Genomic DNA, 72,089 nt, shown 5'->3' with positions numbered 1-72,089 from the left:
CAGGGGACACGGGTTCGAGCCCTGGTCCGGGAAGATCCCACATGCCGCGGAGCAACTAAGCCCGTGCACCGCACCACAACTACTGAGCCTGAGCTCTAGAGCCCGCGAGCCACAACTACTGAGCCTGTGCACCACAACTGCTGAAGCCTGTGCACTTAGAGCCCATGCTCCACAACAAGGGAAGCCACCGCAGTTAGAAGCCCACGCACCACAATGAAGAGTAGTCCCTGCTTGCCGCAAAAATAAATAAATAAATAAATATTTTTAAAAAAGGGTGAAAAAAGGATGTAGTTCCTACATTATTTTTTTGTGCAGTGGCTTATTCATGTTACTGAAAAGTAGCTTTTATTATCATTTAAGGAGCAGTTCTTTTGCCTCCCACTTCCCTCTCTCTAGCCCTTGCCTCCTCCTTCTAGCTCCTTTTTTCTTTTCTTTCCCACTCACTGCATCCCTGCCTTCTTCCTTTGATTCTTCGTTAGATGAGGAAGTTCTTAATAAAAATAATTGAAATAGGTGATTTTGCTTGCATAATGACATTCCCTTATGTCTAATAATAATAATAATAATAATAATAACAATAATAATATATACCAGGTCATAAGCACTTTATGTGCACTGCCTCAGCTGACTCATCTGTAAAGTGGGGATCATGGTGAGTACCGTACAGCTGGAGGACTAGCTCAGGGTTAGTGGGTGTAAATAACTACCTTGAAGTCACGTGGCTAGATAAATATCAGATCCAGAATTTGACTTGGGAGTGTCTTTCTGACAGTCCACCTGCTTCTCCAAAAGCTGTTGACCGGGTGCAGAAAAGAAAAATTATTATTAGTTTTTCATTCTGCAGAAACTTGAGACTTACAAACAATGTTGCAAAACTAGTACACAATCTTCCCATATCCCTTTCCCCCAGCTTTTAAAAATGTTAACATCTTACATAGCCATAGCACAATGATCAGAATGAAGAAACAATAACATTGATATGATACTGTTAACTGGCCTGCAGATTTTATTCAGGTTTCAACAGTTTCCCCATTAATGTCTTTTTCCTAGTCTGGGATCCCACATTGTATTTTGTTGTGGTATATTCTTAGTTTTCTTCAATCTGGGCAGTTTCAGAATCTTTCTTTCCCTTTCATGATTTTTACATTTGTGAAGAGTATTGGCCACCTGTTAAGTGAATGGGTTTTCCTGGTATTTCCTCAAGATTAAATTTAGGTTATGCATTTTTGGCAAGAATACTACAGAATCGAAACTGTCTTCTTCTCAGTGCATCATATCAGGGAACACTTGATGTCAGCATGTTTCGTTACTGGTGAGATTAACCTTGATCATTTGGTTACAGTTGTGTCTGCCAGGATTCTCCACTGTAAAGTTACTGTTTCTCCTTTGAAATTAAAAAATATCTTGTGAGGAGATAATTTGACAATATGCACATATCCTGTTTCTTATCATACTTTTTTTCTTTTTTTTTCATTGTGTTTATAACCCTGACATTACTACTCTGTACACAATCCTTAAAAGAGAAAACTACCAGTCATTGGTAGCTTGAGGGGGGGGTTTGTGTGTTTTCCTGAGATTTATGCCAAACTTTCATTTACGCTTGAACGAGGATGACTTGAGTCTACGCAGCCTGATACTGTCCTGAGAAAGCAAGGGACTCGCCGACCGGCTGCTGCCCCACTGCCCGGAGGTGCGCCCAGCCCCGCGCCCCGGGGCGTCGCCGGGTCCGCAGCGAGGACACGGGCGCCGCCGAGCCGCCAGCCCGGGGCGCGGGTGGGGCGCGCGGGCGCGAGAGGCGTCCTTTCCTCTTCTGGACAGTCCCCAGGGTCCAGCACCAGCTCCACGTGACGGGGAGACCCCGGCGGAGGGGTCCCCAGGGACCCGGCAGGCAGCTGCCCTGCGACCCTCCGAGGGAGGGGAAGGCCCGGAAGCACCCGACTGCGGACGGGGGGACGCCCCAGGTCAGATCCACCGGGGAGCAGGGGCGGGGAGGGGCCGCCGAGCGGCAGGAGCGCTCGGCCCCGGCCCGGGGGAGCGGCAGCCCCCAGAGGCTATCACCTCTCCCGCTCTCCCCCGGAGCGCCGCAGCCCGGGACGCGTCCCGCCCCTCGGCAGCCGCGCGCCCCTCCTCTCCCGGCGCGTCGCGTGGGCGGCGGTCACGGGCGGTGGGCGGTGCTCAGGGCGGTGGGCGGTGGTCACGGGCGGTGGGCGGTGCTCAGGGCGGTGGGCGGCGGTCACGGGCGGTGAGCGGTGCTCACGGGCGGCGGGCGGCGGTCACGGGCGGTGGGCGGTGCTCAGGGCGGCGGGCGGTGCTCACGGGCGGTGAGCGGTGGTCACGGGCGGTGGGCGGTGCTCAGGGTGGGGGGCGGTGGTCACGGGCGGTAGGCGGTGCTCAGGACGGTGGGCGGTGCTCACGGGCGGCGGGCGGCGGTTACGGGCGGTGGGCGGCGCTCAGGACGGTGGGCGGCGGTCACGGGCGGTGGGCGGTGCTCAGGTCGGTGGGCGGTGGTCACGGGCGGTGGGCGGTGCTCAGGGCGGGGGGCGGTGGTCACGGGCGGTGGGCGGTGCTCAGGACGGTGGGCGGTGCTCACGGGCGGCGGGCGGCGGTCACGGGCGGTGGGCGGTGCTCAGGTCGGTGGGCGGTGCTCACGGGCGGTGGGCGGTGCTCGGCTGCTCCCGCCGCAGCCCGCGGAGCCCGAGCCGAGCCCGAGCGGCGCCGAAGCGCAGAGGGGCGCGGACGTGGCGACCGCGGGGCCCTAGGAGGCTCGCGCGGGTCCTCGGCGCTGAGCTCGCGCGGCCCGGAGCGCTGGTCCCGCCGAGTGGGCGGCGATGAGCGCCGAGGGACCCTTCCCCCCGGCTGCCCCCCGCGGGCGCCCCGGCCGCCTGCTAGTGCCCGCGAGGGTGAGTGCCGGACCTCCCGGCCGTTTTTTCTGCGCGCGCCCCTCCTCTCCCTGCGCCCCCTTCCCCTCTGCACCCCTTTCTCCCTCCAGGCCCTCCCCTTCTCAGCGCCCCTGTCTCTCCTCCGCGACCCGTCTTCCCTCCCCGTGCCCCCTCCTCATCCTCCGCCCCCTCCTCACCCGGCGCCCCCTTCCCTCTTGCGTCCCCATCTCCATCTCCCGGGGCGGCTCGTGCGGGCGGGCGGGCGGGCGCAGACCCCCTGACCCTCCGTCCTCCCGGCCCAGCATCCCAGACGGAAACTTGTAGGGTCTGCCTTTCCCCGTCGTGAAGGTGCAGCGGCTCCGTGGCCCGTGGGAATCAGGTTCTCCAGGGTTGGGGGTTGGGGGTTCGCCCCTCCTGTCTCCCTGCGAGCGGCTCCTGGCCTCGGGGGCCGCGGCGGGCGTCCTCCTGAGCTCCTCTCCGTCTTGGGGGGGCCTCTGCCCGGGCTGGGGTCCCCCCCCGGCCGAGCGCCCCGCTACTTAGGGGACAGCTCAGCTCTGGACGCCCAGTTCGTGATACCGATTCGTGCGTGCGTGTCTGTGTGACATCTCTTCTTATCCCTGCCCCAGACGACTCCCCTCCACCCTCTTACTTCTAAATAACTTAACTGTTGGGGGAAAACAGAAATGTGGCTCAGTCAAAAACGAAAAGTTCTTGGAAGCCTTCGCGTCGCCACCCCCAGCATAACCGAGTGTTCTGGAAACAGTTTAGGAACCGCAGCCGAGGCTCCCCGACTGATTGACTAATCCGGCTGGAACCGCCTCCCTTCGGGTTTGTCCTCACAGACTCCCTAAGCCCGGGAGCGACAGTAAAAACCGGCGTGTGTCTAGCAGTCCTTTTCAGGATAACAGAGAAATGTTTCGGAGACTATGGGTTGAAGGCTTTTATAAATTCCTGTGTGTCAGGATGCTTCTAAACCAGGGCAGTACTAATGACTGTATGATTTTCTTAAAAAAAAAAAAAAAGCTTATGTAGAGACAGTTGCTTCTTCCATCAAGTTATACAATTCTGGGGTGTTTCCACAAAATCTTGAAATTAAATTTCATGTGAAGTTCCGTGCTGATTGTGTAAAGTACTTTGTCACGGAGCAGTTTTCCTTAAACCGGGAAGACGTGCTTGGGGTAGTCGGAAGTCAAGTGCTTAAGAAAGAGGCTGGGAGTTCTGTCACTGCCTGGAGTCTTGCGGCCATGCGCTCGCTGGTTAGGAGCTGCGCATCTGCTTGAGGTGTTCTTGCAGCCGTCCTGTGTGTAACCACCGTAATTATAGTGGAAGAACCAAGTGGATTGATCATACTGCATAATTGACTCCGTGGACGAGTTATTGGCAATAACTGAAGTTTTTAAAAAATATGTCAACTGCAGGTTCTCAAATAAGTACTCTCCAGGGTGCTAAATGTTGACTCCATTAAGATACTAAATTGGGGGCTCAGAAAGGGGCTCCATACCCCATTTGCTGAGGCTGTAACTAGTGCTTATTTGTAATAAGAACCTTGATTATAAGATGCATCCTATGTGCCTCATACTGGGTTTGAAACGACTTTCTTGTATGTCATCATTTTTCTAATTAGAAGCACTAAGTTCTCCTTCGTAACTGAAATGATGAAATAACTCTGTAAACTCAATGATGTTATGGACAGTTACTGATAAGAAAAGCAGCAAACCTGCATGCTTGTCTAGATTCCAAGGATTCAAGTGAAAAATTTATGGCCATCAGAGGTCCACAGTGCAAAGATGTTTAGGGCCATTTTCCAGCCAAGGTTCCAGCCATGATTGTGTTCCAGCCAGGAAGTTCTGTCAGCACCAAAGGACAAGTGTTGGAATAGTAACATGGATCCCGTAATAGCAGGAATGGTCCCTCCGGTGTCCTAAGTAATCAGGTGTGCTCAGATGCTGCGTGCTCCGGCCTACAGCAGAGCTCAGATTCTTGCTCATTTATAACAAATCTGTTAACTGTTCTGTCTACACATGTGTCTTTTAAAACGGGAACATTCATAGCTCACAATCATGGCTGGAACCTTGGCTGGAAAATGGCCCTAAACATCTTTGCACTGTGGACCTCTGATGGCCATAAATTTTTCACTTGAATCCTTGGAGTCTAGACAAGCATGCAGATTTGCTGCTTTTCTTATCAGTAACTGTCCATAACATCATTGAGTTTACATAGTTATTTAATCATTTCAGTTAAGAAGGAGAACTTAGTGCTTCTAATTAGAAAAATGATGACATACAAGAAAATCGTTTCAAACCCATTATATTTCTAGTTGTAAACATTTTTTTGAAGTCAGAAAAACAACATGTTCTTTACGACTGCTGGTTTGAATCATGAGAATTTGGCCACATTTGAATGTCTCTTGCTCAGGATTGGAACTTCTTTTTCTCTTTCGTTTTAGGTAGCCGTACCGTGTTACATGTATTCCCTAAGTTGAGCCAGTTCGTATACCTGTGTCCCTGAGTCTCCTGTGTCCCTGTGGTTAAACCCCTGGGTGGAGAACCGCCAGTGCAGTGTGTAAAGGTGTCCTGCTTTCCTGTTCAAACACTGCTGTTGGTTTGTGCTGAACGCAACTTTCTGTTTTTAATTAACATCACTGCTTCAGTCGAGGGGCTGGAAGCCTGGGAGAGCCAGTCATATGTGAGTTCTCACGGTGAGCTTGGCGACTGGAAGGTGAGAGCATGTCAGGTCATTTAAAGTAGGCATCTAGTAATGTCACCACTTCGTCATCTAGTTAGAGATGTGAGTTGTCGCGGGAGCTAAAGGAAACAGGTAACCTCTGGGGAAGGATGTCCGTTTGTTCTAGGCTTTTGTCACGTGTTTCTCATCCTTGCTGACTCATCTTTGATTTCAAGTGTAGAATTTCTGATGATCTCTATGATGTCATAAGCAAGATTCACATATTTTAAGATGGGGAATTACCTGACTTTACCAGGAGATAGGTTTCCTATCTTGGATAGGTTTCCAAGATCCAAGTTTAAAAAGTGTGCTTATTTATTGAAAATACCAGATGTAAAAATTGCCGTATTTCACCAAACATGTGTAGAACAGCGACCTTTTATATCTACATGCCTGTATAGCTACATAAACATAAATGTGGCTTTTTAAATTTCAACGTTAATTTAGTTCCATGTCCCTAGATGTCCCAGGAGACACACTTACGAAGGGTGACAAGAGGGCAGCACTGATGTGAGTTCGGTCAAGGGAGTGAGTGGCAGACGGAGACGTCGAGCTGCTTTATCGCTGGGTGGAGGGAGGGAGCTCGTGTCAGTGAGTTTATAGCCCGGTTCCCTCTCTGTCACACGGGTACCCCAGCTGCAGAATTATGAGAGCAGCTCGCCTGCCACCACAGGAAGCAGGTGGCGTCGGGCACGTGAGGTCCGTCTCTGTACCCCAGGCCCCCGCGCTGTCCTTCTCAGAGCAGACACTCGCTCTGAGGCACGTGGACACGGGTGATGGGTGGCCGCTCCAGGCGGGACGGGGACGGGGAACCGTGTGTCCCCTGCCTCCCCCTCGCCCGAAGAACCTGTGGTCTGGGTTCTGAGTCACTTCAGACCTGATTCCGACATCCTCAGAAACTCGCTAATTAGAATCTACCTGTATTTTTTGCAATGTACCAAGGCAGGTTCAAGAAATGCTTTTGGGGGAAAAGTGCATGCGAATTTCGTGGAAAAAAGTATTTGTGTTTCGACTGGCGTGTGCTTTTCCTTAGTATCAGCTGGTTACTGCATGTTGTCATTCAGATTGTACCTTTGGAGAGCTTTGGGCTTGTTTTCAGGGAACACTGGATGTCAGTTTCCCCCAGGCCACCGAGGTCCCCACTCATTCTGCGCTGAGCGGCGGAGGCTCGGCGCCCTGGACGCCCGCCCTCCGGCCTCCCCGCAGCCTCACCTCCTTCCTCTCTTGCGTCTCATCTTCAAGGCTGTTGCAAAAGTGTGGCGAATATTATGCTGTTGTGATTTCTCAATTGAAATTATTGGTGAGACAGTTTCTGTTTTCTACGGAGGCTGTAGTTTTACATCCATAAATATTGTTAACTAGCTATCTTTTAATGAAGCAAGGAAGTAGGACTTTTAAAAAGTGAATGTGACTCTTAGCTTGCTTAGCGGACCACTCAGCAGGCCCTGTTGGAAACAGTTAGAAAAGGCCAGTTACGTGTGGGCGCCGAGCTGCCCTGCCGTGGAGCCCTGGCACCGGCGATGACCTTGTGAGAGTTTCCAGAGCGGCTGAGTCTCGGCGCTTTGCACTCAACACTGTCTGCAGGTTATTTACAGTCACACTTATTATTCTGAGTGAATAAATCTGACTCTAAACTGTTGACATTTGACAGCAATTCTAGTTTTGATAGGCGCCAAAATTCATTTGAAATTTGGATGAATACCATTGTATTATGGCGCTGAATTGTACTATTATAAATACGATCATATAAATGGTAAGGTTCAGTATTGTAAATCTCATGGTGTTATTAGCATTCATACTGTTTTATTTCTCGTGCTGATTTTAGTTGAAGGCTGACTCCCCTCCCCTTCCAGTGAGTGGTAATTGCATTTAAGCGTTGACTAAAAGAGAAGTAACTGTAATTATTTGTATTTTAATCGAAGTAGTTTGAATGACAAATCATTGTAAGAATCCAATTCCATTTCTAGAATGAATGTGAATGCTCTCAGCAGGTGTATATTTTATTGTCTGTTTTATGAATTCATATCAGTAAGAATATAACCACATGGATGCACCCAGATTCTACATTAGGACATTTTTGTTCATTGAGCTAGTGTTTAGGAGAATAATCTGTATTTATAAAGTGTGACATAACTGCCAATTATTCCTATCAGGAATTACAACACTTTCTATTGACAATAAATGTCACATTTGACAACGTTCGCACACATTTTGCGTGACACGACTTTCAGAAACTAAGTGCGGTGGCCGTCGGGTCTTCTTTAAAGGGAGACCAGCTTCCCTTGCTAAGTCAGAATCCAAGAGGTGGCAGGGGAGCTGAACCCACCTCCCTGACTCTTTCCCTCCGAGTGTGTTGCCCTGGGAGCTGTCCCTTCGTGGTCCCTGCCCCCAGCTGGCCATCTTCACCTCTGTCCCTGCAACACTTAGGCCACCGTGTCCCCAGACCTGCTGCCCCTCTGGCTTCACCTCCAAGGGGTTTGAGCTGCTGACGGCTCACCTGGCACGCCTCCCTCCCCGACCCTCTGCTTTTCCTCCTTCCGTCTCCGGCTCTTTGGGGACCTGGTCCTCTGCTCTGCCTTTCAGAGTGCGGTGTACAGACCTTCTGCTGCAGGTTCTTTTCTCGCTGTATGTTTCCAGGTGGCCTCACCTGCCTCTGGTTAACCCACTGATGCCCAACACGGTGCCTCGGTGAGCCCCGCTTGGCTGTCCAGTTAACACTTCCAAGATCCTCCGCCTAATCTGAATCCCGAAACCCCGCTCTCTCTCTGTGTTTATATGTCAGACAACGGCAGCACCACCCAGCCAGCTCATGTCTCTGTCTGATGTGCTCGTGCCCTTGAGGCCGCCTCAGGGCCTTTGCTCACGCTCTCGTCTCTCCCTGGACGTTGACCCCGTCCCTGGCCTCTGTCCCAGCCTCCATCAGCCCTGCTCATTCCCAGTCACAGCCGCGCCCCTTCTCTCTTGCTTTCAGAACCCACGTTTGTCTGGGTATCTGGTGCCCGTATGCTTTATGGGCCTCATCCCACCCTCAGGTGTAAATATGGACCAGTCTAAGTCAATGATTGCCTTTGGAAAGGGCATGATTGCAGCTTTGCCAGTGAGGCTGCTTGTGAGTGAGGGGGGAAGTTCCCCTTTCTTTCAGAAAGAGACGCAAGACTGGGTGAATAAATTACATGCCTGGTACGTAACAGCTGATACGCACTGTTGAATCATAAGTATTTATCTGAATTAATGGTATGTCATGCTGTAAGAGGGAGGAAGTTCTGTTTCTGACTCTTGTACTGAGAATTTATATTTATGATTAGCTATTTTGTAAATTTATTTATTTATTTATTTATTTATTTTAGGCTGCATTGGGTCTTCGTTGCTGCGCGTGGGCTTCTCATTGCGGTGGCTTCTCTTGTTGCAGAGCACAGGTTCTAGGCATGCGGGCTTCAGTAGTTGTGGCACGGGGGCTCAGTAGTTGTGGCTCGTGGGCACTAGAGCGCAGGCTCAGTAGTTGTGGCGCACGGGCTTAGTTGCCCCGCGGCATGTGGCGTCTTCCTGGACCAGGGCTCGAACCCACGTCCCCTGCATTGGCAGGTGGATTCTTAACCACTGTGCCATCAGGGAATCCCTGATTAGCTATTTCGGGTTTGAATAAAATTGTGCCTTTATATTTTTATAATTGCTGCATTTTGATATCAATTTTACAAATCAGCATAACTGTTAATGGTAAAATATACCGTTTTCTCTTCTCATCTCTATCCTGCTGAATATTATCCTTAATGATTTCTCTTCAGATAATTATACTTTACCAAATGGCTCCATTAGTTGACTCTTCACATTATAATTATCTTAAGTTTTTGTTACGTGCTGAGGAGCATGAAATTACTCCTCAACTGTAAACCTGGGGACATTCGGACCCCTTGAGGCGGCAGCAGTGCTTTGGGGAAGGTGTGTGGGCTCGACATAGGCAGTGCTAGTCCTGTCATCTTGGTGATAGATCCAGGCTGTCATGGCTTGTGTGACAAGGTAGACAAATAGCAGCTTCTGCATTTGTGGCATTAGAAACGCCAGAGGTTTCACTGCCTTCCTGCCGGGGAGGGCAGCCAGGAGAAGTGGCGCCAAGCTGGCCTTTTCCACAGCCTTGAGGGTTTTCCTGAAGGGGTCAGGACTTTATGAAGGTAAACTTAAATGTCATTTGGAAAAGTACTTTGTGGTTACAGATGTGTACGTACCTGCACCTGCGTGCACACCATTTATGCGTGTACATCACTAACAGAGCAAAGTCTGAGCACCTGTTAGGAGCTGTGCTGGGAGCTGAGGGGACAAAGCAGGACAGAAGGGGTCCAGACACAAGGTGCATGCCGGTGAGCACCCCCCAGCTCCCCCCACCCATGACCACTAGCGGAGGTAGATTCTGGAAGCGCAGGCTTTGGGGCGGGGCAGGGGGGCGTGAGTGGCGGGCGACAGGTGCTTCCTTCCTGCCCCGAGTGGTGACTGCTGCTTGTTGCTGGGGGTGCGGCTGTGGCTGTGTGCACAGGAAAAGAGTGACACACGGAAAACATGATCGCAGATGTTTATGGCTGTTATGAGGGAGAGAGACACGACCTTCCGAGAATACCGTATGTGTTAATCATAAGTGCTCAGCTTGGCGTCTCGGGAGGCTGCCTGGACCATCAGCTGCCCGGTTGTACCCTGGCTCTGTGACCCCAGAGTCTGGGGCCTGGATGCTCTCAGGTGACTCTGTGCGACGGTGAGCAGGTACCAACTTCTTTGTGTGACTCACCTGTAAGGTCGGGAGAAAAATAGGGAGGATACTCATATCTCTAGAATAATGACTATCATTTAATTCTTTTTTTTGAGGGGGATTAATAAGAAAAGATCCAGGTGGGATAGAATTGATTACAAACAGGAGACAGTGTGTGCGTGCATGTGTGTGTGTATGTTATAGCACATTTGGAAAAATCATTTGCTCTTATTAGTTATCTATATTATACACATTAGTGTATATAAGTCATTCCCAATCTCCCAATTCATCCCAACACCACCACCACCCTGCCCCCGCTTTCCCTCCTTGGTGTCCGTATGTTTGTTCTCTATATTTGTGTCTCTATTTCTGCCTTGCAAACCGGTTCATCTGTACCATGTTTCTAGAGTCCACAAATATGCGTTAATATACAATATTTGTTTTCCTCTTTCTGACTTACTTCACTCAGTATGACAGTCTCTGGGTCCATCCACATCTCTACAAATAACTCAGTTTCGTTTCTTTTTATGGCTGAGTAATATTCCACTGCGTATATGTACCACATCTTCTGTATCCATTTGTCTGTCGATGGACACTTAGGTTGCTTCCATGACCTGGCTGTTATAAATAGTGCTGCAATGAACATTGGCGTGCATGTGTCTTTTTGAATTATGGTTTTCTCTGGGTATATGCCCAGTAGTGGGATTGCTGGGTCATATGGTAATTCTATTTTTCGTTTTTTAAGGAAACTCCATACTGTTCTCCATAGTGGCTGTATCAATTTACATTCCCACCAACACTGCAAGAGGGTTCCCTTTTCTCCACACCCTCTCCAACATTTACTGTTTGTAGATTTTTTGATGATGGTCATTCTGAACAGTGTGAGGTGATACCTCATTGTAGTTTTGATTTGCATTTCTTTAATAATTAATGATGTTGAGCAGCTTTTCATGTGCCTCTTGGCCATCTGTATGTGTTCTTTGGAGAGATGTCTATTTAGGTCTTCTGCCCATTTTTTGATTGGGTGTTTTTTTTTTTTTAATATTGAGCTGCATTAGCTGTTTATATATTTTAGAGATTAATCCTTTGTCCATTGATTCATTTGCAAATATTTTCTCCCATTCTGAGAGTTGTCTTTTCATCTTGTATATAGTTTCCTTTGCTGTGCAAAAGCTTTTAAGTTTCATTAGGTCCCATTTGTTTATTTTTGTTTCTATTTCATTTCTCTAGGAGGTGGGTCAAAAAAGATCTTGCTGTGATTTATGTCAAAGAGTGTTCTTCCTATGTTTTCCTCTAAGAGTTTTATAGTGTCTGGTCTTACTTTTAGGTCTTTAATCCATTTGGAGTTTATTTTTGTGTATGGTGCTAGGGAGTGTTCTAATTTCATTCTTTTACATGTAGCTGTCCAGTTTTTCCAGCACCACTTATTGAAGAGACTGTCTTTTCTCCATTGTATATCCTTGCCTCCTTTGTCATAGATTAGTTGACCATAGGTGTGTGGGTTTACCTCTGGGCTTTCTATCCTGTTCCACTGATCTATATTTCTTTTTTGGGCCAGTACCATATTGTGTTGATTACTGTAGCTTTGTAGTATAGTCTGAAGTCAGGGAGTCTGATTCCTCCAGCTCCGTTTTTTTCCCTCAAGATTGCTTTGGCTATCCGGGGTCTTTTGTGTCTCCATACACATTTTAAGATTTTTTGTTGTAGTTCTGTAAAAAATGCCATTGGTAATTTGATAGGGATTGCATTGAATCTGCAGATTGCTTTGGGTAGTATAGTCATTTTCACAATATTGATTCTTCCAATCCAAGAACATGGTATATCTCTCCATCTGTTTGTGTCATCCTTGATTTCTTTCATCAGTGTCTTAAAGTTTTCTGAGTAGAGGTCTTTTATCTCCTTAGGTAGGTTTATTCTTAGGTATTTTATTCTTTTTGTTGCAATGGTGAATGGGATCATTTCCTTAATTTATCTTTCTGATCTTTCATTGTTACTGCATAGGAATGCAAGAGATTTCTGTGCATTAATTTTGTATCCTGCAACTTTACCAAATTCATTGATTAGCTCTAGTAGTTTTCTGGTGGCATCTTTAGGATTCTCTATGTATAGTATCATGTTATCTGCAAACAGTGACAGTTTTACTTCTTCTTTTCAGTTTCTATTCCTTTTATTTCTTTTTCTTCTTCCAAAGAAGAAGCACTACCTGACAGCACTATTTACATAGTTTTTTGCAAAACTATGTTGAATAGGAGTGGCAAGAGTGGACATCCTTGTCTTGTTCCTGATCTTAGAGGAAATGGTTTCAGTTTTTCACCACTGAGAATGATGTTTGCTGTGGGTTTGTCGTGTATGGCCTTTATTATGTTGAGGTAGGTTCCCTCTATGCCCACTTTCTGGAGGATTTTTATCATAAATGGGTTTTGAATTCTGTCAAAAGCTTTTTCTGCATCTATTGAGACGATCATATGGTTTTTATTCTCCAATTTGTTAGTATGGTTTATCACACTGAATAATATGCATATATTGAAGAATTCTTGCATTCCTGGGATAAATCCCACTTTATCATGGTGTATGATCCTTTTAATGTGTTGTTGGATTCTGTTTGCTAGTATTTTGTTGAGGATTTTTGCATCTATATTCATCAGTGATATTGGTCTGTAATTTTCTTTTTTTGTAGTATCTTTGTCTGGTTTTGGTATCAGGGTGATGGTGGTCTCATGGAATGAGTTTGGGAGTGTTCCTTCCTCTGCAATTTTTTGGAAGAGTTTGAGAAGGATGGGTGTTAGCTGGTCTCTAAATGTTTGATAGAATTCACCTGTGAAGACATCTGGTCCTGGACTTTTGTTTTTAATCACAGTTTCAGTTTCATTACTTGTGATTGGTCTGTTCATATTTTCTATTTCTTCCTGGTTCAGTCTTGGAAAGTTACACCTTTCTAAGAATTTGTCCATTTCTTCCAGGTTGTCCATTTTACTGGCATAGAGTTGCTTGTAGTAGTCTCTTATGATCCTTTGTATTTCTGCAGTGTCTGTTGTAACTTCTCCCTTTTTATTTCTAATTCAATTAATTTGAGTTCTCTCCGTCTTTTTCTTGGTGAGTCTGGCTAAAGGTTTATCAATTTTGTTTATCTTCTCAAAGAACCAGCTTTTAGTTTCACTGATATTTGCTCTTGTTTTGTTTCTATTTCATTTATTTCTGCTCTGATCTTTATGTTTTCTTTCCTCCTACTAACTTTGGGTTTTGTTTGTTCTTCTTTCTCTAGTTCCTTTAGGTGTAAGGTTAGATTGTTTATTTGAGATTTTTCTTGTTTCTTGAGGTAGGATTGCATTACTATAAACTTCCCTCTTAGAACTGCTTTTGCTGCATCCCATAGGTTTTGGATCATCATGTTTTCATTGTCATTTGTCTCTAGGTATTTTTTGATTTCCTCTTTGATTTCTTCAGTGATCTCTTGGTTATTTAGTAATGTACTGTTTAGCCTCCATGTGATTGTGTTGTTTATGTTTTTTTCCTGTAATTGATTTCTAATCTCCTAATGTTGTGTTTGGAAAAGCCACTTGATATGATTTCAGTTTTCTTAAATTTACCAAGGCTAGATTTGTGACCCAAGATATGATCTATCCTGGAGAATGTTCCATGTGCACTTGAGAAGAAAGTGTAATCTGCTCTTTTCAGATGAAATATCCTATAAATATCAATTAAATATATCTGGTCTCTTGTGTCATTTAAAGCTTGTGTTTCCTTATTAATTTTCTGGCTGGATGATCTGTCCATTGGTGTAATTGAGGTGTTAAAGTCCCCCACTCTTATTGTGTTACTGTCGATTTCCTCTTTTATAGCTGTTAGCATTTACCTTATGTATTGAGGTGCTCCTATGTTGCGTGCATATATATTTATAATTGTTATATCCTCTTCTTGGATTGATCCCTTGATCATTATGTAGTGTCCTTCTTTGTCTCTTGTAACATTCTTTATTTTAAAGTCTATTTTATGTGATATGAGTATTGCTACTCCAGCTTTCTTTTGATTTCCATTTTCATGGAATATCTTTTTCCATCCCCTCACTTTCAGTCTGTATGTGTCCCTAGGTCTGAAGTGGGTCTCTTGTAGACAGCATATACGTGGGTCTTGTTTTTGTATCCATTTAGCGAGACTGTGTCTTTTGGTTGGAGCATTTAATCCGTTCACATTTAAGGTAGTTTTCGATATGTTTGTTCCTATTACCATTTTCTTAATTGTTTGGGGTTTGTTTTTGTAGGTCCTTTTCTTCTCTTGTGTTTCCCACTTAACGAAGTTCCTTTAGCATTTGTTGCAGAGCTGGTTTGGTGGTGCTGAATTCTCTTAGCTTTTGCTTGTCTGTAAAGCTTTTGCTTTCTTCATCAAATCTGAATGAGGTCCTTGCTAGGTAGAGTAATCTTAGTTACAAGTTCTTCTCCTTCATCCCTTTAAATATATCGTCCCACTCCTTCTGGCTTGTAGAGTTTCTGCTGAGAAATCAGCTGTTAACCTTATGGGAGTTCCCTTGTATGTTATTTGTCGTTTGTCCCTTGTTGCTTTTAATAATTTTTCTTTGTCTTTAATTTTTGTCAGTTTGATTACTATGTGTCTTGGCGTGTTTCTCCTTGGGTTTATCCTGCCTGAGACTCTCTGTGCTTCCTGGACTTGGGTGGCTGTTTCCTTTCCCATGTTAGGGAAATTTTTGACTATAATCTCTTCCAATATTTTCTCGGGTCCTTTCTCTCTCTCTTCTCCTTCTGGGACCCCTATAATGTGAATGTTGTTGCGTTTCATGTTGTCCCAGAGGTCTCTTAGGCTGTCTTCATTTCTTTTCATTCTTTTTTCTTTAGTCTGTTCCACAGCAGTGAATTCCACCATTCTGTCTTCCAGGTCACTTATCCGTTCTTCTGCCTCAGTTATTCTGCTATTGATTCCTTCTAGTGTAGTTTTCATTTCAATTATTGTATTGGTCATCTCTGTTTGTTTGTTCTTTAATTCTTCTAGGTCTTTGTGAATCATTACTTGCATCTTCTCAATCTTTGCCTCCATTCTTATTCCGAGGTCCTGGATCATCTTCACTATCATTATTCTGAATTCTTTCTCTGGAAGGTTGCCTATCTCCATTTCATTTAGTTGTTTTTCTGGGGTTTTTTCTTGTTCCTTCATCTGGTACCTAGCCCTCTGCCTTTTCATCTTGTCTATCTTTCTCTAACTGTGTTTCTTGGTCCACAGGCTGCAGGATTGTAGTTTTTCTTGCTTCTGCTGTCTGCCCTCTGGTGGTTGAGGCTATCTAAGAGGCTTGATGGGAGGCTCTGGTGGTGGGTAGAGCTCTCATTTACCAGTTTTATTTTACATAGGATGCCTCATTTACTAAAACCATAGATTCCAAGTTGCTCCATGAAAAATGTGATATTCTTAGCCGTCAACATTAGGGAATTTCCCCAATCACATTTTTAAATTGATTTAATGTGTTATTTTTTTTTTTTTTAAATGAAACAAATAACTTTTATTCCACATTGCTCTTTAGAGAAAAACAATACTAATTCCACAATATATATCACTAATATAATAGATCATTTTAACTATTGAATACACTCATTCATAGTCACATTTATATCATTTCCTTTTTTTTTTTTTCACACACACACACACACACACTGTATTTTATTTTTACAAGAGATAAATAGACTGACACCAAGCATTGTACATGGATGACCACAACAAAAGCAACAATGATTGCCATTACCAAACATGAAACACACTCATACTATGTCATAATATTGACATTCAGTCCAGTAATCCTCCACTGTAACAGCTCCTTTACTTTGCAGTGAAAATTGATTTGTATATTCTTTGCCTCTGAGTCCTTGTGGGATTTTTTTTTTTTTTTTTAATTCAGACAGAAAGTCACAAAAATTATACTCATCCTCATCAGTTCACTCAGTCCCATGTAATTAATTGTTTTTTTTCATCTTGATCTTTTGTTAGCACTTTTATGAGTTCATAAGTTTTTCATCAGAGTTCTGAAAATGCTTATTCATTCAGTTCAGCAGTACAGTCAGTTACCAGAAACCTGTACATGTCAGAGTCTTTTCCATGAATTTCTTGAAGATGAAACCCTTTTATAGGAACATATTTGCAAAATCATCAGAGTACACCCAGAACTGTCTGTAAATGACAAAAGCCTTAAAAATGACCACGGTAAAAGATTTGATGAAAGTTCATAATAATGCAGTTGACAAGAAAATTAGTTATTTCTGAGATATACATTTTAAAGTAATAACTAGGATTATTACATATAACATTATACCAGAACATATAAGATTTTTAGAAATTTCATGTAATGTCTGAAACATTTATATTAACATATTTCCATACATATTTCCATACAAATATAAGATTTTTAGAAATTTCATGTAATGTCTGAAACATTTATATTAACATATTTCCATACATATTTCCATACAAATACAAATATAAGATTTTTAGAAATTTCATGTAATGTCTGAAACATTTATATTAACATATTTCCATACAAATAACCCAATGAAAGTTTAGTATTAGTTGTTTTGTTTGCTTTTTTATACTGCAGGTTCTTATTAGGCATCAATTTTATACACATCAGTGTATACATGTCAATCCCAATCGCCCAATTCAGCACACCACCATCCCCACCTCACCACAGTTTTCCCCCCTTGGTGTCCATATGTCCATTCTCTACATCTGTGTCTCAACTTCTGCCCTGCAAACTGGCTCATCTGTACCATTTTTCTAGGTTCCACATACATGCATTAATATATGATATTTGTTTTTCTCTTTCTGACTTACTTCACTCTGTATGACAGTCTGTAGCTCCATCCACGTCTCAACAAATGACTCAATTTCGTTCCTTTTTATGGCTGAGTAATATTCCATTGTATATATGTACCACAACTTTATCCATTCGTCTGTTGATGGGCATTTAGGTTGCTTCCATGACCTGGCTATTGTAAATAGTGCTGCAATGAACATTCGGGTGCATGTGTCTTTTTGAATTATGGTTTTCTCTGGGTATATGCCCAGTAGTGGGATTGCTGGGTCATATGGTAATTCTATTTTTAGTTCTTTAAGGAACCTCCATATTGTTCTCCATAGTGGCTGTATCAATTTACATTCCCACCAACAGTGCAAGAGGGTTCCCTTTTCTCCACACCCTCTCCAGCATTTGTTGTTTGTAGATTTTCTGATGATGCCCATTCTAACAGGAGTGAGGTGATACCTCATTGTAGTTTTGATTTGCATTTCTCTAATAATTAGTGATGTTGAGCATCTTTTCATGTGCTTCGTGGCCATCTGTATGTCTTCTTTGGAGAAATGTCTATTTAGGTCTTCTGCCCATTTTTGGATTGGGGTGATTGTTTCTTTGATATTGAGCTGAATGAGCTGTTTATATATTTTGGAGATTAATCCTTTGTCCGTTGATTCATTTGCAAATATTTTCTCCCATTCTGAGGGTTGTCTTTTCGTCTTGTTTATGGTTTCCTTTGCTGTGCAAAAGCTTTGAAGTTTCATTAGGTCCCACTTGTTTATTTTTGTTTTTAATTCCATTACTCTAGGAGGTGGATCAAAAAAGATCTTGCTGTGATTTATGTCAAAGAGTGTTCTTCCTATGTTTTCCTCTAAGAGTTTTATAGTGTCCAGTCTTATATTTAGGTCTCTAATCCATTTTGAGTTTATTTTTGTGTATGGTGTTAGGGAGTATTCTAATTTCATTCTTTTACATGTAGCTGTCCAGTTTTCCCAACACCACTTATTGAAGAGACTGTCTTTTCTCCATTGTATATCTTTGCCTCCTTTGTCATAGATTAGTTGACCATAGGTGCGTGGGTTAATCTCTGGGCTTTCTATCTTGTTGCATTGATCTATGTTTCTGTTTTTGTGCCAGTACCATATTGTCTTGATTACTGTAGCTTTGTAGTATAGTCTGAAGTCAGGGAGTCTGATTCCTCCAGCTCCATTTTTTTCCCCTCAAGACTGCTTTGGCTATTCGGGGTCTTTTGTGTCTCCATACAAATTTTAAGATGATTTGTTCTAGCTCCGTAAAAAAGGCCATTGGTAATTTGATAGGGATTGCATTGAATCTGTAGATTGCTTTGGGTAGTATACTCATTTTCACAATGTTGATTCTTCCAATCCAAGAACATGGTATATCTCTCCATCTGTTGGTATCATCTTTAATTTCTTTCATCAGTGTCTTATAGTTTTCTGCATACAGGTCTTTTGTCTCCCTAGGTAGGTTTATTCCTAGGTATTTTATTCTTTTTGTTGCAATGGTAAATGGGAGTGCTTCCATAATTTCTCTTTCAGATTTTTCATCATTAGTGTATAGGAATGCAAGAGATTTCTGTGCATTAATTTTGTATCCTGCAACTTTACCATATTCATTAATTAGTTCTAGCAGTTTTCTGGTGGCAGTTTTAGGATTCTCTATGTATAGTAGCATGTCATCCGCAAACAGTGACAGTTTTACTTCCTCTTTTCCAATTTGTATTCCTTTTATTTCTTTTTCTTCTCTGATTGCCGTGGCTAGGACTTCCAGAACTATGTTGAATAATAGTGGTGAGAGTGGACATCCTTGTCTCGTTCCTGATCTTAGAGGAAATGCTTTCAGTTTTTCACCATTGAGAATGATGTTTGCTGTGGGTTTGTCATATATGGCCTTTATTATGTTGAGGTAGGTTCCCTCTATGCCCACTTTTTGGAGAGGTTTTATCATAAATGGGTGTTGAATTTTGTCAAAAGCTTTTTCTGCATCTATTGAGATGATCATATGGTTTTTATTCTTCAATTTGTTAATATGGTGTATCACATTGATTGATTTGCGTATATTGAAGAATCCTTGCATCCCCGGGATAAATCCCACTTGATCGTGGTGTATGATCCTTTTAATGTGTTGTTGGATTCTGTTTGCTAGTATTTTGTTGAGGATTTTTGCATCTATATTCATCAGTGATATTGGTCTGTAATTTTCTTTTTTTGTAGTGTCTTTGTCTGGTTTTGGTATCAGGGTGATGGTGGCCTCATAGAATGAGTTTGGGAGTGTTCCTTCCTCTGCAATTTTTTGGAAGAGTTTGAGAAGGATGGGTGTTAGCTCTTCTCTAAATGTTTGATAGAATTCACCTGTGAAGCCATCTGGTCCTGGACTTTTGTTTGTTGGAAGATTTTTAATCACAGTTTCAATTTCATTACTTGTGATTGGTCTGTTCATATTTTCTGTTTCTTCCTGATTCAGTCTTGGAAGGTTATACCTTTCTAAGAATTTGTCCATTTCCTCCAGGTTGTCCATTTTATTGGCATAAAGTTGCTTATAGTAGTCTCTTAGGATGTTTTGTATTTCTGCGGTGTCTGTTGTAACTTCTCCTTTTTCATTTCTGATTTTATTGATTTGAGTCCTCTCCCTCTTTTTCTTGATGAGTCTGGCTAATGGCTTATCAATTTTGTTTATCTTCTCAAAGAACCAGCTTTTAGTTTTATTGATCTTTGCTATTGTTTTCTTTGTTTCTATTTCATTTATTTCTGCTCTGATCTTTATGATTTCTTTCCTTCTGCTAACTTTGGGTTTTGTTTGTTCTTCTTTCTCTAGTTTCTTTAGGTGTAAGGTTAGATTGTTTACTTGAGATTTTTCTTGTTTCTTTAGGTAGGCTTGTATAGCTATAAACTTCCCTCTTAGAACCGCTTTTGCTGCATCCCATAGGTTTTGGGTCGTCGTGTTTTCATTGTCATTTGTCTCTAGGTATTTTTTTATTTCCTCTTTGATTTCTTCAGTGATCTCTTGGTTATTTAGTAACGTATTGTTTAGCCTCCATGTGTTTGTCTTTTTTACGTTTTTTTCCCTGTAATTCATTTCTAATCTCATAGCGTTGTGGTCAGAAAAGATGCTTGGTATGATTTCAATTTTCTTAAATTTACTGAGGCTTGATTTGTGACCCAAGATGTGATCTATCCTGGAGAATGTTCCGTGCGCACTTGAGAAGAACGTGTAATCTGCTGTTTTTGGATGGAATGTCCTATATATATCAATTAAATCTATCTGGTCTATTGTGTCATTTAAAGCTTCTGTTTCCTTATTTATTTTCATTTTGGATGATCTGTCCATTGGTGTAAGTGAAGTGTTAAAGTCCCCCACTATTATTGTGTTACTGTCGATTTCCTCTTTTATAGCTGTTAGTAGTTGCCTTATGTATTGAGGTGCTCCTATGTTGGGTGCATATATATTTATAATTGTTATATCTTCTTCTTGGATTGATCCCTGGATCATTATGTAGTGTCCTTCCTTGTCTCTTGTAACATTCTTTATTTTAAAGTCTATTTTATCTGATTTGAGTATAGCTACTCCAGCTTTCTTTTGATTTCCATTTGCATGGAATATCTTTTTCCATCCCCTCACTTTCAGTCTGTATGTGTCCCTAGGTCTAAAGTGGGTCTCTTGTAGACAGCATATATATGGGTCTTGTTTTTGTATCCATTCAGCCAGTCTATGTCTTTTGGTTGGGGCGTTTAATCCATTCACGTTTAAGGTAATTATCGATATGTATGTTCCTATGACCATTTTCTTAATTGTTTTGGGTTTGTTTTTGTAGGTCCTTTTCTTCTCTTGTGTTTCCCACTTAGAGAAGTTCCTTTAGCATTTGTTGTAGAGCTGGTTTGGTGGTGCTGAATTCTCTTAGCTTTTGCTTGTCTGTAAAGCTTTTGATTTCTCCATCAAATCTAAATGTGATCCTTGCCGGGTAGAGTAATCTTGGTTGTAGGTTCTTCCCTTTCATCACATTAAGTATATCATGCCACTCCCTTCTGGCTTGCAGAGTTTCTGCTGAGAAATCAGCTGTTAACCTTATGGGAGTTCCCTTGTATGTTATTTGTCGTTTTTCCCTTGCTGCTTTCAATAATTTTTCTTTGTCTTTAATTTTTGCCACTTTGATTACTATGTGTCTCGGCGTGTTTCTCCTTGGGTTTATTCTGTATGGGACTCTCTGCGCTTCCTGGACTTGGGTGGCTATTTCCTTTCTCATGTTAGGGAAGTTTTCGACTATAATCTCTTCAAATATTTTCTCTGGTCCTTTCTCTCTCTCTTCTCCTTCTGGGACCCTTATAATGCGAATGTTGTTGCGTTTAATGTTGTCCCAGAGGTCTCTTAGGCTGTCTTCATTTCTTTTCATTCTTTTTTCTTTAGTCTGTTCCGCAGCAGTGAATTCCACCATTCTGTCTTCCAGGTCACTTATCCTTTCTTCTGCCTCAGTTATTCTGCTATTGATTCCTTCTAGTGTAGTTTTCATTTCAGTTATTGTATTGGTCATCTCTGTTTGTTTGTTCTTTAATTCTTCTAGGTCTTTGTGAATCATTTCTTGCATCTTCTCAATCTTTGCCTCCATTCTTATTCCGAGGTCCTGGATCATCTTCACTATCATTATTCTGAATTCTTTTTCTGGAAGGTTGCCTATCTCCACTTCATTTAGTTGTTTTTCTGGGTTTTTTTCTTGTTCCTTCATCTGGTACATAGCCCTCTGCCTTTTCATCTTCTCTATCTTTCTGTAACTGTGGTTTTTGGTCCACAGGCTGCAGGATTGTAGTTTTTCTTGCTTCTGTTGTCTGCCCTCTGGTGGTTGAGGCTATCTAAGAGGCTTGATGGGAGGCTCTGGTGGTGGGTAGAGCTGACTGTTGCTGTGGCGGTCAGAGCTCAGTAAAACCTTAATCCACTTGACTGTTGATGGGTGGGGCTGGGTTCCCTCCCTGTTGGTTGTTTTGCCTGAGGCAACCCAACACTGGAGCCTACCCGTGCTGTTTGGTGGGGTTAATGGCAGACTCTGGGAGGGCTCACACCAAGGAGAACTTCCCAGAACCTCGGCTGCCAGTGTCCTTATCCCCACGGTGAAACAGAGCCACCACTCGCCTCTGCAGGAGACCCCCCAACACCAGCAGGTAGGTCTGGTTCAGTCTCCCCCAGGGTCACTGCTCCTTCCCCTGGGTCCCGATGCACACATTACTTTGTATGTGCCCTCCAAGAGTGGGGTCTCTGTTTCCCCCAGTCCTGTCAAAGTCCTGCAATCAATTCCCACTAGGCTTCAAAGTCTGATTCTCTAGGAATTCCTCCTCCCGTAGCCGGACCCCCAGGTTGGGAAGCCTGACGTGGGGCTCAGAACCTTCACTCCAGTGGGTGGACTTCTGTGGTATAAGTGTTCACCAGCCTGTGAGTCACCCACCCAGCAGTTATGGGATTTGATTTTACTCTGATTGCACCCCTCCTACCGTCTCACTGTGGCTTCTCCTCTGTCCTTGGACGTGGGGTATCCTCCTTGGTGAAGTCCAGGGTCTTCCTGTCAATGATTGTCCAGCAGCAAGTTGTGATTCTGGTGCTCTCGCAAGAGGGAGTGAGAGCACGTCCTTCTACTCCGCCATCTTGGTTAATCTAATGTGTTATTTTTGAAAACATAAGTTGGGATATCACAAAATGGACTTAGCCTGCAGAGGCTTACTTTCAACCAGAGAGCTCCATTTCCACGTTCCGCTTAACAGAACCCAAAATGATCTTCCTTCCCAAACCTCTTCCTTTTCCTGCACTATCTAAGAAAAAGTAACCACACTCTACATAGTTCCCTAAGCCAGAACCCTAGCAGCCATTTTTGCTTCTCTTTTCCCCTTCCCGCTCCATATCTAGTCACTGAGCACTTCTATTCTACCTCCCAGATGACCTCAGATCCTTTCCCTCCACTCCAATCTCTGCCACTGCCTTTAGTTTGAGCCCTCACTCCTCTCTTAGATGAATATAAAGTCTCTTAATGGGTTTTGTTGCTTCCATCAGTCCTACTTATTCTCAAGCGTGACCTCACTACAAACCACCTGATAGTGACTCCTTAACTTCACAACATTCAATGGCTCTCATGTTTCTGGGAAGAAAACCAAGCTCTTTACCCCAGCATCTACTTGGGGTTAATAGATCTAGGTTTGAATTTCAGGTTTAAGTACTTTGCAGCAGTGTGACCTCAGACTGTTGGGCTTTCTAAGCCTTTGTTTTCTCACCGTGCCTGAGGTCACTGAGGGCAGGACTATTTTTCACACACGGGTGCCTGGCATGTAGGAGGGACTAATCAATGTTGAATGAAGGGAAAGTATTTTAAAATCCACATCAAAAAATTGTTCCTCCTTAAAAAAAGAAAATCCTGATACACTATGCCACTTCCAACCAAATTTGACTTCGACCTTTATTTTCTGATGATCACAATAAGGTGCCTTTGGGGATCCACACAATCAGGGATCAAATCCTGGCCACACCCCTGAGCAATCATGTGACCTTGGGAACGTGACTTAGCGTCTGTAAAATCTGTAAAATGAAGGTTTCTGAGGATTTTGTTCCCGAGGGTTAAATGAGTACCTCACTTGGAACGGGGGCGGGCGCATAGTGTTTGCCAAATGTTAACTATCGTTATCATCTTCATCAAATCAAGACCGTGGTACTTCACTTTGTGACTCTCAAGTTTGTATGAGAAAATCGTGCTTTATGCGTTGTTGTTGGCTAAAGTAGGGAAACCTGGAAACTCCTGCCGTGGAAGAGAGCAACAGGCGAGAAAAGCGAGTTGCTGAATCCCAGCGCCTCAGAGGTGGGAGGGGGGAGTTTGGTCCCTAATTTGCTGATGAGGAAGTGGAGGGGTGACGTGTCCTCGAGTCTCATTCAAGACACAGCCACAGCTCTTTATTGAGAGTAGGACCAGGGCCCCGGGGGTTGCTATGGTTAAACTGTAGGCGGAAACTCTCTTTGGAAGGCAAGACAGGAGGAGCATTCAGTTATAAAAAACGGTCAAAAATTGGGGTGAAACTAAGTTCGTTGAGCAATACATCAAATGAGTCAACTGTGGACCCGGTGAAAGCGAGTTGCTAACTGAACTGGCATTTTACGAACAGGGGCTTTCTACAGAGCCCACTGACTCAGGACGGCTTCGATTAACAAACTCCCGCGGCGCTTCCCGCAGGACCGGAAAGCTCGGAGCGCGAGAGATGAATGGAAACCAGAGTCTGGGGCGCGCCGCTCGGGGGGCGGGGCAGCCGCGGGCGGGGGCGGGGCATTGTGAGTCACATGCCTGCGCTCTGAGGAGGGCGCGTGGAGGGAACTCTGGTCGTGATTGGTCCGTCGTAACCAGGTAACCGAAGGACACATTCCGGTAGGCAAGGGCCGGCCGGGCTAGCTACTTTCAGTCGGGAGGCGGCAGCGGAAGGAGGAGGAGCTCCGGCTGCGCTCTCTCCCTCAGTGGCTGCGCGTCTCAGCGCTTGTCTGGTTCCCAGCCCTTTTAAATAAGCGGGTCTGGTCACCGCCCTCACAGACTAGTTGGTTCCGGGGAGGCAGCGGCGGGGGTGCGGCCGGGGCCGGACCCCTGCCCGGGGCCCAGCGGCTGGGCAGGGGTGCGGCCGGGGCCGTACCCCTGCCCGGGGCCCCGGCGGCTGGGCGGACAGGAGAGCGGCGGGCGAAGTCGCGTCTGCATGTGCGGCACAGCCCCGGCATAGCCCGGGGCTGCCAGTGCCCGCCGCGCCATTGTTGGGGGAGGGGGCGGCTTCTGTGCTCGGCAGAGTCGGGGGACGAGCGGAGGCGGCGGCGGCGAGGAGTGAAGGCGCCCCATGGGGAACTCGCTGTGTTGTTGCCTGTCCCCCAATGCCAGCCCCAAGTCGGGCCGGCGCAGGGGGTCAGCGGAGCCGGACTGCGAGTCTGAGGTCTACAAGGCGGCGGCCGGGAATGCGGTGGCAGTAGCTCCGGCGGCGGCTACCGTGGAACCCGCCGAGTTGGATTTCGCAGGTGGCGAAGGCCACCACCTGCAGCACATCAGCGACCGGGAGATGCCCGAAGGTAAGAAGCGGCGGGCGCGCCTCGCCCCTCGCGGGGTCGGCGCCGTCTGCTCTCGGGCTTACCTCTGGCCTCCGCCGCCCCCAGGGTCCCCCGGGAGGGAGACGCCGCCTAGGGCTCCTTCTTGCCCGGAGTTGGCTCTCCCAGGGCTGGGCACCGGGGACGAAGGCTGGCTCTGCTTGGCGTCCCCACCCCTTATTCTTTACCAGTCGCGTCCGGCCAGTCTCCTTCCCTCTTCCCTACCCGAATGCCCAATTCTTTCCCCCGTTCCCATTTCCCAGCCCGGCCTGAGACCCTCCAATCCGCGGCCCTTCCTGTTCGTGGTTCTATTTAACATCTCGTGGGACTTAGCAGAGACTTTCTGGTGTAGTCTCTCTTTTCTTAATGCAAACTTAAATACTCTAACTTCGGCGTATCCATCCCGTCTCCCTATCCAGATGGTACCTAAGCGAAGGAACTAGGTAAGGGCCTGATGACAGATTTCTATTCCTTAAGGTAGTTGATACTCGAGACAATTAAGACAAACATTAGAGGATTTGTCATTTAAATTCAAAATAGAGATGGACAGAGTCAGTGTGGTGTTCTTAACTAAAATTCTTTGGATTTTAATGTTTTCAGTCGCCCTGATAGAAGCTACTTTATCCCTTCTAACTATAATTTGAACACGATAGGAAAGAAAATGGTGGGAGAGGGGCTTAAAATAACTGTGAACGGTGTGAAACGTTACTGCCACGGCTGCAGAGAATAGTTGTTGGGTTTTTTTTCTTTACCAAAGGAGACCCCATGGAGTTCTGATTACTTTTAAATTCCCACTTTGACACAAGTATGTCTTCAGTTGCACAGCCTTAACCGACTTCTTTTGCACGTTGCCTGTTCTAAGGGAGGGGTGAGGTGGTTCCTGAGACTGCTGGACAGAAGTTTCAAAGGAGAAAAAACAAATTCAGATTGTAATTTGTAATATAAAGGTTTGGGAGTTAACATACCACATCCATCCTGCAGAAAAATGTCTCCATGGCTCCCTCCTCCTCCGCCCCCCCCCCCCCCAGTAGAATACTATTTAACTTTAGGAATGTTCAGGTAAAAGTTCTGTAGACTAAGTGGCTGGGGGTGGGTGTTGTCGGGGAGGAGAGGAGAGAGAGAAGAGAGGAAATGTTTGATTTTTGCCTCTAGAATTTTGGAAAGGGATGGCTCTAGGTTAAAAAAAAAAAAAATTCTGGGTAGCATAGTGGCACTTTAATAAAGACTGTTCTTTGAAGTATAAAACATTGTATCATAAAGATGTTAAAGCCCCACTGGCCCATTTGTTTCATTTAAATGCCAGAGATTATTTCATTATTTCATAGACGAAATGTCTTACAGCTCTTCTATTTAAATTTTAGTTGGGTTTATTTAATTTCTTTAAAAGTTAGAATAATGAAGCCTGTGGATTCACCCTTATGATGGACGTGGCTTTGTAAGTGGAAAGTACTCCCTTTTCAGAATCGTTAGATATTGTGAAAGAATGAACAAATTATGTGAATTAATTGTAGCTTTAAACACAAAGCATGTAAGTACTTGTGAAAACTGCTCTGCTTGTTGCTATAAGGTAAGCCTCTAAATGATTTTTAAAAACAGTTAGTAGTTGGCTAGTGTAGGATGAGAGACGAAAATTGGACCTTTATAGAATTCTTTTAAGATTTACAATGCATTTTCTTGTGTATTTCACTCGGCCCTTCCATCTACAAATAAGGCCCGTATATATTCTCCCTCTGTTGCCGATGAAGAAGCCAAGACTTAGAGATCTGAAATGACTGTGTAACACAGCTACTGAACAAAAGAGACAGACTTGGGAGGTGGTAGATATGCCAAATTCAGTTCTTGGCATGCTTAAGAAACTGTTTAGAGTGCACCTTATATTTTATTATAATTTATCCATAAGTTAGGCCTATCTCAGCATACTCCAGTTTTGATTATTGCCATTCCAGTTTATTGTACACAACTCAGAAGCAACATTTACCTCTCCATTCTCTGTCTGTACATACATTGCAATGGATATGAATAAAAGTAGAAGTCATGAAATAGCCTAAATTTATCAGTCAGGTAAACACGTTGATATAATTTAAAGAGTTTGTTCTGGTGAAATCCAATTGAAGCCGAGAATGCCCTGGACAGAGGGACATTAGGGGAAGCTGGTAAGCGGGCAGGTAAGGTACTAAGCATTTAGCATACGACTATGTATGATAAGGAAGGAGTGCTAAATCAGGAACTGGAAAAATAGAGTTCATGAGTACAGAATTTACCTTTTTATGTTTAACATGATTGTTAAAATTTCATTTCAATTTGTCTTTTTTGGGGGGGCATTCGATAAAGTGATAAGAGAAACCTCAATTTCAGCATTTGCCTATTAATTAAGTTTCCATAGAAACAAGGTCAGAACACCAAATATAAAGTACAGGCACATTGGAAGTTTGCTCTTCATGTCTTTATTTCAGACAATTTTGTATCAGTTTCCCTGGAAACTGAGAAATACCTACTCAGATATAAAACATTTTGGCTTTTCTACAGTGAAGAATTATTTGGTTACTTAGAGAAAATCGTACATAAATGATGCTCTGTCTTGTTCTTCAGAAACATTGGAGAAGAACATGATTTCTTCAAGCCATCTCAAAAAAGTAACTCCTAAGAACGTAGTATAGATTTCAGATAGACTCAAAAGAATTTTTTACTACTTTGTCTTTAACAGTATATCTAATATAACTGATGGTAGTGTCATAATAGAAAAGAAGATGCTACGGTCCTATTATCTGATTTTATTTTTATTCATCAACTTTTCATACAGCCTTTATGTTCTGACCTTAGGAGCTTTGCTAATTTTCTGGTGAAAGGTGCTCTCTCAAGTGACCCCTACCTCCCATCCCCCTGAAGAGTGGGTAGGGAAGGAATTGGCAATATGATGTGGAAAAACCTCTGAGCAACAGATCTTTCCTTTTTTTGGTGACAGTATTAATGAACATTTGATGTGAAAGATTGAGAAAACACAGAAAAGTCCTTCACTCACACTCAGAATATCCAGAATTTTTATTAATATTTTGGTGTTGATTCTTCCTGAACCTTTTGTATGCATATAAACATAACATTGTGTTTATTTTACAAAGATGGGATTGTTCTTTATGTGCCACTTTGTAACTTTTTGTTATAAAGAAAAGTAACGACATGAAGCTCCTGTAACCGTGCTGACACCTAGAGAGTGCTCCAGGGTGATGTCTTTCCATGCAACTGCGCATAGCTCTACAGCCTGCCTTTTACCAACTGTTTACTGGGCCATCGAATGGTTGGAGCATAATTCATTTACCCAGCCTTTATGGTTGAGCATCTTTTATAATCCCATTATAATGCTTTATTCAGGGGACACAGATAAAAACTGATGCATTGTATTGATACTTCTCTATAGCATTCTGATTGTACACTTTGTCTTACGACTTAATTAAATTCATAGGGTGAGTCATTTTGTAGTAAAGGTATTTTAACATTAAATGTTCTTTTTCCAAATTAAAGTTACCATTGATTTTTCACTGAACATTAGATTTCCTCTTTTAGGTTTTCGTGGTTCTTGGTAACCTGTCTTGTGTCTTTGATTCTGAGTAACTAAACTACTACTCTAAGAGATCTGAAATTAACTCTGGTCCTAGGTGACAGACACATCAAAAGACAGCATTAGAAGAAATCTTAGATGATGTGGGAAAATTGGGAAAACCTTAACTGGTTTTGGGTACACTGAAACATGATTATTAGGCACCATTCCAGAGGCAGGACAAACAGTGGTTAGACAAGACAAAACCCGTATCCTAACTCAGGTCCTTACTTTCTAGAGGTGCCTGGGGGCTGACGACACAAGAATAACATCAGGTAGTGAGAACACTAAGAAAGAAAATGAAGGTAATGGGCTGGGGAGGAGGACAGTTTTACAAGGGGTGGTTAAAGACAGCTTCTCTCCTTAAGCGACCCATGAGCAGTCCTAAGAGAGCCGTGTGAGGCTGTGGGAGAAGAGGCTTCTGTGCAGTTCCTAAGAAGGGAATATGCTTGATGCGTGCCAAGGACAGAAAGATGGGTGGCTGCAGCTGAGTGAATGAATGCCAGGAGGAATATGGGGGATTAAGACCTTGTATGCCTAGTGGGCCTTGACCAAAAAATATGAATTTTAGTCTAATTGTAATGGGAAACCATTGAAGGATTATATGCAGGGGAATGATGTTAATTCTTAGAAAAAGGGAAGGGGGGTAGAGAGGGCGGAGGGAGATCAGACCAGCTACTGTGTGAGAATAGACTGTAAGGGTGGAAGGAAGCAGAGAGGGAGACCAGTTAGGAGGCTGGTGCGGTAGCTCAGGTGAGAGCCAACAGTGGCTTGAACAAAAAAGCGATAATAATAAGGGTCTAAAATAGGCTGTAGTATATAGATTGCTCTTGCATTTCATTTGATTCTCACCATGTTCTGAGTTAGGTAGTGTAGGAATTCTTCTCTTAGGTATAAATTGAGTTGTCCAAGGTTTTAAAAATGAGTATTGATAGAGAGTAGGACTGTAAATTCCAAATGCATGGCATATAGGAACAGAATTTATTGTTGACATTATGTGAGCTTCTTTGGAATACTACCTTTTTTCTCAGCCTTTTTTGTTGTTGTTGTTTTAGTGTATTAAAGTAATAAAACTTAAGAGTTAAAACAGTAACACTGCGTAATGTGAAATGAAATGAAGGTAACTTGCAACCCAGAAAGGTTCTTAAAAGTCCAAGAAACTGAGTAAAGTGCTCTTTAGAAATATATAAAGCCAGGTGTACTTACCTATGTGTCACCTCTCAGTCATGATCACTGTAACACTGATTGAGGATTAAAATAAGGCAAAACTGAGAACCAGGGTAGAGGCAGGTACAGAAGCAGTTGGAAACCAGAGCTGGGAAGTTTGGAAGCCAGGATTGTCCAAAGCTAGGAAAGCAGGATCAAGGCTTGGGTGAGCAGTAGCCTGGCAGGTGCAGGAGCCTGCTGTGTACCCGCTGGTGAGGCAGCCCAGCTCAGGGCTGGCTGGCAGGAACTCCCTGACTGTGGTGGAAAGTGTGGACGCAAAGAGATGAAATCATCAGTTTACATGGTAATTGTAAAGATTGTAATGTTTGTATTATGAGCCATAAAACTAATACACTGCACAGTATAGGGATGCTAGGGCAGTTCAGTAAATGCAGTGGTTACCGTTAAGTAAACTGGTGCTCAGCAGTTGGCCCAGAAACTGCTGACATCTCCTGTTTATTTGGAATATATTGAAATCAATATGTCGATATTAATCGCTTTCTGAAATATGCTGCTTCTGTCAGATGCTTTCTTGGTCACTTCCCTCTCCCTCTAATATTTTAACAAGGACAAATCATTTATCGACAGTTTGATAGCATAGTTTTAACACTTTTAGCCTTCAGTAATGCATTTCATTTGTTCTAAGTTGCCTATGTTTTCACACTTTTAACAACTGCAATTGAGATGGATCTTAACAACTGGTAGAATCTTAGATTGGAGGAAAAACAGTACTCAGTGTCGGTGGTGTTTTACAGGTTTCCTCTGAGGAATGTTTACATGAAGACCGAGTTTAATTTTTTTTTAATCATACTTTTTCTACATCGACCTATCATGCTGTCAAATAAGTTGCAATTTAAATTGATAATACAAAAATGATGGGTCTTAAAATACAGTTTTAATCATAACCCCTAATCATGAGCTCAAGAATATTTCTCCTGGGTAAAACATTCTTAGAGGTTTCTAAAGAAATAACTTTCGGAAGAATCCATGTAATTTCCTGAATGCACAGTAATTCCCTGAAGTCTCTAAATTACTGTGTGTGCATGTGGTGGGGAGAGGGATGAGAGGGATGGTGGGTGGTAAAGCTTTGCTTAATAGTTGGCAGTCTTACCTTTGTGATAGTGAAGAGTGTGGTAGGTTTTATCATAGTCTCCTTAGGCTCTTGGGAAGATAGTTCATGGGAAGTGCAGAAATATTGTGTGTATGTATGAGTTTACTGTCTAATGGCTCACATGTCCATTCTATAAGATAGTGATGTGGTATTTTTCATTAGCAAAAAGTGCAAGTTATATAGGCTATAAACAAAAGATTAATATTTTCTGAAAACCTCATGCAAACTGACAGCAGTAGGGCCCTGGTGTTTACAGTACATTCAAATGATAGGCCAACTCACCAAAGTGGAAATAACACTGATAACTGTGGGAAAATGGTCAAACTGTGTAATCAGAAGAAATACAAATTAGATCTACAGTGAGGTTCCTCATTCATATCAGTAGGAATTTTTTTTTTTTTTTCAAGTATCCAAAGCAAGGGTAGGAACTCAAAATGTCATGATTGGTAGCATTATACCCTAATGTGCCCCCCACCTTCTTTAGGAAGCAATTTAGCATTGTACATGGAGCCGTGAAAGTGATCTAACCTTTTGGCTTAGTCATTCCACTTCCGAAGATCTTTGCTAAGGAGATAAAACCATTATTTTAAAAAACTATGTACATGAAGATTTTCCTCATAATATTTTAAGAATAGAACTTTGTAAGCACCAATCCCCAGCAATAGGGGATTGGCTAAGTCCAGTATAGGAATAACACTTGATGGGCCAGTGTGTATTCATTAAACAATAAATATGCAACAGTGGGGTGGAGAGCGCTTCTTAGTAACAAGAAGACATAAATTGTACACTAATTAGAGCTTTTTTTAACGTATAAGAAAAGCAACTAAAAGTAACGGTTGTGAATCATTGTGTGTTAATGATTGTGAATGGTTGTGTGTAACTTTTAAACAGAGCATCGTTTTGTCTCATGCAGATTTTTGTTCATGATATTTGTTAAAGGAATGAGCAAGTGACTTTTACCTTTCCCCACCTTTAGTGTGATCATCAGTACTGCTGATTAACCAGGTCTCCTTCAGTTGCAAGTTAAAAGAACATCACAGAGTTAAGCACTACTTGACCCAGGAGTTAAATGATCTCCTCAGTTCTGCTCTCCTCTGTTGATGTCTCCTGAAAAGCCTTTCCCCTCATGATAGCAAGGGGAGTGTCCAGCAGCTCAAGACTAGCTAAGGATCCTAGAGTACAGTTCTGCCTTTCTCTTTTCTTGGCAAGCCCCAGGACAGCTGTGATTGATTGGCCGTTCCTGGGTCCTGTGCCTACCTTTGAACCCCCTAGGATAGAGTAGGGAGAGTGCCAGCTTTTTTCTGGTCACTTGGGCTAAGTTTACTTTTTTTTTTTTTGCATGTTGTCATTTCTTTTATCCCAGCCTTCTTGACTTTTGTATTTAGATCTGTAGTAGCACATCTTGGTTTGGCGGCTGTGTGTGTGTGTGTGTGTGTGTGTGTGTGTGTGTTAAAGCTTGCTTCTCTTTGATTCTGGCACTTAATTTTCCTGGACTTCCATTGAAAATTGTTAAGTTTTACCATGCCATAGACACTGATAAATAAGACAGCTACTTTGCAAACATTTCTGCTTATTTTTTAGATTCAAATGTAGTCTATTTACTTTCTTTTTGGTATAGGTAAGTAGTCATGAATTCTTTCGGAAGCTATAGGTTAGAGGCAGCTGTGAAAGTCTCTGCCTGCCATTTTGTGTACAGCTGAAATAATTTATTTTCCCATTGTCTTAATTTTTCAAATATGTAGGAGAAAAAAACTTTAAAATAATTGTATGGGTCTTTTACATAAAAATGTTGAATAGAATATTTTCTCCAAAAGCAGCTTGATAAACTTCAAATTCAGTGAAGGAATTTTCATGAAGAACAAAGCAGTTGGTTTAGCTCTGTAAATTACTAGTGCTGGCAATGACATTAAAATGGATGGCTCAGATTCCTGTTAAAACGGGAAGTCCAAAATTACTGTTCGTGCCACATTCTTTCTGGGTGGGAAAAGGGGATTCTAGGTAGATACATTTGTGAAATGCTGGGTTAGACAGAATTCACTACTAGACTAATTAGTTTTTAATATATCAATGTGTGTATTCTTTGGATTCTCTAAGAGGCAGGGATATATTTGTATTTCACTTTGACCATCAAAGCCATCTTTCAAAAACAGATCAGTTATTATGTGGTTTGGGAAATAATTGCCTTAACCATTACTCTTTATCTGAATCTTGGTCCAGTTTCTTAAAAGATTGGTTAAATGGTTTGAGATGGACTTTGCTGAGGAAGTGTCATAGGGCTTTTATGTTTGTTTGTTTGTTTGAAACAACAACCGTACTATCCTGTGTGGTAGCTTGTGCTTGTTTTGTATTTCTGCCTAAATAGAAGACGCTATCCCACCTTGGTGCAAGGTGGGCTACAGGCAGACCCACCTTTTCGTGTAGGTATGGCCAAAATTTTTTTCTAGTAGCCCTATGATCTGCTCCAGAAAGTACTCTTATTGAAGCCCCAAATTAATCATGCAGCGTGGAATGAAGAAGTGAGTTTAGCTTTGGAAATAGAGGGCAAAGTTAAAAATCACTCTCATGGAAGTGTTCCTCTAGATTAGAACATTGAACTTTTATGTAGTCCTCTTAAATCTGCCATGATGAATAGCCCCCAGATAAACCACAGCCAATGAAATGAGTTCATTTGTTGAATGGAGTTAGAATTAGCCATTTGATTGTCTGAAGAACATTTGCCAAAAGCAACTCACTTCGTTTTGGCATATTTGATATATTGAGCTGGTATCTGACAGTAGTTGGCCACAGCATAACTTGCTTCTTGAGACTGTTCCTGGAATGTGCTAGTAATATCAGCTTTAAAAGAGGGTGACTGAATTTTTAATTGATAAATAGGAGGGGAGTCACATATATGATTCATCTAAAAATGGCATAGATTATTTAGGTGCAAGTTAAAGAAGTCTAAGACATAGCCATGGTTTTAGTCCACATGTATGGAGAGTTTCTACAATTTTGCTGTTTCCCAATAGAATTTTTATATTGTGCCTTTACTAAAATTGCCTTTTTGTCATTACTAAAAGCTCTTCTCAAGACTATTAATAAGTGGTTTCAATCAATGTGTAGCTATCTTTAAAATCATGTATTTTTCTACTCAACTAAATCACCACACCTTTTTCTCTTCTTCCTATACAGACTTAGCTTTGGAACCAAACCCTTCTGACCACCCAAGGGCAAGCACCATTTTTCCGAGCAAATCTCAAACAGATGGTAAGGCAATGCTTTTTTTTCCCTGAGAAAAAGAGTGAAAACTGTTTTTGTTTTGTGTATTATAGGAGGTATTTAGAAAAACTCTTACAGTGGTTTAAATGTTTCACTTTTTTATGTATTCACTTGTCTTATTTTAATATGTTGATGATACAGTTTCCTTTAGTTGTCAGTGTTTTAGGGAGGAGAACACTTAGACTATCTGTTTATACATTTTGCCACCTCTTTATCAACATAGTCAACTGGCCACATGATTTAGATGTGGTCTATTTCTCCATGCTACTTTGTCCTTTTCCCCTTGCTCCGAAGAGCACATATGTTAAAGACAAATGATAGGGTTTAGGTCACAGTTAGGTTTTCATTTGGTCAAATCAGAAAAATCAGTTGTTATATGTGGGAATTGAGCCTTGTGATTTTGGCCCTGTTTTACACAGTGTTCAACCAGACGAGCCTATCTCACATCCAGATTTATGCTACTCAGAACTTTTAAGCTATTCAAAACTTTCTCATCCTAATGTAGTGCTGTGCCAGGGTAATAAGAGCAACATGCCATATGGGGTTTTCCAGAAGATTATCCTCAGCATGTGAAACTCATATACATTTCCTGTGTCCTCCTTGTTTTAAGATGAGAATCAGAACCGTAGAATTTTTTGCACTCCTGCTTGCCTGCTTGTCTTCCTGAATGTTATGTTAAATCCTAGTTTATTTGCTAAAAAGCCATACGTGACCAAGTTTTTCAGTTGATTACGAGAGCAGGAATACAAGAAGTGAACATTCCATAATATTTAAAGTGATGCAGCACAATAAAAAACGGAGGTTTGGTTTTTTGTTGTTGTTGTTTTGCTTTTGGTTTTTTTCCGTTAGATCACTGGTTTTTATAAAAGGATATAACTCAGGAACAGCCAGATGGAAGAGATGCATAGGGCCAGGCATGGGGACAGGGCACAGAGCTTTGATGCCCTCTGCAAGGGTACTACATGCTCACCAACCTGGAAGCTCCTGGGGTTTCTAACTTGCATTTTTCTAGTGTGTGTACTTGAGCCACTCCTTTCTGGTTAGGATTGCTCTATTTCTCAGTTTCTTCCAGAGCCATGAGCTGCTCACATGTAGAGGGGCTCTGGAGACAGTAAAAGAAAAGCTGTCCCATGCCTGTCTCTCTCTTCAGCCTTAAGGAATCCGTGCCTGTGATGCCTGTCTGGAGTTAAAGGAGGCAATGTGAGCAAGAGTGTGGCCTAAGACCCTCTTCAGGCTTTTATTCTTCTGGCCTTTGTTGGAGCAAAACCGTTTTGTGTGCTGTAGATATGTTCATTTAGGTCAGCACACTCATTTTAAAATTTACGTTTAACATAGGTTACTTTCCAGTTGTGTATTTTTTCAGTAAGGTATTTGAGTAGGTTACCATTAAGTGGTTCAGGATGCTTCCAGAGATCCTGGTGCGTTCGGAGACGAGTGCCTGGCCAGAAACTGGTTCGTAGAGTTGTCATCTGTAGATTGTGGTAATTAAAGTAAGCTGTGTGTAAATGAAGACTTAGAAAATACTCCTGGCTAGTAGTTCAGCTATGCAGCAGGTACATTTTTTTATTAGCTAAGTTTCTCACCTGGCCTGATTTGCTTTGTCCTTTTCTTTTGTAAATGGGGAGTCTTTCATTTGTGCCTAATACAGAATATCTATTAGGTCAAAAAAGTGAAACTAAGTTTTTAGATTTTATTTATAGGACTCATCTTGCTGGGTGATTTAAATTATATATTTTGTTGGAAATTATTTTAAAAAATAGAATGGAATTCTATCTCATTGTGTTATTGGTAATCCATCAGATAATTAGTGACTACTTTTATTTTTCTATGGCATTTGTATCAGAATTCATCAGTTAATTTTTTTTATTCTTAGTGCGGGAAAAGAGGAGGAGCAACCATTTCAACCATGTAAGTAAACAGTTGAAAAGTTAAGAAATTAATAGTTTGAATTAAAAATATGTCTGCCATGATTCCTAAAAATATGATGGATCCAATACTGTTAGCATGGACCTCTTTTTTGTAGATTTTCTAAATCTCTATTTTCCTAATTATCAAATGGATTCAGGAAAGTCTTTGACTTAGTAGTGCCCATTTTTTAAGGGTTCTGACATTTACGTTAAATTTCACTAATACGGTTGTAGTATAAAGATCTGCCTTAAATTCTTTTGCCTTATTTTTTTGATCTTATTTTTTAACCAAAGTAATAAAAGTATAACAGGTAAGTTAATTTTTAGCACTGTCCATTGACTTCTTGTCATAGCAGGTGAAAGCTGAGCTTCTTCGCTCCACCATGACGTTATTTCCCTCCCTGTGTTCCCTCAACATGTATCAGTTTTTATTAAATCAGAATCAATGTTTACATTACTACGACTCTGCAAATATTGTGCATTGCTGAGCCATATAGTTCTCTGACTGTGCCCCCTCCTTGTACACCCTTCATTCTTTTTCTTAAATATTAATGAAATTGGAGCACTTCTGCACTTCTCTAGGATAACCCAATCCCCCTTTTCCTAGCCAACGTGATCTCACACAGCCAAATGCAGTAAGTAGCTCCCTGCCCGGTCTCCCTGCTTTCACATTCTTCATTTTTTCTGTGGAATTAATTTCCTGACTATATTCACTTGCCTGTTTTCTAACAGTTATTTTTTTCCCCAAATGTTTTAACATTTGTCACATGCCTATGAAAACTATTTTCCGTCTACTAAGCCACATCTCTTCCATTTTTTTCTTGGAGACACTTTGCCCCAATCTTTTGTCTTCCTACTCCCATATAGACTAGTGTTCCCCTAGGCCTGCTCTATGCCTCTTTTCCTGGGATATCTGTGTGAAGTCATCTGGGATCTCACATAACTCTGCTCTCTTATGTTGGATCCCCTATGTCCTAGATTCTGTTTCCCTCTTGTCTTGTTATACTTCCTTGTTTTACTGGAGCACATTTTCCTGGGAAAAGGGCACATGGGCAGAAAGTTTAGAGAGATCTAGCCTCTCTGAAACTCCTTCTATTTGATAAAGTATAGAATTCTCAGTTGAAACTAATTTTTGCCGTTCTAAAGACATTTCCCTCTCATCTTCTCATTTACACTGTTGCTCTTAAACCTGTTGACATTGTATGGTACATTGTACATTACCGATTTTAGTCATTTTCCCCCATCCCTTCCTTCTCGGGAACCTTTTAGTACCTTCCCTCTCCCTGGGATTTTGAAATTTCATAATTTGGTTTGGTATAGACCTTTTTTGTGTGTTTCTTTGATATTCTGTTTTTTTCTTCCAGGTTCCTATTATTCAGATGTTGGAAGTCTTAGACTTACCAGATCGCTAACTTTTTTCCCCTCCTGCTTTGCATTTTGTCTTTTTGTCCTGCTTCCTGGAGATTTCCTTGACTGTGCTCTAATCCTTCTATTGAATATATTGTTTTGTCTACCTTATTTTCAATTTATAGAGTTCTCTTATATCCTGTCATTCTTTTTTTCACTGATGCAATTTCAAGTTTTCATTTGCTCCTGAGTTTTTATCACTCCCATCAATTCCTTCTTCCCGTTTTGTTTTGTTTTTTTTTAAAGCGTCCTTATATTTTATTTTATTTATTTATTTTTTGGCTGCATTGGGTCTTGGTTTCTGCACGTGGGCTTTCTCTGGTTGCGGTGAGCTGGGCCTACTCTTTGCTGGGTGCGTGGGCTTCTCATTGCAGTGGCTTCTCTTGTTGCGGAGCACAGGCTCTAGGGCGTGCGGGCTTCAGTAGTTGCGGCTCATGGGCTCTAGAGCGCAGGCTCAGTAGTTGTGGCGCATGGGCTCAGTTGCTCTGTGGTATGTGGGATCTTTCTGGGCCAGGGCTCGAACCCGTGTCCCCTGCATTGGCAGGCGGATTCTTAACCACTGCGCCACCAGGGAAGTCCCATTCCTTCTTCCTGTTTTGATCTCTTACTTGTTGGGGGCTTCCCTCAAACGTGTGATGGTCCTTGGCTGTCTGTTAAGATCTAATTGGAAGCATCACTTGGACAACTCGTTAACTGATGGGCCTCACTGCAAGGATTTGGGGACCACGCCTCTGAACTCTGAGCCTGCCTTGGGTTCTGTAAGACAAACTGGTTTTCTTGTTCCTGTCCTAGTCAGCCTCTGTAGGTACCAAGGTTGTGCTTCCTCTGTTCTGCCATGTCAGTTACCACTCCTTTATCTAGTCTTTTCACCTTTCAAACATTAAAAATCATCTGCTGTTTATCCTGTCTTATGTATAGCTTTTTTAAAAAATGCCTTTAATTCTAATGAGATGATATCTGAAAGAAGGGGGAGAGGAAATAGATTTGTGGTCAGTCTACTCAAACTTAGATTTATTCTTTGAATATAGGTTCTGAGTTTGAAGTTTAATGCAATATAATTAACGATATTAATTCAGACAATATTTTTGATTATACCTATAATTAGAATATTATACTTTTCTACTAAGGCCTTGAGTATGAATTCTATTCAAACCACTCACCCTACCATATTGTCCATTAATGTGCAACATAGATGGAGTATTACAGACTTTTCAGTGAAAGTCATTGATTCTTAATAAACGTATCCAAAACTTGTGAAAAGGGGGAAGAAAAAAGTGAACTTCAGCTTTATTCTCTCTCTCTTTTTTTTTTTTTTTCATTTATATACTTTTATTTGGGAATGTTTAAATCAATACAGAGAAAACGAAATTTCAGAGACAATGAATATCATTAGTTTGGATATCATTACTTTATTATAAAAGAAACACGGAAATTATTTACAGGATGAAAGATTTCAGAACTTCAGTGGCAGCTTCACGTGATGCCATTGGGGGAACGGGCAGCTTCACGTGATGCCATTTCAATAGTGACTTATTTTAGTCGACATATTTTCCAAGAATGTCACCATCTCTAAATAAGAAATAATCCTTGTCATCTAGAACTACTTTGGTGCCTCCATATTCTGGGAGAAGAACTTTATCTCCAACTTTCACACTAACTGGTTGAATCTCTCCACCCTTTCCTTTAGAGCCTGATCCAACAGCTACTACCATTGCTTGCAATACTTTTCCTTGCGATTTTTCTGGAAGCATAATGCCTCCTTTGGTTACAACTTCGGGTGCACTTCTTTCAACTAATACTCGGTCAAAGAGGGGAAGAAACTTTCTAAATGCCTGTCCTGCCATGACTCGGGTTGCCGCACTTCGTACTCTCGCTCTCTCCAGCTTTATTCTTTTAATGGGTTAAAATCAGAGGCAGTAGGCACAATGGGAAGAGTCATTGGGTGGGGGCAGGATTTCAACAGGTACTTGACCTTTAATGATAAGCTTTGAGGGTTGTTACTTACTAGCCTCCTAGGTATGATTATTTTCTAGTCTTCACCATTAAACCTGCAGTCTACTAAGCAACCTTTCCCCTTATAAAGATTGTAAAAGTCCATGTATTTTGTCCTTAGTGCTGAATGAAGATAAATACTCTTCTTCAGTGACCAATTGAAATAATACCTATGAACATTAAACTGTCAGTAGTGTTTTTTGCTACTTGTTTTTTTTTTTTTTTGTATTTGCATTTTATACCCTTATGTGTGTCAGTGCAGTTTATTGAGGTTGTGAGCCAGCAATGGTAAAGCTTTAATCATAAGGGACAGTTATCTTAAATTTTCAAGCAAGATGAGAGGAAAGTAATCTGCTGGCAGCTAACATATCTAGGCTTTGCTCAGAGGCTTCAATTCTGCCATCCTTTAGTGAACACTAGATGCTGGAAAGTTTGAATAGTTTCAGGAGTAGGCCTGTGGAAGTGTTTCTTTTGTAGGATCGAGCCAGTAGACTGTAAGTTGCTGATACAACTTAAATGAGCCCCCATAGGATTATAGAGCACATCTAATTAAAAATTTTAAATGTTTTAGCAGTAATATTTCCAAAGACAAATCAATATACATTCATAATAGAAAAAAAAGTTTTTAATAGAGGAAAACAGGATAAATAGCACCCAAAGCTCTACCAACTAGTCTATATTTTGGTACATTTCCTTACTATTTTTATTCCCCTCATATATATAGATTTTTGGTCAGAATTGACTTTTATTACGTGTAGTGTATGTCATATTATACCCTAATAGTAGTGACCTTAAAAGATAACCTGCTTCGTTTAGAATCAAAGTATTTGAATGAGTGAATTTTCATTTTTCATGCTGTATCTGTTTTTTGAGATTCTAAAATTACACATTAACCAAATAGCTTAAGGACCATATCAGAGTTTTAGTTTAAAACATTTCTAGCTTGAAGGAGAAATTAGTCTTCCAAATAGTGATACTGTTTCAAATATGTTACATCTAGAACTTTTTGTTAATAAGGAATAAGTGGCTTTGCATAAAGCATCTGAAACAAGCAAAATGGTGTTTTATATATGCCATTTGGATATTTCTGATTATTGGATACTGGCAATTTTTATTTAAATGCTCTGTATTTTAAAAAGCATCAACTAGATTTTCTCCCTGCCTCACCTTTCATGTATTTGTGGAGGACATTGATGGGAGAGTGTGACAGCATGGTGAAAACTATTTTATATTAATAGGAGGAAGGAAGGCTCATCTGAATTAGTAAACAAACAAAAACCAAAACCAAAACCCAGCTTTAAAATTGTTCGTATTCTGTGGTATTAAAGAATGCTACTCTTCCTTCCAGTGGCTTTCAGTGATTGGGATTTGGTTATTGGCCTTACTTTAAGGAACAGAGTTGTCCTAACATAGTTTAGGCCATTTTAGTATTTGACTATTGCCGTGTTCATGGGCTCTTCACAAATAAATGGATACTTCTAAAGTGTTTTAAAGATAGTTCATTCTCTAGAGGGTCTCAAAAAGTTCTTTGTCACCTATCCAACACCACTGTAGATAAATTCTCACGAATTTGTATCTTTAGTAAGATTTACCTCCAGTTGTAACTGATCTTAAATAATTTCTCAAACACTTGTCGAATCCTAATTTGTCCCAGATTCTGTGCTCAGTAGCTGGAGGTAGGAGAAGAATCTTCCTAACCTGGAGAATCTTGTTTACTTAAGAGGGTGGTACTATGCAAGCAGCTGAGACCATGGAACAGTTGGTAAATTAGATGTGTGAGTGTGCAGAAAGTGAGAAGTTTTGTGGTGTGCCTGCTGGCAAAGGGATCCTAGAGGCAGATGGGGTCAAGCTTGCTGGGACAGGAGGAAGAAAAAGGCATTGCAGGCAGAGAGCAGCATGGGTGAGGCAGGAGTGTCAAATAACACGTAGAACAGAATTAGTACAATTTTGAAATGAATGGCAAGTATTCTCTGAGGTTCTCACTTGAGTAATGTACTGGCAGTCTTACTTAAACATGAAGTGAGAAGTTAAATTCTCAGAGTTGTTTTATCCGTTTTTTTTGGATGCGAGAGAATCTTTAAGCAGTACCTTTTTGTCCTCCAGATAAGGAAATTGAGGCCCAGAGAGACTTATGGCCCCCAGCTTTTTAGTGATAGAGCAGCCCTGGCATGCCCAGCCTCTGATTGGAAAACGTTTGTTTCGTCACACTGTCTCCTGAACTAATACATTTATTATTGGTGTTCATTTACTGCAGTGAAATGCTCCTACATCGGTATTACATAAAGCATTACGTTTTATTGTAGTAACTGAATAGAAATAGGAAATCTCAGCTGCATTTCATTGCTTAAGGAAAAAACCCTGAAATCTTATTCTAAACTTTTTACATTATTATAAAGGTAATTTATAATAGGTGCTTGCCAGGTTTGATTATAGGTACTATATCAAGGCAGCATTTTATAACCCATTTCTCAAAGCTCGTCTGTGGAAGTCAGAGTATAGAGGTTTCCCATAGAGCTGCACATGATATCACACTCAGGCAGTTCATGGAGTGTAAGAAAAATCTTAATGCTTTATCGTTTGACATTTTAACCGAGGAAAAACACACACTTGATAGGTTTAACTTACTGTGACATTTTCTTCTATTTCCCTTCCCCTTCAGGTATCTCCAGGGCAGCTTACTAAAAAGTATAGCTCATGCTCAACAATATTTCTAGATGACAGCACGGTCAGCCAGCCTAATCTTAGAACCACAGTAAAATGGTGAGTACAAGTAGGTTGCCAAGGGCTGAGTGACAGACCCCCTTATCGCTAAAAGCATCCTAGACATACATAAGTTCATTCATTTGAATTGTCCTTTTCAGTGATCAGGTTAAAAAACTGGTGTCAACTATAGATTGATTTCAAGGACCTAAATATGAATTTTCAGTTTCCATTTTAATCTTAGAGCGCATGATAGAAGGGAAAGCCAGTTAGCAAATAAGAAATCCCAGAAAAAGTATAAATCTTTATTTGACGCGTTTCTGTTGCTAAGCCATTGTTGAACACAGTGAGAAAGAGAGGTGCTTTTGATTGGCTGTTTCTAGAGACAATTATTACTGTATGAGTTGTAGTCCTCAAACAACGTGCACTACTTTGGAAGCTGCTCTTAGAAGAAGGAACAGCTTGTCCCCTGCTGGCACCAAAGCGAATCTGCATTTAAATTTAATTGGAGTTTGTCAGATTTATCCCACTGTGCTTTTTTTTTTTTCCTGCACTCTTTCTGTATGAAATTTTACTTCTCCTTCCTGTCCCCCAAAGAGGGGGAGAATATATCAAACCAGTCTTAAGAAATACACACTCAAGCTTAATTTCTTTGTAGATGAAATTTGTTCAACTGAGGTTTTAACTTAATAGACACATTTAAGTTTTGTTTATATATATATATCTCCAACACACTGTATCAATCACAGCAGAGAACAATAAAAGAGGTGAGGTTTCGGAAACATGGCTGTGGTCAGGCTTATACTTAAGGAGACACGAACAGTGTCATGATGATGGAAACCATTCTTTAATTTCTGGGAGCACCTCATAGTCCACAATTGGAGATGCACTTTCAAAACACCCTAATGATGAACCTTTCAAGCTTATTTAAGAGAAAAAAACCAAACGGGATGCAGAGCTTCTTGCCTCCTCCCTCGCGGTTGTCCACGAAACATTAACATCTCCTTAGGATATGAATGTTGATTTTCCAGAACACAGTTTGGGAAATGCTATTTGAAAATATTAATGTCCTTATCCTTAATTTTATTTGTTGTCTTAATTTTATAAGCTAATTGTATTTTTAATTGGTTTTTAATGTGCCAGCTTTTTTTTTAGCTATTTAAATTATCAGTAACTTCTACTTTAATTAAAGACAGCAAGTTCACAGTCATAATAATGTAACTTTCCTCTTGTGCTTACAATAATAGTTGCAGTCAAGTCATGTTTCAGCAAAAATTGAGCCCCATCTCTAAAGTCCTGAGTTTGGGCACTTATCACATAATCACTGAATGTTTTTATTCAGCCAAGACACTGAATCTGTGGGTACAAAAACCACTCTACTTTGGCTAGAGTCGCAGCTTCTTTTGAATTCAAAAGAGTCTGATGTCCAGTATATAATTCAAAAGTACTTTGAAAGTAAACCTTGCTCAGGGACTTCCCTGGTGGTGTAGTGGTTTAAGAATCTGCCTGCCAACGCAGGGGACACAGGTTCGAGCCCTGGTCTGGGAAGATCCCACATGCCGCAGAGCAATTAAACCCGTGCGCCACAACTACTGAGCCTGTGCCATAGAGCCCGCGAGCCACAACTACTGAGCCCGTGTGCCACAACTACTGAAGCCCACGCACCTAGAGCCCGTGCCGTGCAACAAGAGAAGCCACCACAGTGAGAAGGCCGCGCACCACGACAAAGAGCAGCCCCCGCTCTTGGCAACTAGAGAAAGCCCGCGCGCAGTAACAAAGACCCCATGCAGCCCAAATTAAGTAAAATTAAATAAAATTAAAAAAAAAAAAAAAAGATTAACCTTGCTCAGACAAGAAGGTTTCATCCTTTTTTTTCCCGACCTAGTCTAATTTTTGGAAGTACAGTAAATTTTAATTTGCTCTCATGAAGTTTTAGAAATGATCATTCATCACATTCATTATTGGTGAAATAAAGGTTTACTGAGAAAATTAATAGGGCCAATTGGCTTTTAGGAATGATTTTGAAAATGTTTATCATGGGGTTACTTTTCAGTGGGGTAGTTGTTCTCAGTGGGGTAGGTGAGCCTTATTAGAATCACTTATGCAACTTTTCAAGATATATGTTTCTGGATGCACAAAGTCCACCCGCCTGCCCCCGCCTCCAAGACACAGTGTCTGTGTGTCTGTCTGTCTGTCTGTCTCTCTCTCACCCACGCACACACACCTGTTGACAAGATGGGGAATGATGTGAAGCATGATTATATGGACAAAAGCATCCCGAGTGATTCTCCGATCTTAACCCTAACTCATTCATCCCTAAACTTTGCTGCACGCTGCAGTCATCTGGGGCTCTTTAAAAACAGTCCTGATGCCCAAGTCATACCCAGTGCCGGTTAAATCAGAACATCTTGAAGCAGAAGCCAGGCAGTTTTTAAAGCTTCTCAGATGATCCCAGTGTGCAGCTGAGCTTGGGAGCCACTATTTGGTTAGAGGGCAGGAGAAAGAGAACTGCTTCTGATAATTAGTGGGACCTTAGGTAAGTCAGTTTTAAGCCTTGGTTCCCTTATCTGTAAAATGGGTTGTTTAATTAAATGTCATCTACGGTTCAGTGGTCCTTTCCATCATAAAACTTCTAATGCTGTGATTTTAAAATCAATTTGAAGATGAAACTTTGAAGCACTATAGAAGTATCCATCTTTGATGCTAACGGTGTTACAGGCCTTTATACAAGTGCTAAGATTCTATAGACCTATTCTAAAATTCAGATTTGCCTTCCCTCAATTATTTTGAGTTTCATTTTAGACACTGAGAACAAAGGGGAGCATATAACTTAACCAGAGAACCCCTTTGTTGCCTAATATACAACATCTGTGAATAACTTAGGAATATAGTAACTTAAAAAAGACTACCTAAGGACTTGTATCTATCTGTTCGTTAATACTTTATTTAAAATAATTTGGAAATACCTGTCATTAATAGGATACTGTGTAGTATTATGCTGTCTTATTAGCACTGCTTATTTCAGGATAGCTAGACCTATCATCAGTTTTGTGGCTATAAAATTTTGCTATTAAATTTTCTAATAATTATGTAAAAGTGATTTGAAATCATTTTGGTATAGAGCACTTTTATTATTTACTTTTAGGGAAATAATGGAAAACGGATGGGTAGGTGGATAGCGAACTAAATCAACTGAAATGCAGGGGCTAACAAAAAAACCACACACACACACACACACCCCCACACACAAACTACTATATGGCTTAAATTTAAGCATGTGTATATATAGATATAACTTGTACAGGACAGAAGGTTTTGTGGGTAGAAGGACAAATGACAGGGGACATATGTAATAATTTATATATTATAATAATCAACCAAAACATGCCTTCTAACAGCATATCTAGCATTTTGGGTCTCCTAATTTTGCTAAAAGCTGAAGAACCTAAAACAAGGGGGAAAGCACCCATGTGGTACTGTTCTGAATTCGAGGATTTCGGGGCCACTGGGCCTCTGGAAGGTCTTCCCTCCTTGCTAACCCCTTTTTAAAAATGTCTTCAGGCCTGATATGATAAAAATCAGTGATGACAATGTATTTTTTTTCCTCCACAGTATGACTTTAGCAATATATTACCACATCAAGAACAGGTGAGCTCTTTTGAAACCTATCTTGTTATTCCAGCTAATTAATTTACAAGGTATCAAGTTTAGTGTTAGGTAATAACTATAGATGTTACTGGCATAAGCTTTTATTATTAGAGTGCTTTTATTACAATATAGAAGTGAATCATTTATTTTTCTCTTAGGACCCTTAATTCTTAGGTTACTGAGCATCCCAAAGAGTATTTGTTTATATGGGTTATATTGATAATTTACTGTATTAGAAATTGAAATTGAGAATTTAAAAAATTAAATTCATTGTATATTAAAACAGGGTGTGCCTTAGCACTACTGAAATTTTGAGCTAGATAATGCTTTGTTGTGGGGTGTCGTCCTGTGTGTTATAGGATATATAGCAGCACCCTTGGCCTCTACTCACTAGATGCCAGTAGCACCTTCTTCCCTCCACATTACGACAACCAAAACTGTCTCCAGCCATGGCCAGAAGTCCCCTGGGGGACGAAATCACCCCTGATTGGGAACCCCAGTGTTCAACATAAATCATTTTTTTTAATGAAAAATAACTATTTTCCACAACAAAAAATATTGAGAGAAAAGTATCTCCTCAATAGAAGACAGCTGATTCTCATATCTATTCTGTCTTCAGTCATTTGTTTTGAAGAAACAATATGAAGAAGATCCAGCCGCTTGCAGATATATAGTTGGAAAAAGATGTATTTTTAAAGCCTTCAGATAATTTGGTATATTCTTTGATACTGTACCAAAAGTCTGCATGTGCTAGTTTCTTAAATTAGTTAAAATGGAATTCTAAATCATATCAATGAACTTGTAATAAATACTATGTTAAATTAATACCCATTGATCTGTCATGCATACTGAGTAGATCTTTTTACCTGTACCTGACTTTATAATATTATACATTGGTCATTTGGAAAGTATTGGTTCACATTTCTTTAGACAGTGTCAAAAACTCACTTTTGTTAGTATCACCACCAGTCTTACCAGAAAAGTCTTTTAAGTGTTGAGAAGTTGTCAAGTTCACAATCGAAGGTAGAAGTTTTCCAAAACTCCTGATATTTTTAGCTTGATGGCTTGAATTTTATCATTGGCAACAAATAACTTTAGAGTTATTTTCCTTGAAGTGACAGGCTCACTTTGTTCATTTTTGAAAGAATGACTGTGTCAGTTGTACATTCAAATAACGATGGTGTTCGATGAAAAAAGTGTTTCAAATAAAGATGGTGTTCTATGAAAAAAATGACTTACCGCCAAGTCACAAGTGCTTTTCCTTAACACAGCCATATTTCAGTATGTAAAAGTGCTTAATGCATACTTTCCACTTATTCAGAATATTAAAAAGAAGGACCAAGGTTTAAGAACACTATTAATTTTTACTCTTTTATCAAGGATGTTCTTCAAGCAGATTTTTTAACTGCAAGTGGCAGTGAATAATTGAATGACTTCTAATTCAGTTTGGTACCACTGCCTTGATTCATGCTCAGAAACCAGCAGTTTTACCCACTTTTGCTTTTATACATCCATAGCAAATGTCACACAATGTGAAGGGCAGGTAGTGTCTTAGTATTCTTATAAAAGCAGTTTTGACCTCTTGGGCCTCCTGAAGGAGGGGATAGGGGAGAATCCCAGAGGCCTGCAGACCACATTTAGAGAACCGCTGTTCAAATGAGCGCAGTGTATTAGTGTGGTGAAATTTTAAATTAAAAAGCCTGGTTTCTTTTAAAATAAAAAGACAATTACATTTTTAACTCAAACTATTTAAAAGAGACAAGAAGAAATACACAATAAGGATATAAAGAACTAAAGAGAAAAAAACGGGAAAAAACCATGAATCTCATATTCACATTGATTGAAGTGAGAAGAATTTATTGCCCACCACCACTGCTTCATAAAATGTTCTTGCATATTCCAGTGTGAGGTTAGAGGGGTGAAAATATATTGGTTTACTAGCATTGCCTGTTAGGGAGGGTCAGTGCTTATAGAGGCAACTCTGGCTGGTTGTTGTAGAAAAGGTTTCACAGAACTTGATGTGCTGAGTAAAAATAGGTCAGGAAACCTTTCTAAGGGTGGAATCCAGGAGAAGAATTTATAAAACTGTTTGCTTCGTTGAAGGTTAAGCTTCCTCTACCCCTCTCTCTACTCCTAGCCGATATTTTACTAAGATAGTAAGTCCTGAATTAATTTTTTAAATGCACATTCTTATTTTATAGAGTTGCAGATAGATCCTTGGATATTTTTGATGAGAGATTACATCCACTCACAGTAAGTGTCAGTTTTATTGAAGTGGTATTTTTCTCTTATACAGTTGTGTTTATTTCATGCTGATTTGCTTTGAAATTAATTACTAGAAGAAAATTACTTCCTCCAGCTCGAAGTCAAATTCATCTTCCTTTAAGTCTTCTTCCCCACGCCATGTTGTGTCTAGTCATTTTCCCGAAGGCGTGTTGTATAAGGGGTTGATGGATATGAACCGAGTTGCACTTTGTGTGAATAGTGAGCAGGTAAGTAAACATACCCAAGTAACAGAAAATGTATCTTTTTAAAGGATGATGTTCCATAGCATCAAACAATATAAATATTTGTAAATAAACCTAATATGATAAGGCCTCTAAGAAGAAAATTAGAAAACTGTTTACATTTTAAACGAATTAAAATGACAAAGTTTTAAAATTCACTTCTCCGGGTGCTCTGTGGCCACACGTGGCTGGCGACTGCTGTACAGGACAGCACATTCTTAGAGCCTTATGGTTACAGGACACTGGAAATGTGTTTTCAAAGTTGACTACAGAAAAGTATGACATATGGTGATCAGCAAGACTTTTGAGCCTAAAAGTATTGGGTTGGCCAAAAAGTTTGTTTGGTTAGTGAATATATTGTTCAATAAAATGCTTGGTGAAAATGAAAACTGTGTCTTTTATTTTTACTTAAAACCAAATGAACTTTTTGGCCAACCCAATAGTTTACATTTGGTTAGAATTCTGTGGGGAGGAACGTGGAAATACATAAATTTTCTGCGGTTGTGCCTGTATTTTTCTTTAATGAATGGTGGTGAGTACTGGATCACTGTGGTATTTTAGGATCCCATTGTTTAGATTTAAAAGACTACAAGACATGTCACCCAATCAGAATTATTTTAAGGGGCACGTGGGCCCAAGTGTGAAGACTGCTATCTTAAGGGTACTTTTAAGTATTTTTCTTCCGTGGATACTTAAATTGCATTTTTTCTCCCTTCAGCGAGAAAAGATTCCAGAGGAATACTTCGAGCATGATCCTGAACACAAATTCATTTACGGATTTGTTCATACTCTTTCTAGTGCCGCACAGCTAACTGCTGAAGGTGCAGTAGTAACTTTGGTAAGATATTTTTTCTTTCATAAAGCATCTGTAGAAATTTCTGTCTTGTACACATGGTATGGTCCTGTTTTTCCCAAATGAAAGTAGGTTCCTGAAACGATCATTAGAACTTTATTAAGAGAAACCTATCAAAAGAAAGTAAAGTATACACATTTGAGCTTTAATCATCATTATGATTTAAAACGTTGCCATTGCTTTTCTCATCACAAAACAATTGCTATTAAAGGCAGCAGGAGAGATTTCTGGTTTCTCCTTCCACACCTGAGGGGACACACGCACGCACAGTGCACACACGCACACACAGACGACGCGTGTGGTGGTGGTGGGGCGGGGCAATCACTGAGCGCTCTGGTCCACAGGCAGAAACAGGTTCCGGGCAGTTTGAAGCTGAGTCCCAGACTGCACTGCCTAGGCAGTTCTGATGTGTGTCCTGACTGAGAACTACTGCCCTCAGTTCTCTGTTCCTTGGATAATGGATAATGGTGTTAACCATCCCTGCTGTCCTCTTATTGCCTGCATGTGAAGTTGCCCAGGACTAGGGTGCCAGTAGGACTTCAGAAGGCTTTACTCTAGTTAGCCTGCTAAGCTACAGCTGTGTAAGGACCTTTTTGTCATCCATTCCTAATTCCTATGGTAAGATTTTATCATTTGAATAATAAATCATATTCAAGTGAGAGGTAGTTGGGATTGTTTTACTCCTCCCTATAGCAAACCTGTAGGGGGGAAAGTCAGCTGCGTGGTCTGCAGGGAAGGAATACTTAGGCCACTCACTGCCTGCTCCTATCAAGGCAGAATTTAGGACAGGAGGCTTGTCCTTTTGAAAAGAGACCCCTCAGTGGGTACTGGATCAGACACAGGCCTTTTCTTGGCGCTACAGGCCACTTGGAGTGCTTAGCACATGCTTGAGAGAGGCAGGAATGGTGCTTGCATATGGAGAGCTAGGAAATGCAGGAAGGAGAGTATTTGGGTTGGAAGAGGGGCATTTCTTTGTAGCCAAGTTAAGCTTGATGTACCTGCGAGACAGCAGAATGGCAGTGTCTAGTAATCATTTGAATATATGGGATTGGAGCATGAATCTGAGCTAGAGGGAGGGAATTAAGTGTAGCTGTTCAAATGCAGAGAAAGTATGTAAAATAAAAAGTGGGTAGAAGATAGATCCTACTAGAGACTGTCAGCACTTAAGGGACAGATCCCCAGAGGAGTGGCTACAGTGGTAGGAAACCCAGCAGAGAACCCTAAGAGACACCAGGAGAGGTTCAAGAAGGAGAGTATGGTCCAAACGCTAAATGCTACCAAGAAGTTGCTCATGTCATAAATACCATGTCACTGAATACCTACTCTGTGTCACTTTTCTACATGTGGGGGGTGGAGGAGAGAACAAGTTGGATAAATAAAGTTCTCGCCTTTATGGAGCAAGTGTGGAAGACGTAAATTTTTTTTTTTTTTTTTTTTTATCGGAGTACAGTTGATTTACAGTGTTGTGTTAGTTTCAGGTGTATAGCAAAGTATAAGTGTTTTTTTTTAATGAGTGTTTTTTAAAAGATGACTATTTCAAGTGGTGGTAAAAACCATGAAGAGAAAGCAAGGTAAAGGGATAAAGTGATTAGAGGGGCTTACTAGAAAGCTCAGGAAGAGCCTCTTTAAAGAGGTAATGTTTGAACCCAGGACCTGGCTGAACTGAGGAAGATCAGGTACGCTGGCATTACGGGCAGAGGGGACAAGTGCAAGGCTCTGAGACAGGAACTTGTTCTGTGTGTTCAAGGAAAAGCAAGGTGGCCATTGTGATCCGAGCAGGGAATGAGGGAAAGAGCATAGGTGATGAGGTCACGGAAGGACAAGGCCGTACCGCACAGGGCCTCGTAACTTGCAGGCCACGGGAAGAAGGTATTTGTTTGATGGGAAGCCTCTGGCAGATCTGGAGCAGGCGCATAAAGTACTCTTAATTTAAGAGGCTCTCCTGGCTGCTTTGGGGAGAACAGACTGTAGTCTGTTGGGAGGCAGAGAAGTTAGGCAGTGGCAGCGATACAAGTCAGAAGTGACAGACAGAAAAGCGGTCAGGGTACCAGTGAAGGTAGAGATAACAAGAAGTCCTAACAGATTGGAGCAGGATACACTCAAGTGCAGGTTTTTGGTCTCAGCGACTGGGCGTGTGGCAGTGCTCTTTCATTTATGAGGGAAGGCCTGGGGAGTGGAGCTCTGGGACGAAGAGCTCTGGGTTGTTTGTGTGAAGGCACCGGTGACCACGGCAAGAGTAGTCTCTGTAGAGTGGTAGCAGCAGGAGGCTGACTGAAGTGGGTTAAGGAGAGGATGGGAGATGAGGAGCTGGCCTCAGGCCTGAGGACGCCGTCTAGGGGCAGTGGGGGACAGGCTGGGGACATGGAAGCATTCACACTGGAGGAAGCCTCTGACAGGGAGAAGTTGTTCAAAAGGAGACTAACTGTGGGCACAGTGCTCTGCAGAAGTGAGGTGGGATCAACTTCATTCATAGGAGAGTTAGCTTCAGTGAAAAGAAAGAAATCTCGCTTCCTCCGAGACAGGAGGGCAAGTGGGATAAATGAATATCAGCACGTGTACCAAGTTTGCCAGTACAAAGGTGAGAGGAAGTTGAGAGATTGCCAGTGTCGTTTCAGTGCCTCTGATGAGTCCCATAAAGTAGAGAGTTGAACCTTGCGGGGAGAGTCGTTCTTAGGGTACTAGAGAGTGCTGAGTTCTTTGGGGAATGGGAGCCGAATTTCACTAAGAACATATAATCTCAATACCCGTGTTTGAAAACACAGTAGAGTTTGGAGGGCATGGGCGAATCTGAGCTGTCAATCTGATAACCCTTCAGAGAGTAAACAGACTCTTTCAAACTGGACATTTTTCTTTTTGTCAAATGGCATATACACTCTTCTACAGAGGTAACAACAAATCACAGCTTACCTCTCTAATCTTTGCTCAGCTGTTAACTCCATCCAGTTCTTTGTAGGGTAGACATTTGATACATGTAAAAGAAACCGTGAAATCATCTCACAAACCGGCAGGTTTAGAGGAGCCCCAGGGATACAGACACAGGCAGGTCTTCCCACCTTAAAACCAAAAGAATTGACTAAGCTGCAGATTATGTAAGACAGAAATGAATAATGAAATGATAATGGAGATGTGAAAAATTGGGGCTATGAAAAGGACTACCCTTTGTATGCATGTGTGTTCCTTCAAAAGGCACTAAAATATGGGAATACTTGACAGTTGTAAAGCCCCTTTGTACTGCCTGTCCTGCTGTGCCACGCAGCAGCCACTGGGAGGCTCTCTTGACCACCAGTTTTTATCTTCAAGTTCATGCCACAAAAGGACTGGTGACTGACTCTGAAGAGAAGGTAAAGATGTGCTCAGTCTTACCAGAATTTTACACACTCAAGCGTTATGTAAAATCGCCATGCAACCACCACCAGTCTTGTAGTTAACATTGCACGTGATAGGCACTCAAGCATTTACTGAACAGTTGAAGTCGACACTGGGCTGTATGTGCTGCCCTTGACAAGTGGGAAGGTAATAATACAATGCGTGTCTTTAGAATGCCCTTTGCTGAGATGTCCTTTCATTCCTGTGACCAAAATTGGGTTGGAAATTCACACGGGCAGAGTAGAAATATCAGACTCACAGAAATATCTGACTTACAACTGTGACCTGGCCTCTGGCCTTGGCTTGGCTGAGCAAAGTCTTTGTAGAACCTAGGAATAAAAGGGGTGTCAAAAAGAGATGAAATCTGTCATTCCTAACAATTCTTATCACAGCACTTAAACTGAACGAAAATCAAAGATCAGTGCTCTACTTTTGCAGGTTTACTTAGAAAGGCTTTTAACTTATGCTGAGATCGACATTTGCCCCACTAACTGGAAAAGAATTGTTTTGGGAGCCATTCTTCTTGCCTCCGAGTTTTGGGACGATCGGGCTGTATGGAATGTGGACGACTGCCAGATCCTCAAGGACGTTACAGTTGAGGACATGTGAGTTTGTAAGGTTACCGTGAACTTTCTAACCATTTTCCAATACCTCATTTGCTCTCATAAAGTTTACATTTTTAAGAAATGTTACATTTTAAGAAAGGTTACCTTGTGCAGAGAGCTGAAATAGACATAAAATTACAGCCTTCTTTCTATCTAGCTGTAGTATAACAATTTGTATTTCCCCTCATTCATTGGTAGGTCTTGATGTGTTATTGTTGTAATATTCTGCTTGAGAAATTGAAATTATTTTTCTGGTGGTTTTTGCCAAACATTTTACAAGCTCACTACCAGAGCAACATGGTACAGTAAGTAACTTGACAGCTTTCTTAAAGCTGTCTACCAGGTCCAGTCCATTTTTAAGGGGCACATGCCTGGTCTTTGAAGCAAGTGGCCACTGTTAAGGTCTTAGGGCCTCTAGACTACTGACAGGTTATAATTTCAACCTGAGTCACACATTGTGTATTTGCTTTTGCTGGTCTTTTTCTCCTTTTTATCTGAGGTTCTGTTGTTACAGAAACTATGATGTACAGGTAGCCACATATAAAGGTTTCAGATCCCTGTGTTCCTGTCTCCTCCCCTAAAGTCTGCTGAGCTAGGAAACACCTACCTCTCAGGTCGTCCGGGAAGCATCCCTGGGGCCTCACCCAGGGCACTCAGCAAACACAGCGGCACTTTGTGGGGCCTTGAGTTAACTAGGCAGGTTCTCCTCACAGATGGCACGCTCACATTGGCATGAAACGCCAGGCTTCCAATCTGGCTCTGGTGAAGGGCCCCAAGGGTGGGAAGCAGGATGAGCCAGAGAGGTAATTCCAGCAGACTCTCGAAGTGCCCGCTTGACAGTGAACCTGTCTTTGTGGGTGGCATTCAGGAAAATGTGAAAGGACACCTCTTGATTATATTGGACAGCAGCGGCCGATCAAGATGGCAGGCAGGGGCAAGAGTTTGTTTTTGTTACCTTTGCCCCTTACCCTAGATAATTCACAATTACCAAAGTGCATATTTACAGCTGAAGCGAGGAAAGCTGTGACTAAGAGAAGGGACCAGTGACTGTCAGTAGCTGTCAAAGTGGCTTTTGGTGAAAATGCCCACTTTGGTGATCATGTAAACCAGGTGGTCGTGGTGATATTGCTGGTAGCAATCTTAGCAAACAGTGGAACAGCAGATAATGAATTTGAAATGAATAGAAGTACTTTTGGAAGTTGCAGAAACTAAAGTGACGTTGACCAACACTATCATCAGTCTTTGAACTGGTCCCTTGAAGGAAGGAAAATTTGTAATCGTGAACACCATCCCTGCCATGATGGCAGCTGAAATTTTCTCAGAATCTGCAGCTGAGCTGACTGGGGCTCTGGTTCCAGGTACAACATCCGAGAACATGCAGGGAAACGTGTGGGTGTTCATAGACATTGAGCCCAGGAGCATTGGCGGCACTGTCCAGCTATGAAGAAACTAATTCTAAACAACGCTTTTCTGTGTAGAACGGAGAATCACCAGGAGTTATGTTTATAATAGGCTGCTTTTGTTTATGATCTTTGGGAGTTGGAAAGCATTACAACAAAGTGTTTAATACACATTTGTTTCATCCCTCTGCTGTTGACTACTATTTGTAATGGTCTCATTTTGAGTCTGAATTGAAAAATTGCTGTCTATCAGCTTTTCCTTAAAACTTTCTAACATCTCTGTGTCTTGTTAAATATATATTTCCCTTCAAAAGAGTAAGTTAAACTGAGCAGCTGCTGTTCAGACAGTTTGCTGCGCCTGTAAGTGGTAGGCTCTTCAGCCACCTAGCCATTTACAAACAGCAAAAAACACAGAAGATGCATATTCTGTAGGCATAATGCTTTTCTTCAGTGATTAAAGCTCTATTAATAGACATGTTAATCCTATGAAGTACTGTATTTCCACACAATTAAAATGTATTAGTGGAGAAAATATAAAAGGGATAGTGAAGTGCATTTATTCCTGTAGTAAATTAAGTCCTGATTAGCTGATTATCAAAACATTATCTGATTTACATTTCTATAGACTTCTGGCCGTATGAACAGGAAATTAATTTTGGAAGTAGGTTCAGTTAGGTTTAAAGTTCAACAAATGAGAAACCTCATTTCTGCTCATACTCTGCTCTCCATACAGGAGAACATGGAGCATTTGTTGATTTATCCAATGGATAAAATATTAACACTTGAAAACCAAGAAACCAAATGTATGGTAAAATAAGCCACTTGCATGTTTGTTTGGGTATTTATCATTTTTATCTAATCAACTCTCTAAAGTGATTGCTGTGAAAAGTGGTAAGATTTACTCTAACTTTATATTTATTTACTTAAACATTTGGCAAGCAAATGGCTGGATATGGTCATATAGCAGAAGCCTGCTCCCAGCACTCTACTTTCCCACTTCATTGAATTCGCCCTCTGTGGGCGTGTGCAGTCTGTCCTGGCAAGGGGCGGTAGGTCTGAACATTCTGGGCTGCTCTCCTAACACCGGGGGCAACAACTGCTCTATCAGAGGTCGTATCGTAAAGTGGGTTTAGTCTAGCTGAGACATAATCTTACTGCCTTCCTAAGCTTAAAAAGTGCATCCTGTCCTGTCATGGTGACGACAACTCACCCTAGTAAGGTTTTAAGGTGAACAGAAACTTGCATTATGCCCTTTGACACAGCCCCATGCACGGGGTGGGGGTGGGGGTGGGGGGATTCCCTTTCCCATCGAATGTAGCTTATTTATTTATTTACTTGAGATGAATCCTTGTTGCCTCAAGAGTTTTCCCCCCTCAGAGATAATAGCAGTGGCTCTCGATGGATCCATTTGTTGCCGTGGTGATGTGCCCACTCCTTTTGTTGGCTCGTCTCTACTTCAGTAAGCCCCTTCCTGTCACCAGCCCGGTGAAAATGTCTGCAAGTTCTTCAGAGCTAATAAACAGCATACATCATTCCTTTCAACTGATCACTAGAGCGGGGCCTCGTGAGTGAGTGTGGAGCATGAATCGTACAGCTGCACTAATGGAACTCTGAAGAATGAGCCCCTGAGTCAGCAGCATGAGTGCATAAGAGGGCCATGACCTCTTCCCCCTTGTCCCAGACTCAAAGTGCTGGGACGCAGAAAGGACCACAAATAGCTGTACCTTGTTTGCACATTAGGGTATTAATCCAGCTGGGTAGCCATTATTGGTTTCAAAACAGTATTTAGAGCCATCCTAGTAGCTCAGAATGGTATTTTTGAAGATAGCCCAGTTGACTAAAATTGTCCTGTGTTGGTTTTGTCTTCTCCTCCTCCCCCAGGAATGAGATGGAAAGGCACTTCGTGGAGCTACTTCAGTTTAATATTAATGTTCCTTTCAGTGTGTATGCCAAATACTACTTTGACCTTCGCTCCTTAGCAGATGACAACAACCTGAATGTTCTATTCACTCCTCTTAGCAAAGAAAGAGCACAGAACTTAGAGGTAAGGCTGTGAAATCACTAACTGGGGTTTTCTGTCAGCCACCGAAGCCACACCTGTAGCTAAATTATATTAAGCAGTGATTAGGAAAATGGAAAGCTGTTAACAGTTTGAAGAGCTTATTGACCCGTTGGCATCATATTTCCTGTGTCTTTTATGGTTTATACAGGGATCCCACATTATAAAAAAAAAAAATTGTCTCTTCTGTAACCATAATTCAGAATACTTTCAATCATATTTAATCTGTTCTTAATGGTTTTCCATTTGAACCTCTACACTTACATATAACCGTACATGAATAATTTCTTAAAATTGTATCCCTAATCAGATGTACCTACAGAATCTACTTACCACTCTTAACTGTCTGTTTTTTTTTTAATAATTGATGTTTTGGACTATTTCTACTGTCTTGATATTTTTAATAAATAAATAAATGTATTTATTTATTTATGGCTGCATTGGGTCTTCGCTGCTGCACGCGGGCTTTCTCTAGCTGCGGCGGGCGGGGGCTGCTCTTCATTGCGGTGCGCAGGCTTCTCATTGCAGTGGCTGCCCTTGTTGCAGAGCACGGGCTCTAGAGCGCAGGGTCAGTAGTTGTGGCGCACGGGCTTAGTTGCTCCTCGGCATGTGGGATCTTCCCGGACCAGGGCCCAAATCCGTGTCCCCTGCATTGGCAGGCGGATTCTTAACCACTGCGCCAGCAGGGAATTCCCTCTTAACTGTTTTTTACTCAGCTTGCAGTTCGTGTGTGTGTGTGTGTGTGTGTATGTGTGTGTGTGTGTGTGTGTGTGTGTGTATCACAGTTCAGTCCCATGAGTTTATTAGACAAAGCATCCGTGGCTAACCTGAGAGACCTATACTTGGAAGGTATAATGTGGATTCAGATACTGGATGTAGAAAGTACATGAGTTTTTAATATAAATGGTAACGTACATGGAACAACGTAATACTTATGGCTTATGATTTTTGGTGGGTATACAGCAAAATTCACAACTGAAATGAACACATTTAAAATTGATACTTTCTGTGGTACCTTGGTGGTACTTTAGAATAAGATGTTTTTCTACCATAATTTATGTGCAAGTGAAATAGCACCTTTCAGCGCTTGTCATTAGACCTCTCCTACCTTCAGCACATACCTACCTGATTAAAATTTTCTTAGAGTATGTAATAACTAATGAAAACTGAAGAGAAGTTGAATAGCTGAGTAAACACTGATTTTGCCCAAGTGTATGTCCATTACGTTTAAGGATCACGTGTGTAGGTAACAGATGATATTGCTATTAGGAGCCTATCATTAGGAAGCCAATTTTTAAGTAACTCTAAGTTATTAGGGCAAGTTACCCCTTGCCCCAGCAATCTAATCATAGCCCTTAAAGGTTATTACCTTAGGGAACTGTCAGTTAGTGTAGATATCAGCTATCCAAAGTAGCAGTAACTATGAACTTATCTAAACGAATGGAGATGTGTGGCTTATCAATGATGCTTTTTTTGTTTTTTTAAGGTCCGAACATTTTTTTCCCCCCTAATTATACCTATGTTCTACCTGATTGACTTTCCTAGGCCATTTCCAGATTGTGTGACGACAAATACAAAGACGTGTGTAGAGCTGCTATGAGAAGGTCTTTCAGCGCTGATCATTTCATTGGTATTCGGCGCTCCAATGCCATCCTCTCTTAAGGGAGAAGTGAGGGGTTGTAACATCATAAACCCCTCGAAACAAAGACTGGAGAAATATCACCTCTCCTGCTCAGAAACCAGCAAAGTTAGTATTTTCACCTTAAAGAAAGACATTGAATTCAAGAGACTCATGGACAAGCGAAGATTATGCTCATAGGAAAGAACGGGACCTCGTCAATGTAACACGCTCTTCTGTCCTTTTTATTGTAAACAGAGTTACAAAAACCACTCCAAAGCTAAAAGCTCCCAATCCACGCACAGATATCTGCTCCCAATCCACGCACAGATATCTGATAGCTGTGAGCTATGTGAGGTTTCTTAATTAATAGTTTAAATTTTTAGACTTTAAAGACACTAGCTATATAACTTCTATGTTTTTCTTACCTCACTGTCCCATACTGCTGCATATTCCTTTAGAATCAGTGCAGTATTACCATCAAAAAATGGGACTCCAAAAAAAAAAAAAAGTAAAAAAACAAAAAAAGAAAAAAAAACAAAAAAACAAAAAAAAAACAAAAAAGAAAAAAAAACAAAAAAAAACAAAAAAGAAAAAAAACACAAAAAAAAAAACAAAAAAAAAACATGGGACTCCTAACAACTCATAAAGCCAAACTTCGGAACAGACTGTTGTAGCATCGTTAGGTTTTGCAGGGTTCTTCCTCCCTACTATATCATTGAAGCTGCTAGTCATTATTGGCAATCAATTTAAACCAAAAAGCTGCTGAATAACACATGTCATCCAAATTCTTTGCAGGCAGTACTTATTAGCATATTAGCATGTTTGCGATCATAAACAGAGAAAGTAGGTTATTTCCTTCTATTGGGTCCGTGCTGCATTTCTTGTTAACTATAATGGTGCTTCTGATTTTGTGATGATTTTCCTCTTTGTTATGTACTTGTGTTAAAGGATATTTTCATAATTCCAGCCAACATGGTGGTCCAGTAATTAACAAGCCGGTGATGAAATAGAAGGTGTCCCAAAAGTCTTAGAACAATTTTAAGCTTTAATATAGTGTGCTTGGATACTCCAGAACAGTGTCGCAGAAGTATAAATGCTAGACTGGCAAAACATCACTTGAAACTTTAATCGAATTTCTTCTAAACTCATTTACTTTTGTACATTTTAAACATTAAGCTTTTATTTTTTTATTTTTTATTTTTTTAAATGAATTAATTTATTTAATGGCGTGTTGGGTCGTTTCTGTGTGAGGGCTTTCTCTAGTTGTGGCAAGCGGGGGCCACTCTTCATCGCGGTGCGCGGGCCTCTCACTGTCGCAGGCTCTCTTGTTGGGGACACAGGTTCGAGCCCTGGCTTGGGAAGGCCCGTGAGCCACAATTACTGAGCCTGCGCGTCTGGAGCCTGTGCTCCGCAACAAGAGAGGCCGCGATAATGAGAGGCCCGCGCACCGCGATGAAGAGTGGCCCCCGCTTGCCACAACTAGAGAAAGCCCTCGCACAGAAACGAAGACCCAACACAGCCATAAATAAATAAATACATAAATTTTAAAAAATAAAAAATAAAACAATAAACGCTTAACGTTTAAAATTTACAAAACTAAATGAGTTTAGAAGAAATTCGATTAAACTTTCAAATGATGTTTCGTAAGTTTGTGGCATTTATACTTCTACAAGTATCAAAGCTTAAAATTGCACTAAGACTTGAGGGGATACCTCCCCTCCTCTTTTTAAAATAGTCCTTTGCAAGGCTGGGCTGCTTACCTGCTTGATCACCTAAGTTTCTTTTTTCTAGATTTGGTGAAGGAATTATGAACAACAGTGTTAATTCACATGTAATAAATTGAAAAGAACTGGACCCTAGTAGTAGTGACAGGAGAGTAAGTGATACGAAACAGCTTTTCTATCCTGTGTGTTAACCTGGCTGTAGGTGTCTCACTTCAAGTTCTATGTAAGAGGAAACATATAAACCTTAGGAACCCTTACCTCAGGCTTTAAAAGGCAGGGAGGTCCAGTAATCAGTCTTTTTGGAGATTGGTAACGATGTCACCTAAACTTGAAATATTAAAAAAAAAAAAAAAAAAAAGTGTTCTCAACTATGTGAAATCTTTCTCCTCCTACCTTCTCAAATGTAATCCTAGGAATTTTGCCTGTAAACAAAGCATTTCTGGGCCAGAAGTACTTTCTCTCTTTATAGCAAGGCTTCACATTATACTGAGTGCTGCAGGTTCCATCATTTTTAAGGGACAGAGACATAAATGATAAATTATGGTATATAAAATACTACAATCTACCACCTCAAAAAATATTGTTTATGGAGTTTGGAGCTTGGAAATTCAAGTACTGATTGCAGTTTTATTTTGAAAAGAATGCTACAACTTATGTGGTTTTTCTTCCTCATGTTTATATTAAAAGAAAAGCTAATAAACTCTGTTTTAATTAAAATATATGGCTACTGTGTTTGTAACACTTCTCACTGTTCACATAACATTACAACTCTGCCTAACTCAAATGTTTTCAGTCAGCTCTGATAGTCGGGCCTTAAAGCATTTTCCAACTAACCATTCATAAGTTGTTTTGACCCCTGCCTTTAGTTAAGATGTAGACATTTATTTCTTCAGCTTACGCTCTTTTCAACCTGAAGATAATCTAGTCCACTTAAAATCACTGGCTACAGTGCTCAGTGGCATAATGCATTAGATGGCATTTTTGAATTGTTTGTTATGGTGCCAAGATGGAAATGCACATTGAAAGATAAAAGTAGGTAAATCCACAGAGAAAGGAATTACAGGAATACTGTAGAATCAGAACTTGTTGTTTGAGGGTTTCAAGCAATTGAACAGGAAAGAAAATGGAAGAACAGGAAGCAGTAGAATTGTGGTTGCTGTTAAGAGGGTGACTTTTAAACAAGCCACGTAATTTGACTTTAACATGCTATTTCACTTAACATTCAGTTGGAAATATACCAGATCTCTCAAGTTTCTTTTAGACCCTAGCCACTGCACTTGAGCAATATTCCATCAGTCCTGATAGTATTGCCGTAGTATTTCCTCCACCTTAGTTACCTTCCTAAGGTCACATCTTTAACTTTGTTCTTGTTAAGTTGCTGATGAGGAGAAATGATCTGATTTAGTACAGAAGGGAAAAAAAATCGATCACAAGTCACTGTTTATATCAATAGTTTGCACCGCGTAGTAATATGCCAGTTACTAAGCAGAAATGCTGACATATCTCGAGTGGTCGAAGGTTTGAAAAAAAAAAAATTGGGGGTAGGAACATTGGGCATGACTGTAGCTTCAAGAACAAGTTGGTAGAATAAGGGGAATCGCTAAAAATTGCTTTTCCCCTTCAGCTTTAATTCTAGAGGCAATACAGCCATTTTAATAAATGGGAAATTGAGGCAACTTAAGGTAAAAATTTAAACATCACAAAGTAGGTTCTCCAACAAATATGGGGCATGGAAACTAGTTATTAATAGGGTGGCAACTATGGCATGTTTTTCCAGATTTTTATACCGAGGAAGGGTTTGTTCCCTAAAGTAGTAAGACTATAAAAGAATATCTGACTACCTGAACTCAAATTTTATTTTTTCGCTTTTTAAGAAAAATTATTTTTCTCTATTGGAATACTGACATCTGTGCAATTTTAACTCTGGTATACCGTGAACTGAACTTTATTCTTTACAAGGAAAAGACAAAAGTTTGAAATGTATGTTTGAACCAAATTAAATTGCCATTTTTGTATGTTAAATTCATGTGGTTGACCCTAAGACAACTTCTTAGGGCCCAGTGTTTCTGGTTAAGAGAAATTTTTTCCACCCTGTATCAGATTCCATCATGACCCTATGCTTTCACATTTACTCCTAATGTACCCTGTATGCCCATTCTTGAAATTCAACAGCACTAAATCCTAGTTTTACAACAGGTCAAATTTCATTTCTTAGTTTTCCCATTCTATAAAATATACCATTCCTTGACTTTTGAAAAATGCTGAAGCCAGTATTTACTGGAAAACAATTCACTCTGTATTCAGGTTATGCAATGTTTTTGGAAATGTTTACCTATAGCGTGTAGGTTAGCTAAAATCTTTCATCACCCAAGACTTCTCTCTAACCACATGTAAAATGACTACGACTGTTCCCTCACCCAGAAGCCGCATTCTTGAGTATAGAGCTATTTGGTAAAGCACTTGACAGCTGATAGGGGCTCTCCCAGGGGTAAGTGCTAATTTCTATGCAGAATCTGTAGATTACACCCAGCATCTATCAAGTTAAGGATTAGATCACCTAAAATCTTAACTGTTAGCCACTCACCAGCCTGGCCAGCCTGACACCGTGCCAGCAAGAATACAAAAGATCTAGGAGCCCTTCAGAGACACCTGGTCCCTTGTACACAGGTGCAATCTGTTTGGCTTCTGAGGCAATTTCCACTAGTCCGTTTTAAATGGGTTTGGCAGATGAGATAACATGTACTTCATGTGAAAGAAATGTTATGAATACCAGTTTATGGTTTAGGATCGCTAACATGCAGAAAGAACCAGGAAAGTGAAGTAGTATAGAAATTAAGAGAAATCCAGAGTCAAATGAAAAGAGGTGAATGTTCTGTAAAGAAAAAAAAAAAAAAAAAAAAAGGAACAGGTTAGGTGATTACTTAACTGCTGTGAGGGCAGCTAAATAATTTGAATGTGATTAGAGAAAGTCAGTGACAGCCTCAGAACCTAAGGTCCTCAAGAATATGTCGATCTCTACTTCAAGACCTCAAATTACTCTGCTAGCTTTTTCTTACAACATCTATTCCTTCATCTTACTGTTCTCAATTCTACTGACCTTTACTTCTAGCTCCCCAGATGGTGGCCCTTTATCTCCTCACTGTGGGAACCGACTCTTCCAAACGCAGGGCATCAGTGTTTTGTCCACCTCCCACTGCCCTCTCTCAACAAGGTCATCTCAGCTTCACCCTTTGACTCTCTGCTCGTGTCCAATGTGGCAGTGCTTGATGTTGGTTACTACTATGAGCCATTTCTAAAACACTATCACCAGGTTCCAGGAAATACAGGATTTCTATGGCTCACGGGCTAACTGGCCCCTTGTAATCCCCTTTAATCAACTACTTGAGCCCTCCTGTGTTCCCACAAAGTAGTTGTTCCCAATTTGCTGCACTCACTCCCCTGATCTGCCCACATCCCTAGATGTATCTCCTCAGGCTAGGCAGCAACCCCACCTTCCAAACTCCAAAACTCATTTCATCTGGCATTAGGAATAGATGCCTCACTTCTTAAGGTAACCCCTCTCATCTAAGGGAGAGGATTCCATCCCAACTCTTCAAATCAAATTTCTATATCCAACACCCCCACCACCAGGATGGTGGTGAGGATGGGGCAATTTGACCTTCCTCAGCCCTTGACATGTCCTAGTGTTTCTCAAGATGTGGTCTCCAGACCACCTGCCTCTCATGGGCTGAAAGTCCCTGTAAGAAATGAAGCTTCTCTAAATGCAACGCGGAATCCTAGAACAGATAAAGAACATCAGTGGAAAATCTGGTGAAATCCAAATGAAGTCTGGAGTTAACAGTAGTGCGTTAATGTTGACTTCTTAGTTTAACAAATGTGCTATGATAATATGTTAATATTAGGGCAAAACGGATATATCTTTGCAACTTTTCTGTAAACCTAAAATCATTCTAAAAGTTTACTAAAACAGAACAAAAAGACCTAATTCTTGGATCCCAAATTCATCTCAATTCCTGGAGCTGAAGCCTGGGAATCTACATTTCTAATAGGAAGCCCAAATGATTCTTATGCAGACACAAATTTGAAAACTAGTCTCAATTCCCTTTCCATTCCATGCCTGAATGGCTGCTTCCTCCTTGTTTTACTTACCTTAACCTGATTTCATCTTTTAGATCCTCTCAACCCTAAAATATAAGTACTATCATTATCCCCCTTTCACAGATGAGAAAGTATAAGATGCAGTACACAAACGAAGTACTAAGAGCTTAAGTAATTTGTTCAGGATCAACAGCCCATGAATGATGGAGCTGGGAGTTGAATCCCTAATCAGTCTAGCTCCCAAATCTATGCACAGAACCATTCTACTTCCTCTCATTCTGTTGCACGTAAGAGCTCTGTAACTAAATCACTAAAAGAAGCATTATTACCTATTTCTCCAACTTCCTAAGTCCAACAGTGCCCCCCTTTTCCACTGGGGGGAATGAACAATGAGAAAGCATTGGGAAGATGTGCCAACTAGAGACCTGGACGGGTAAGGCACAGTGGCTCTTGCACCAGGATCCAGCTCAACTGCTGTATTCTCTGTTCTCCCAAATGCCCTAACATGTACCAATCTAATAATGCTCATAGTACTCACTTTGATGCTAAATTAATTATCTCAGGTTTACTAAGCATCTGTCCAGATTGTCAGGGAAGTGCCAACTCTAAATCAATTGACAGTTGGCCCTCCGTATCCACAGGTTCTGCATCAGTGGATTCAACCAACCATGGACTGAAAATACTTAGGGAAAAAAATTTCAGAAAGTTACAGAAAGCAAAACTTGAATTTGCTGCACACCACCAACCATTTGCATTATATTTACAACTACTTACTTAGGATTTGTATTTGGTGTTATAAGTAATCTAGACATGACTTAAAGTATAAAGGAGGGTGCGGGGGAAGATGGGAGGATTGTGCGTAGGTTATATGTAAATACTGCACCGTTTTCTATAAGGGACTTGAGCATCCATGGATTTTGGTATGGGGTGGCACGGGGGGGAGGGAGACTACTGGAACCAATGACCCACAAATACAGAGGGAGAACCATATATCCTCTTATCTTAGCTGGGTTCCCTGACTTGTATTTAGACCTTAATACAAAGTTGTGGATCTAACTGCTGAATGATGAAGTTTTGGGAGTTTCTGACTGCAAACCAGACACACACAACAACAGCAGCACTTCTATCCAAATTGCTTCAGTACAGAGTATAGATGGAGGGTTGATAAAATAGAACACAATCTCAGGTAATGTCTCTGTTCTTATGTGTATTTTCCTTCATTTCTTCAAGTGAATCATGAAACAATCACAGGATCAGCAGGAGAAACCTATGAAGTATATTCATTCAGGTAAAACATGTTTTCATTAGTTCTCCTTCTGGTGATTGGAATTTCTTTGATTTTATTATCAATAAAAACGTTGCCACTTATATTCAAAGTACATCCGAGAAATCTGATCATGAAGTTAGAATGCACATACCTCCTTCAGATACTCTTAGAAAACAGTGTCTCTCCATGAAAGCATGAGAAAACTACTTGTACAGCATCTTATTTGCTTTACCATTGCTTTAATGCACTTTAAAATTTAGCTACATTAATTGGGAACAAAGAAACAAAAATAGACATTTCTTTGTTTTTCATAAATAACTACTCTCCATATTTGATAAAAATCTCAAAGCATTATTTTAACTTCCCACAAGTATAATACATACAATTTTTTTTTTCTGAAATAATAAGGTCAGCAAATTAAGTATCTTGGCACTAATATAACCACATACAACTGCTATTCTACTGACTTCCAGGAACAAAACAAAAACAGAAAACTTCTTATCAAGATGCTCTGGGTTTCCTTTTGCTAGTGTTAGGGATCCGGAATTATAATCATCTGCCAGTAATAATTTTATAGATTCTAGTTGATTGTCTACAAATAAAATATCGCTGGCTCTGCTTTGTGAGTTCTGGATTTGACATGACACTAACAATACCGCATGGGACAGGCACTATACACACATGGAAATCAGGAAAAGTACTGAATGCCCTGGACTCGAACTACTGACTCAGTATGTGCCTCACTTGGCTCAGTAATAAATTCACCTGCACCAAACCCGTATCAAAAGTCACTAAATCTCTCATATATATAATATATATTATTTATATACACACCCACAACACATACACACTATACATACAGTTTGTAACAACATGAAGTAATATTGTCTTCAAATGATGTACCACAGACTGAAATAAATCCTGTAATTGTCATCAAGCTGCTAGAAGCTTTTGAGAGTTCTGAGCCAGGTTACTTAGTTACTTTCATCCTGCCTACCCTTCATTCACCCTGCTTTAATGTCTTGGTAGCTTTTTCTTTCAAAACCACCCTCCTCGACCCAGGCGTATTTCTTTCCCAGGATCCCTTGATCGGACTTTGGAGGCAAGAGAGGGCATGCAGGGGGAGCAGGAAATCCTCAGCCACTGTACCTCACACCTGCCTAGATTTGTGATGTTCTCTGTCCTGTTGGCCACATTCGGTGTTAGAAAGCAGTTATTCAAAGCTTTGTCCCTCCTACCCCCCTTGGTCTTTCTGTAGAGCACAAAAGTGAAAGAAGCCTCTTTAGCAGGGGTAGCAGTTCATTAAAATATACAACTACATTTCCTAGCTCTGGGGTTCCCATTCTGTACTTGAGACTGCAGGTCGCGGATGCTGTTATTAAGGTGCGGTGTGGGCTCCATGAGGTTTTCTCCTGGCAGCCGGTGTCGGGATTAGTGCAGCCCTAGCCCAGGAGGAAACGGCCTAATGAATACCAACTTGGAAACAGTGGTGTCAGCACGTTATTTAAGCTTGTACATTGCTCACAATTACACACAATACACACACAGGCTTATCACTGGAAATGACTACGAGAAAACATGACAAAGGTTTGCAAGGATAAACCAATAAGGCACCAAGAATACTTATTTTCAGCCAATTTAGACAACTTCAAAGTGTGAGGTTAATAATATAAATGAAAATGACTTCCTAAGTCTTATCAACTGTTTTACTGAGAGGTCACATATTAGTTCCTTCTAAATCTTTACCCCCTAATCTGTGATGGGAGACGTTGCTTACAATTGAACCATGAAAGGGACAGCCCAAAAGCTGTACATGTGAAACTAAACTGGGCCTTAAATCCTCACTAAAATCACAGAGCTGGCTGTGAAGAAGCTGCTAAATCACCCCACAACCTTCCAGTTTATAATTGTTTTCATGAGTGTGGATTGTTTGCCTAATAAAAATAAAAATCAGAAGAAAACAGCATATGAGATGGAAATAGGGGGCGACCATAAATAGATGGGCTTCTCTGCCCTGGGTAGCGGGAGGGGTGGCTGAGGTAAGACTTGAGGGAAGCAGGTGGGCTTCATCTTTGAGGGAAGGGAGGGGGAGAGCAGCGGTGAGAACAGAGGCTGAAAACAGAGGCAGCTCTGAGAGTTGGCCTGGACCTAGACCTCCAAATGCATTACCTGTATTGCCTTTCCTTGGCTTAGTATCCTTTGTCTTAACTGTCTTTTTTTTTTTTTTTTAAAGTAAATTGGTTGTTCTTTTTAGGTTTGGTATGTTGCCAAAATGAAAAATAGTTGTTTTAACAGGAAGAATTAAATCACTTCAACCACATCATCCCACAACTTTTAGATACATTCTGCATCATCTTTACACTCCTCCACAAAAAAAAAAAAAAAAAGGAAGAGGAAAACCCCAAATTAGGCACAATGACCTAAGGCAGCAGAATAATCTTTGTACTTTCTGGGAAGAAATGTTAACTGAGGGAAGAGGTCAAGGTGATCAGAAAAGTTCCTCATTTGAAAAACAAGAGAGGAACTGGCCCTCAGGCAGGGGATCTATTTCAAGGTTCTAAGAAGCTTCTGAACAAGTAGAGGAATTAGATGTGCAAAAAGTTCTGTAGCTCTGTGTACAAGGTTTTGTCGAATATACTGAAATTTTGATTCAGAGGATGAGTGTGTAAGAGCAGTGCATTTTTATAAACGTGAATAGCTTCTGAAAGTCCATGAAAACTATAACACCAGGCTTCTTTCCACCAGCAAAGTGCTTAAATACACTATGGAAACTATACACTTGTTTACTTAATATCCATAATGTAAAAACTGACCTGGGCTTAAATCTGACTTTTCCAACTTTGGTATAAATGAAGCGCAAATCCCTACACTTGCTGTTTTTCTAGGGAGACATCCTCTAATTTTAATTGTTTTTGCCATTTTAGCTTCTTAAATTTAGTCCCCACTCAGTCCTGGTCACTGGTATTCTGCTGGCCAATGCACTGTCACCCCCTTCCCCAGTAATGGCCTCACACTCTTCTTGAATGAATGGTTAAATAGATTAGGAAAGCAAACAGAATTTTTAACAGTAAAGTATGTATGCGTGGTGTGTGTACGTGTGTATTCATCAATACATAGACTTTAATATATAAATGAGGGAATGGTTCAACAGATTAGAAAAGCAAACAGAATTCTCTAACAGTAAAGTGTGTGCTCATCACTATATAGGCTTTCTCAGAAGAGGAGGAAGAGAAAAATATATTGAGGTGAGGCGGGGGGGAAACAGCTTTCCTTTTGCTACACTGATCCATGTTTTAAAAGCTTATGCAAGGGTGTTATGGGTCTCATTTGTTTTCAGAGGCCGCAGAGGGCAGTGTCTCGATGCTTTTGGAATATCTGGCTGTAATCTAGTCCAAAGTCCAGGGACACTTATTTTCCCCCATCGCTGCCAGTGTGTATTCACAGGACTGCATGGTGCGCGCCCGCCGCCGCGTCCCGCCCGCCGCTCTTCTCCTCCCCTGCAGGGGTATCCGCGCTCCAGCGGACTCCTGGGGGCGGTGGCGGTTCTCCCGGGATGCGCCGGGCTCCGCTCCCCCCCCCCCCCCCCGCGCTCTAGCACCCTTTGGCCCACCTCCGGCGGGTATTGAACTGCGCGCGGCGGCGGCGGCGCTGGCCGCAGTGGAGTCACGGCCTCGGGCTGACTGGCCTCTCCCGCCCAGCCTGGGTCACCTGCTTCTAATGCCCGCCGGGAGGCTCCGCCCCGGCCCCGCCCCTTACAAAGAGGGTTTGAATTGTTTCCCGCTCCCCCCACCCCTTCCTTCTACTGGAAGAAGGCGGCAAAAAGGCAGGAGGGCCTGAGTTCTTGAGGGACTCAGGACTGCACTTTAGGGCTGAGTCGTTCTTGTGTCCTGGATCCCACTTACACAGACTGGGAGACAAAATTGCAGAATAGCCCTCTTCCTCCTGCTTATCAACAAGACTTTGTGAGAAATAATGAGGAATACGTGTATTAATCCCAGCCTCAAAGTTAAAAGAAATAAATATAAATCTCTTCACAAACATTAAAACCGTTAATAAATATGTTTAAAATGTACTTTACCTCTTTCCTTCCCTGGGATTCTACAGGTGCTTATATTTTTTTGGTTTTTTGGGAACTACTTGGCACTCAGTGTCGGCAAACATCCCAGGGTTGAAAGTAGTGGGAGTTGAAAAGCTATGGAATAGCAATCAAAAAGAAAGGGAAACCCTCAGTGGAAAGTATGCACAGATTGTGAACATGCCAAGAGAGGCTGCCTCATTCTGTGGCCTGTATGCAACATGTGTATTATTGGGGATGGACAAGTGTTGGCTAATAATAAAAATTATTTGAAGTTGGAGAATGTTAATCACTCATGCTGGAATTGAACCAGAATACATGTGTTATTTCACTTGGTTCTGACTCAAAGGATGTTATCTCCTAGTCTGTAAACCTCTCCCTTCTTAATCAACAGGGAGATGTTATTTTTGCTTGGAGATCTCTAATAATAGTAGTAATAATAGCGGGAAAACTTGGCCAAAAGAAACGTATTTTGCATTGTATAGCTTTTTGTATCATTTGAATTTTTGCTTTTCTGCACATAGTATTTCACTTTAAAGGCAGTTTAAAATATGCTGTTTAACATGTATTAGGCAGGGTGCTACATAATTCATTTCAGTTAGCTCATTTGATCCTCACAACAATCAGATGGAACTGGCATCATAATGGCTTCCTTGAAGTTGCATGTTTAGTCCATGGAAAGGACAGAAATCACAATTTTCTTCTGAGTCATAGTTATTGTTTAACAAACTGGAAAACACTGAATTATTTTTAAAGATGCAATTTTTAAGCAACTAGAACATTGCCAGGCATTCTTAGCTATTAATTCACTCATCTATCCTTCCATCTAGCCAGCCATCCATCCATCCATCCAAAAACACCAAATTTCTGACTTGAAGACACTACTGTTATATTAAACGTGTTGCTACAAAGTGGAATTCATGAGGTTCAACTTAAATTATTGTCCAAGGTGTACTTATTAATTGATGAAAATACGGAGGATCATGCCAAACATTCCATCCAGTAAGACTGTGACATTTTGAAAGTTTTGAAGTATTGGTTTTGGATTTTATAATCAGAGAATAGTTATTGCATTTCTAATCTTACTATACTTGTATTGATTATACATATTGAGACACTTGAGAGTTCAATGCTATAGGAATGACTGGACAGGTAGCCTCTGTATACTCTTCAGTATCTTGATAATCAAGCCTGGAACAGTGTGCTGCCCATAGATGCCTTTGGTAAATATTTGTGAAATAAATGGATGAATAAATGGCAACTGAGATTAACTTTTTAAACTTTAGCAAGTGGCACTGAATCCTTGGATAAAGCTTACCTTATGAGCTATATATATCTCTGAGGTTGACCCTACCCTGTTAAATGCAGCATGAGTCCAAACCTTGGCTCTTCCTTTACTAGCTGCCACTTTGGACAAGTCACACGACAGCTCCAGGTCCTCTTTCCTCATCTGTAAAGTGGAGTTACCCCTCATAGAGTTGTAGTGAGGGGTAAATGAATTTATATGGTGAAGAGCTTAAAACCATGTCTAGCACCTCATAACTCTATTTAAGTCTGTTATTAGTTTCTACTGGGTTCATGCTATTTTTCTGTTTTCCCACTCTATTTTCTTTTGTGTATCACTTTAATAATGGGGAAGAAGTTACATTTTTTAGATGTACAGGCATACCTCAGAGATATTGTGGGTTTGCTTCCAGACCACTGCAATAAAGGAAATATCACAATAAAGTGAGTCACATGGATTTTTTGGTTTTCCAGTAATGTCTATAAAACTTATGTTTACACTATTCTTCAGTCTATTAAGTGTGCAAGAGCATTCTGTCTTTAAAAAAAGTACATATTTTAATTTAAAAATACTTTATTTCTCAAAAATGCTAACCATCATCTGACAACTCAGGGTTGTCACAAACCTTCAATTTGTGAAAAAGCAAAGTCTGCAAAGCGCAATCAAATGAGGTATGCCTGTACTTTATGTCTGAGCACACTCCCAGCTGTCACCAGCTATCTCTAGCATTTAGATATTAGCTAGATTTTATGCCAAAGCAGGGATCATTTCACTTGCCCTGGATCAAAGTGCGTACACCTGACATCAGCAACCAGCCCGCAAGTGTGCGAGTGTGCACAGGGCTGGCACAGGACAAACACCCACAAGCCAACTTGAAATCCCTCACAGGTATTTCCAGACTAGCTTTTTCCATGTCCTAGAGCATTTCTGATAACTCCTCTTCTCGTCAGATCAGACACCTCTAGATGAGAAACCCAGACACTAATCAGAGGATTAACATGATGAGTCATTTATCCAGGTTCATAATAAGAATGCCTTGTTCACATTATAAGTGGAATCATTCAACTGTAATCTTTAGTCCTCTCCCCTCCTCCACTGTGGTGGCGATTATAGAAAAGTAAGAGCTTCTTTCTTCTTTCCCAGAGGCGATGGAAGCGCTAATCTTTCCCACCCTCAGCAATGGCTCTCAGCTGCA

The 72,089-nt window shown here is 41.2% G+C and overlaps 1 protein-coding gene across 1 annotated transcript; it reads left to right on the top strand.

Moving 5' to 3' along the window:
* Positions 1 to 24,829: 24,829 nt before the first annotated feature.
* Positions 24,830 to 58,796, top strand: LOC309662628 (cyclin-Y-like protein 1). Its single transcript, XM_082465541.1, has 10 exons — positions 24,830 to 25,198; positions 34,294 to 34,368; positions 36,254 to 36,288; positions 42,346 to 42,446; positions 45,999 to 46,034; positions 48,236 to 48,287; positions 49,260 to 49,379; positions 53,199 to 53,365; positions 56,647 to 56,809; positions 58,370 to 58,796. Exons 1-10 carry the CDS (start codon positions 24,973 to 24,975, stop codon positions 58,484 to 58,486), a joined length of 1,092 nt encoding a protein of 363 aa, XP_082321667.1. The 5' UTR covers positions 24,830 to 24,972; the 3' UTR covers positions 58,487 to 58,796.
* The last annotated feature ends 13,293 nt before the right edge of the window (positions 58,797 to 72,089 follow it).

Source organism: Balaenoptera physalus, assembly GCF_965194825.1.
Source record: "Balaenoptera physalus genome assembly, chromosome: 6".
Taxonomy (NCBI): Eukaryota; Metazoa; Chordata; class Mammalia; order Artiodactyla; family Balaenopteridae; genus Balaenoptera; species Balaenoptera physalus.
This window is presented reverse-complemented; position numbering and strand designations above follow the sequence as displayed.

Bases quoted from the DNA above. Each gene is read 5' to 3' on its own strand.
- LOC309662628 (XM_082465541.1), top strand. From the start codon at position 24,973: ATGGGGAACTCGCTGTGTTGTTGCCTGTCCCCCAATGCCAGCCCCAAG. The intron at 25,199-34,293 runs GTAAGAAGCGGC...CTTCCTATACAG, and splicing joins CGACCGGGAGATGCCCGAAG to ACTTAGCTTTGGAACCAAAC. The intron at 53,366-56,646 runs GTGAGTTTGTAA...CTCCTCCCCCAG, and splicing joins GACGTTACAGTTGAGGACAT to GAATGAGATGGAAAGGCACT.